Source organism: Atractosteus spatula, chromosome 22 (genome assembly GCF_055471065.1).
Source record: "Atractosteus spatula isolate fAtrSpa1 chromosome 22, fAtrSpa1.hap1, whole genome shotgun sequence".
NCBI classification, from domain to species: Eukaryota; Metazoa; Chordata; class Actinopteri; order Semionotiformes; family Lepisosteidae; genus Atractosteus; species Atractosteus spatula.
In genome coordinates, this window is record NC_142727.1 from 10,597,213 (window position 1) to 10,667,353 (window position 70,141).

Here is a 70,141-nt window from a genome sequence, read left to right on the forward strand (position 1 = left end):
GATTCATACTGTATATGTTCAAGATGTAAGATGTGTCAAGCTGAGTGATTGTCTCACACACAATAAAGGCAGCAGAGGGTGCAGATATATTTCAAGTGTGGATATGAATAGGTTTTAAATCAATATGCCTTTATTTTCTTGACTTAAAGAGGGGCCTTTGTAACGCTCTGCTTAACTGTGTAACACAGGGAGATTCACTCAGAGCCTTCAAGAAGCATCTTGAAGAGAGTCCTGACTTATACCTTACTGGCAATCAAATCAGCTACTGTACATGACACCATTAACTCCTCCCTCATCTCTAACCTTCCTACCGAGTGGTAATGAGTGGAAATTCCCTGAGTTAACCCAATGGCATTATTTCTCTGGAATGCAGGAAATGTCTTTGTTTGCTGACACAAGGTTATTGAAGTCATTAGGCTGCGGTTCTGAACTCAAGTTCAGGTGTGCATGTGATTTGCGATTTCAGTTTGCTCTGAAGTGTGAAGCTTGAAAGTTTGTGGAATTTAGTTTCTGTCAATTGATTTTGAACTCTGAATAAGGCTTGTATTACTGGCTTGTAATTTAGTTGTTTAATTTGTAGCATGGTTGTAGTTTTAATTTTTATTTTTCCAGGTCCTTTCATGCTACTGTACAATGGCAATGGTAATCTGAACCGGCAATGAGATTTTTCATCAGCCTAGAGGTGATAAATATTCTCCTTTTGAGTTGTTTTGCATCAGGTAACTATCACATTTTTCAATGTTCTTTATTCCCCTGTATTGGTATATCAGCATTTGAGATTAATCACAAGAAAACCCTTTATCGGGTACATTTTGCAGCACATTAATTCTTATCTGTCCTTAAATATTTTCACAATTTAAACAGTATATATGGGGTTATACATATTTCTTTATTCTTTAAAAATTCTGTAAAATGCATCAAGCAGTTGTTTTAATATGTAACTTAAAGTATCAAAAGTGATACACAAATAATGTCTACGTGTAAGTAATCAGAATTATTATATATGTACCAGTTAGCTATTTTAATTTAAGGGTGACTTAATTTGTAAACAATTGTATGCTAATTAGCATAAATTGCATTGTCTTCGCATCCTCAAAAAACAGAAATAAATTGAAATATACAAGCTTTTAACAAAAGACTGGGCAATAAACAGCTTCTACAAGTGCCTGCGACACATTAGTTCAAAAAGCAAATGCACTTGCCTCACAGTGAGGGTGTTGGGTCTGAGTGACACTAAATCCCAAATCTCAGGACTGCTCTTTTCTTTACACACAAGCTGTACACATACAGAACAGAACATAGATACAGGGCTCTGCTTCCAGTTGCCCTGTGAGAGGTCAGTAGGTTCAGACGGAATGAAGACTCTTGCCTGAACTACATTCCCCAGAAATCTGTGGCCTGTTGTCTTATACAAACTGATCAGGTGACTAAGGACTGCAGGTCATTCACCACAGCTTTTTGGAGGAATGTAGCTCAGACAAGAGTCTCCATCTTATCTGAAAATATGGTCCTTTCAACACCCCCATATCTGGTTCACTGATTTTAAACTTTGGCTTTATAATTATCTATAGCTCATTGCATCCCAGACAGCAACTGAAGCCATTTTATGTTTTGTTTGTCCTTTGTGTGTGTATCAGTGACCACCAGCCAGGCTGTCAAGGTGGTATTGCTTGGGCAAACTGCCAGTCTCCCTTGCCTTTTTGCTCAACGATCCCAGAATGATTTGACAGCCACTTGGACCAAGAAGGGCAGGACTCAGCTATCAGATAAGAGTCTCTTTGTCTTCCATGGTGGAAAACGCATGCCAGACCATCAAACAGAGGAGTACAGAGACAAGATCTTCATAAATCAAACTGGACTGAGCGATGGCAATGCTACGCTCTTCCTGAAAAACATAAGCATCTCGGATGACGGGGTGTATGAATGTTTCGTGTTTATGAACCCTGAAAAGCACAATTCAACCTTAAAGCTCGAAGTGGCTGGTAAGCTTATATTTCACATTTTTTTGTAACCAGAAAGAAATACGGTTACCTAAAAAAACGATTTTTGTTGTATTGGTATGCGCATTAAGAATGTATGAATGGAAGAAAGGATTCAAAAGGGAGAAAAACATATCTTTCAGATCTCCATGGCTGTAACTTGTTGATCCAAATACGTTTCAGTGGAAGATCCCAACACCCACCAAAGATCCAAACAAAGATCCAAAAACTTTGCTGGGTAGTTCATTCTCGAAACCCATGATTCAGAAATGCCAACTAATTTCCCTTCTCAAAGCACCTGATTGAATTTTTGATTTGCATGCATGCACTTTACAAGCGTCGTGTCCTGACTTGGCACCCTGCATCCAAGGTCAGTGATGTGTAGACAGTGGTGTGGAGTTAATTGTTGTGAGAATTAAAACCTGTACTGGGGAATGCAATCTGGATAAATTATTATCCCACACTCATTTCAATAGTATAACTAACCCAGAAAAAACCTGGCTTCAGCCTTGCTTTTTGTGAATCGTGCACCCTCTCCAGAAGTATGTTTGTATGTACGTTGAGAGTTGTCTGTTGTTAAAGTGCCAGTCATGTGGCCTTGCCTACCAATTAGCAAAAATTAGTCTTAATTCTAGGATAATGGTTTGGAGATTATTTTCTAACATTAAACTCTGAGGTGTCTGAGGAGTATTCATTTGTTTACTGGTTCCGAAAATAAGATTGGACTTACCAAACCACTGTTAAAGCAGGGAAAAGAGGGTTAAGGGAGATAGTGGTTAAAATATGGTGAAGTACAGAATCGATTGAAACAATGCCATGGGAATTTAGAGTAGTAAATGTGCCCCATTGTGTTCTATTCTAGCTTTGTTCTCAAAGCCACAAGTCTCCTGTCAGCAGTCCCCCAGCTCACAGAAAGATGAGAAGATGGAAGAATGGATTTTGAGCTGTGTCTCAGAGAATGGCTATCCTGAGGGGAGACTGCTGTGGGACCTGGAGGATGGATTGGATGTCCACAGCAGAAACCAGACCAACCAGACAAAGGAGACCTGGGGTCTCTACACCCTTCGCAGCCAGCTGGTCATCAACCGCAGCTTTAGCAAGAATCCCTCCTGTATCGTCCACAACCAACGAGCCCAGCAGACCATCTCTTCTGTGGCTGTGTGCAATGTCTCAGACAAAGGTACTGGCCTTAGCCTTTTTCCGGTGGCGATAAGGGAAACCCAGGAACATTTTCCAGCTCATCAACTGTTACTGTGTTGCTGAGCTGCTCAAAACTGGATTGGGCCGGGATTCAGATGGGAATTCTGTGCATGAAGCTGGGAGGAGATGTGCCAGAGCAGGCTTTTCAGAATTTGTGTGAGAATGAAAGACGTGCAGCTTGTCAGTCTGACAGTATTCTCAGAGCTGCTGGCTGGAGCCTGATCTAATAGGCATTTTAAGACAGGATGGACCTTGCTTGGCTTTTTAAGAGAAAAAGCAAAAGAATAAACTGTTCGGAATTGCTCATTGAAGATTATCTCAATTACCAATTGGGAGACTCGCAAAGAGTTAGCTAGGGTGACTGAATAAGTAATGTAGATAGATACTTGATTAGTCCCATGAGGGAAATTAAAGTGCAACAGCAGCCTGGCACAGTAAGTACAGTCAGTGAGAAGTGCAGTTAAAAGTAAAAAAAAAAAATGGAGTATACAGAATTGCTCACAGTACAGAAGATGAAAACAAACCAGAATGTACAGTACACAAAAAGATGTATTGCACGAATTCCCAGCATATATTGCACAAAAATCAGTTGTAAACAGGAAAACCAGCTGAGAACAGAGAATTCATGTTTAGTCCAAAAACAAGTCAGTGTTACCCCTGCCCAGAGACACAGTGGATGAGCTGTAGAGTCTTATGGCAGAAGGCAAGAATGACCTCCTGTAGCGCTCCCTGTCGCACCGTGGTTGGATCAGCCTGTTGCTGAACCTGCTCTTCATTCTCATTCTCATTCTCACAAGCATGTCATAGAGAGACGTTGTCCATGATGGCCATCCATTTGGACACCATTCTCCTCTCAGCCACTACCTCCAAGGGGACCCAATGACAGAACTAGCTCTTGTGATGAGTTTGTTCAGTTATATGTAGTTATAATTACAATAATATAAGTTATTGTAATTAAATCCCACTCAGTGATTATTGAGAAGCAATGTGCATTCAGCAGGTAACAATGCTTACCAGTCGTGCAAATTTGTTTCAGTTTAGAGGTGAAAAGCTTGTCCACTCTCAAAGTGTCTAGCCGACCCTCGAAGAAAAAGCACAGAGTGCAGTCAGCTAAAAGCTCTTTCCACCTCTGTGACTCAGTATTGTTTTCTGCATCTGCTGCTTCACTGATGGAATTCACACGCACATGAATTGACGTGCACATCAGGCCCAGAAAGCAAAACACTGGAGATCACTGCACAAGGGGACAGCAGATGAACTCCATTCTCCAACTAATGCTGCCATCTGCTGTTTTCTTAGGGCATAGTACAGCCAATGAAAGATAATGTAGTAGTTTCATAAGAGCAGTAGTGTAGAGGATTACATGCTGGTTGGTGTTGTTACCGAGAGATGTCAGTGTTAAATGACTTTTGCTCTGGCCTGTGTGCACAGAATAGTACAGAACTGATGCTGTGGTTTTAGTGTTGCACATGTCTCTCAGTACCTATGCTGCTCAGTGTGTGCATAGTGGGTTCTGAAAAATCTCAAAGCTGTCCGTGAAAAGGTACAAGTTACTAAGGGTAGTATTCTTGAACCGCTTTTCAGTGTGTATTGAGTTTTAGTTACTGTTTTTTTTGTTTGTTTGTTTTTCCAGCAGCAGTAAACCAAACGCCAGCCAAACCGAGACATCGACTGGCAATTGTAGCCTCAGTTCTGGGATATCTGTGCTTTCTGCTGCCAGTGGTGATCCGCACTCTCACCTAGACGTAAAATGGGACACTACCCGCTCTTTGGAACTCATTCCTGAAGCATTAATACGTTACAAGCTTTGCCCAGGGCTTACAAACATCTTGGAACAATCCTGTTCACCAGGTTCTCCTTGAGGAAGAGAATGGTGATATTCTCCCTGGGGAGGAAAGGCGGATTGCTGTAAGAATAATGGATTAATTTACATGCTCAGACTACTTTTACCATTGTGTGAAACCTGTCTGGTCAGAAGAAGATTTGATAAAATGCCACCAACACTCTCTGATGTTGTAAGATACAGGCCGATGGCATTTTCCCCAGGCATCTTCTTACACGGAGAAAAAGGGAGATTGGAACTTGCTGTCCAGCATTTGTGAGCTGCAGCAATTTAACACACATGCGCATTCCAGTTCAGGTCATTTCAGATCTTGAGTTTCCTCTCTTTCACGCAGCTTTGAAAAATTACATTTGAGGGTATTTACATCTAATGATCATTACAGAGATGCTACTAACATGTAATGAAAACGTCTATTACACATTTGAGCCAGGCCCTTTTGGTTAATTGATATTTGAATCAAAATAATGTCTGTTATATAAAACTGTTGTCTCATGTTTTTGGCAGCAACGTACTTATATACAGTAGTTCGGGTGGGGAGCTGCGTCAGCATGTGTAGGCTGCAAAGGAACAAGTAATAGGTTTATTCCAGGTTGAAAAGAGAAGAAAGAAAACACAACGTTTCGGCCATGGAGCCTTCTTCAGGTGTGACTTCTTCAGGTGTGACCTCACACCTGACGAAGGCTCCACGGCCGAAACGTTGTGTTTTCTTTCTTCTCTTTTTCAGCATGGAATAAACCTATTACTTGTTCCTTATATACAGTATGTCAATAATATAAATAAACTAGAATTTATCTTATCCTGCCTCCTTCCCGTGTGTCGAAAATATGCACTGTATATAAAAAGAAGAAAAACAGAAAAGAATCAAATGAACACTGTCCTGCCATTGGCGATGTTATTTTCTTTCAGTAGGCTCCTGTGTATTACATTCTCTCAAAAATGACACAGTTGCCCAATGGTGATGCAATAGGTGGAAAAATAACATCCTGTTTTTCTGTTTCATTCCTGTAAGTGGTTGGACTCGGGATTTTTAAACTTCCTGTGCTAAATCCCACCTCTGCTGCTTGAGCTGACATTTCAGGCGCTCAGGAACAGGAGTAGATTGAATCTCTGTTGGAATAAATACAGCATCAGGCTTCTTGTCAGGCCCAGAGAGCTCTGACCAGTTTGGGAGTGAATGTTAAAATGATTGTTCATGACTTTTCTCACAGGGATTACAGTACTGCCACTTACGCTGTCTGCTTAGTGCCTCACATGTTTAACTTGCTCAAATCTGCCCACGCCAGCACCTTGTCCTCCTGCTTGTCAGTCATAAAGCCTGATGGTATTTGCCAAAGCAGCTTCTTAAGCTCAGAAAATGGTTGAGATTTAGTTTCCTTTTTTATGGTGGCTATATAAGCATAAGTATATGTTTGTTTTTTTCCTTAACTGTACATAATCTACTCTGGTAAAACTCTTTCTGTTCCATCTAGGATTTTGAGCTTTTACACGAGAACCATCATGTGTTTTTGAAACACTGCTTCAAATTGGCTCTAGAAGCCTGTGGCTGCTTAAACAAGGACACGAGTTTTCTTTAAATTTGGGGTTCTATAGTAAATGATTAGCTGCTGGGTGTATGTGGTTTGACTCATGAGGACCGTTAAAATATTTAATCTAAAAACAGTCTCTCCTGCACTGGACAAGACCCTGAGTTCTGTTTGTACTCACCCACACACAGAAAAGTGTAATATACTCATTGACTGAGATTTCAGCAAAAGTCAAGGAACAACAGGAAAACCAATAAACTCAGAGGCATGAGAACTCTTACTCTTATTAAGAAATAGCAATTTACTTAATCTTTTACGTAGGAAGTAAAATAATGCAAACATAAGTGTTACAAGTGTTCAGTGACACAGGGGAGTATAATCTCTATGATGAAAGCAAAGCTGTCCGGTCATTTCTGACTCTCTAAAATCAACTCAGATCGCTTTGTTTTGGCTAGGTGTAAGCAGATCAGCGTGGCTCCTCTGAGCGATAGATAGGCTTTCGTCAAATCAAAGTTGCTGAAATGTTCATTGTACAGAGAGGTCAAAGGTTGTCTACTGACCCTTCAATTTTGATTAGCTTGTGAAAGACTGGTTTATCAGGTGCAGGCAGATACAGAGATAGCGCAGGCTCCACACTGACTCCTGGGCTCGAGGGCACCGAAACATCTGAACGCTGGACTTGTCAGGTTTTAAACAACTGGCCACATAATAGGATCAAATTATCTGGGCTTTCTTGTCACTTTTAAGTGACAAAAGTTCTTGGGAAACTTTGAAAACGAGTGAGGAAAAGAAAAGAGAAATAAACCAAGCCTATAATATAGTAGCTACAGTCAGCCCAATGTCTGGCTTTAACATTACATAATTTGCCAGTTCCTGCAAGAACAAAAAATGGAACGAAATATCTATAAATTCATAAAGATGTGACAACAATCATTATGTATGTTACAAATGAGAGTTTTTTTTTTGGCTGACAACATTAACTTTACTGCCCTGTTTAGAAAACCTGGTGAAGAAAGTTTAATTGATCGTGGAGCGATCACGAGCACCTGAGGTGGCATATTGGCACAGGGTTTCCCAAAGGTCTCAGGGCAGCCCAGACAGACAATGTGGGCAGCAGTGCATCACGTAACAAACTGGCAGTGTGTCCCGAGGGCTGTGGCAGATGGAATTGATTTATTTTTCAAGTTCACTCGAAAATCTGGTTGAAAGCACACTCGATGGGTCAGGTTCATCAGCTGTTATGACTGACAATACAGTCCGTTTACCGTTTCAAAAGTGTCTTTACATCATTAACATTATTCGGTGGAAATTTTGCAAAAAAAAAAAGAGCATTCTTATTCAAGGAAGTTTTTGATTCGTTTAAGAAGTGAACAGAACAGAGTGTCGTTGTCATGAGAGTTCAGTTTCACCTGCATATACAGTATGCACCTTCCTGTGAACAAAGCTTTTGTGCTACCAGGCTGGACCTGTACTGTTATTTGTCTGCTGTTTGATTATATGCAAAACTCCACAGTAATACCTTGTCTGCACAACAGTGTCATGTCGGCGGCACCTTTTCAGAGATCATCGCTGTTTTAGGAAAGTGAGGTAAGAAGGTGTCTGATAAAATTGGAATGGTTAAGGCTTTGTAGGAAAGGTGTAATTTTGACACCATAGAACATAATGAAGACACTCAACAAACTGAAAAGTGGGCCTACAAAGTATTGCTTTCCAAGCCTTAAACAAAACAGGAAAGACGAGACTGGGACTCTCGGAAGACAAATGAATAATCACTATTCATTTTCCTCCGGGTATTGATTTCCCTCATTGACTTTCCCGTCTTTGTTCAGAATTTCACTGCAGACCAGCCCCGAGACCGTCTCGATTTTTGTCATGGCAGGTCTGGACTAGGCTACCTGCTTAGACGTGCGAGCGCACTTCCTCAAAGTTTTGGAAAAAGTCTCAGTGGCAAAGGTTCGGCATAAAGGAACTTTTGTTTCAGTCCCTTGTTTTTCCCCCCCTGTTAGAAAGGGAACTACGAACGTCTGATCGTGTAATGAACCTCATTTTTAAGTCGCCGGCCTCCTGAATGAGCTGCCCAGCGTGTTGTGAGTCAGTCCTTTCCACTGGCCGAGGAGGAGGGCCGGAGAGTAGGGGAGGGGGTGTTTCTGTGGCGCACGGAGGAGGTCCAGAGGGAGGGACAGCACTGGTGTGTAAATAGCAGTGCCTTGCAGGAGACGAGTCACATAACCTGGGCTGCTCCTCCATCCTGCATCTCCACTCTCTTCCGAAGACCCTCGCTGGAGCTCGTGATGTGGAGGGTGTTGCTCCTCGCGCCTCTGCTTCTGCAGACTGCCGTATCTGACCCAGCTCCCAGACCGTAAGTGACGAAACTCGTCGTTCCTTTTGCTGAAGCAGTGCTAAGATGTTCCCTAAATGATTCTGGCAGACAACCAGACTGAAGTGTCCAAGTTCTTTCAGTACTGCTGGAATGTTGTTGTTGTTCCAAGTTGCGTTCGGCAAAACAAGAGCGAGCAGACCTGTTTTACTTCAGCCCAAAAAAGCTTTAACGCTCTAGTTTCTAAACAGAGATTTCTAGTTGAATTGTTTTTATTATAAATGTAAAATGACTAGATTGGGTTGTAATATGGATAACTGCTGTTTCAGTGATAAGCATTTTTAATTTTATTTTTGATTTTATATGTAGCTAACACAGCTGTAAAAACCTTACTTTTGAACAGACAAAATAAATACAGATACTTCTTGAAGGTATTTACTTACTATTCTCACCTTAAAATGAAAACAAGCACTACATGTTATTAAATATATAAAACTGTAGATATAAAATTCTTGGCTTCTTACTGTATTTCACAATGTTATCAGTTTTGCCCAGAAGGTCATGCCCTCCATCTTTCAAAAATAATAATTTTCTCAGGAAGAGAAGGAAATTTCCAGTGCTATAAAATTTAACTTGGCCAATAAATCTGGTAATTAAGAAAGTTTGCAAAGGTGAGGGAGCAAATTAGCCCAAGTTGCTAGCTTTCAGTAGCTAATTGATCACTTTTCTTCAAAACATGTTGTCAAAGAAAATAAAATTGGAGTATTACTTTTGGGGCGACCTTCATGTATATAGAAATTTGCTATGTCCAATAGTTTACCTTTGGTGTAGAAAGCTCACACATTTTAGAAAAAAAAAGTTATGGTCTGTTCCATCTCTCCTACACGTAAGGTTTGTTGACAGCACACCCACTGATAAATAAGTACATTAATGTAGAACTCAGGAGCAAAAGCAGGTAAATTATAGATGTCTATGGACTCTTAACCAATGAAATGTACGCCATAAGCTGTAAATGAGCACTGTAAGAAAAAACCTCATATAGTATTTTGGGATCAAGACTGTTTAGTGGTCATGTCTACATGTTTAAGGTCTTATGACAGAAATCATACCTTAAAGGTATTTAAATATGAGCTACAGTACGTCACATACATTAAAAACACAGTCTGCTGGAAACTAAAGATTTTCATGCAATCAAGTTCTGTTTGAAATGGGGCCTTGAAGGAGCAGGGAGAGGTGGAGAACAATGATGTCAGATGATCTCATCTCTCCCAAACTGCGACTGCCAAATTGTCAGGGACTTGTTGACCAGCTCCCGTTAATCTAACAGGTTTAATCTAACGGGTGGGTCTGTTTCACGGCTCAGAGATTTCTGACTCTGAACCACAGGGCCACTCTGCTCCCACATTGTTTGTGATAATTTATATGTCTGGGCGTGACGCCCTGTAGTCCTCACAGCATTCTGACACCTCCGCACAAGTCAGAAGGAGTCGTTTGTATCATCACTCATGCTATTTGCCTTTTGAAACTCCTTCATGTTAGAAGAAATTTCTGCTGCTTGAACTCCTGGTTCTCCCCTAAAATTCTTAGTCGTGGTGACTTTCCAAGAAGGAAAATTATACCCCCTGAGCAAAATATTTTGCTGGGAATCTGGGAATCTTTTGCAGGCAGCAGTTAGGGAATATGCTGGTCACAAACAACTCGGGAGCTGCAGCACACAGCTGAAACCAAAAGGTTCGGAATACATCCCATCACATCGCCTTTCTGTCCATGCCTCCCTCATCCCGGGAAGCTGTCTACCCTGGTAGGGTACATGAGGCAGAGCTACTCCCTGGCTGGGGTGCAAGTTTATCACAATGCATAGAGGTGCAATTTAGATACACTAACCTTGCATGCAAATCTTTTGGAAGGTGCAAAAAAAACAGATTGTCATGGGAGAATGGGAGGAATGCATTCTCTCCTGATATTTCAGAAGCCAACATATTTTAGGAATTTTTCTCATGTTTGCAGAAACGACATCTGCTGTAGTGAGTTGGAAGCAGTTCATAGAATTTTCCCTCTTTAGTTGAAGCCTCTGGAAGGCTGTCACCTCCCTTTCGAGTGTTTCTGGGTTATCAGAGTGTGCCATCTTCTGCATTGTCCGACAAATCATCCTCCCCCTTCCCTGAAGCCTGGATGAGTACTGCTCCTCGGGATGACCGCTCCCGTCTTCTCCCCTGTCTCTCTGCAGCATCTACCTGGTGACGGTGACATCCAAGACGACCGGGGGCTCCACCGAGACCCTGTGTGCTCAGTTCTTCCACCCCAATGAAACGCTTTCCTTCACCATCACCCTGGTGACGGAGACCAGAAATGTCTCTTTGCTGCAGGAGCAAGTGAAGGAGAAGGAGTTCTACCGCTGCATTCCCTTCCAGGTACAGTAGCACCGCAGGCCACGCTGCCTTTCTTCGATTTCACCAGTCCTTTGTCGGGAAAAGCTCGGCAGCCTGCAGATCTGGCTAGCCGTACTTTGGGTGTAACAGGGACGGAGCCACACAGCTGGGGACAGCGCTTGTCAAATTTAGCTACCTTCTTCCCTATTGAATTTTCCTAGTTTAGTTTATGAATCAGACCCGGGATCTGAACTGCAGTGTCAGGCAGTCCTCCGCTCCTCCCAGTCAAGCTCACTGCTTTCCCCCTGAGGATGAAACTTCTTTTGAGAACCCAGGGACGTGACGGAGCTCTCCATGCTCTTCATGGCTGGACAAGGTTCAGTCCCGACTGAAAAGGAGAAAGGAGGAAAAAAAGCCCAACATTTCAGCTGCGCAAGAGAAAGGAGGCCGGAATGTGACGCAAAGGGCTGGGTTAGGGTAGAAGAGCAGCTTGTGAGAATCGGGGGTTTTGTAGGAGAAACAAGTATCAAAACGGGGAAATGAAGGGGTTGAACTCCAGGTGTGAAAAAGCTGAAAGTGGTGAACAAATGGAGAGGTAGGAAAGCAGCCGCTTACTTTAAACAAGTACAGAGACGCCCCCAACTGACCACGCAATGCCCCAGCTTGATTCACGTTCCCGGGAGAGAACATGCCCATGTTAGATAGTTCTGCAATTTCCCTCACGGGATCAATAAAGTATCTATCTATCTAGAACGTGTAGAACAATTACAATAGGTCCTTTCAGTTGCTTGTGGGTATCACCAGCTGTGTTATTGCAAACAATGCCAAGCCTGATATTTAGTAATGAAATGTCTTTGCAAAAATAAAAAATTAAATAAAATATGAGAAAAAAAACCCATGCTTGTGTGCTAGAATGAGTAGTAGCAAAAAAGCAATAAGAATGGCTCTTGTCTCAGCTATCTTGCTGCAGATATACTGAATCTGCTCTTCTTTCCTGGGTGGGTGTGGGTTAGAGTGTGGCTTCCCTCTTCCCCTGAATTGAAAGCAGCGGTTAGAAAATGGATGATTTGGTCTTGATTGTCGGCTACAATGAAAATGACCGAATGGTAGAGGCAGCGTGCTCTGAAGGCAGTTACATAAGCTGTATTACATAAGCGCACGGCCCCATTACAGTTGGCCCAGCCTTGTTAAAGACTTTCCTGCAGCCCCAGGCTGTGACTCGGTCCCAGTCTATTGAGCCAGTTCTCGGAAGACAAGTCAGGACAGCCCAGATTGGACAGGGCTCCAGCCACTCCATTCGTGTTTGTATGCTTCAGAAGGAACTCTCTTTGCCAAACCCAGCCCTGTCAAACAGAAACCCTTTTCAAAGCCGGCAGATGCTTGTTGAAATTATTCCTCTGTAATAAAGTTCTCGGCTAGAAGTATCAAAACTTTAATGTGAGACCTGAATGTAAAAAAGTAAATGAACGGCATGCCTGTAAAAGAAACAGTCTGGGACACAGCGTAAGAAAATCAATGCTAAATAAACGACAAAAAAGTTGAAAAAATGATATTATGCTCTACTGCTCCTGTGTGCAGGAAGCAGAACAAGAATTGCCCCAGTGTTTATATGGAGTAGATACCAACATTACGTAATGTTTGCTGCACTAGTTCCAGCACTCTGTACACTATTACACTAGTTCCAGCACTCTGTATGCTCCTGTGTATTAGTAATAGTTAGCAGTGACAAGTCACCCTCAGAATAACAAATTTGAACATGTGGTTTTGTCACAAAGAGCCTGTTTGAGAGAATCGGCGATCCTGAGCAGAAAGAGGAATACTCTGTATTAGTGTGTGGGCAGGGATAACAGCTTGCTCTATTTGCAGAACCGCATAAACATCATGTTTGCGAAATGTCCTGTTTACCGAAGAGAGGGCATTGCCTGTCTTTGAGGTTTGACTGTTTCATAAGAGCAGGGGGATTGAAAGAGTGTTGCCTTTTTTTTCCCCCAAAGGAGTCAATAAATGAAACCCCCTTTTCACTTTTTAGTCCAGCTTTAAAAGAAAAAAAGCCTTTTCTGTGAGAGCAGAATTATTCCTGTATCAGGGTTGTTGCCAGACTTATTTTTTTTTAATTCCAGTGTATTGTGGAAGCAAAAAGGTTTTGAACTGGGAAAATCCGGGACTTGGATATGGTGTGGGGAAAACCTTTTCATGTTTTCGTATTCATTTATCTTTTATTCTTACCCCGTCGAGGGTGGTGTCTGTCGAGGGCTTAAAATCGCCACCTGTCCAGTTGCGTCTCTCCCTGCCCTTCCTTCTCACTGTCTGTCCCGCTCCTCGTAGGTTCCCACAGTGAACACCAACACTGTAGTCCAAGTCCGTGTGGCCGTTAGAGGACAAACAGTGGAAATGGACAAAGAGACGAAAATCCTCATCCAGCCCAGCGAGACTCTTACCTTCATCCAGACTGACAAGCCCGTCTACAAACCAGGACAAGCAAGTAAGGCTCCCGAACGTAGGCCTCTTTTCCTCGTCACATCCTTTCCCTCTTCTCCCATCGGAATTGCTATCCGGCAAAACATCTTTCCGGCTTTGCAGCCTACAGCATTTCCATGACCTTTGTTTCTGAAAGACTTTGATATCTGCACATCTGTTCATCCGAAAGAGCTGAAGGACTGGAGTTTCTCACCTCTCTGTCATTTCTTGTTTTTGTTCCCTAGGCTGATGTACAGTATAAAAAACACAGCTACAGGTTTAAAGCATCCTCTGATGTCACTATGCCCTACGGCTGTGAGAAGTAGACATTTTGCGAACTCTTTGGAATCCTCTGTATTCCTGCAGTGATTGCTGTTCAACTTAGTCATGATAATAGATAAACTCAATCTAATTAAACAAATAGCACACAAACAATTGTCTATATTAAACACATTGTTTCAACACATTGTTAAACATCTAAGTTACTAAATCACTTAGATTTAGTAACTGGTGAAACATCCTTTAGAGCAATGACCTCAACCAAACGTTTCCTAGAGCAGCTGATCAGCTCTGCACATCTGTTTGGGGGTATTTTGGCTCATTCCTCTCTATAAAACTGTTTAAAGTCATTGATATTTTGGGGGTGTCTTGAATGAATGGCTTGTTTCAGGTAATGCCATTCCAAAGTGTTTACCATAAATATATAGCTGTGGTATAAACTGAAAACGGTCAACCTAATCTGCTTTTTAAGACTTAAACCCAATCTTCTTATTCAGGATCTGAGTGCTTCAAACTTGACAAGAATATATAGCAGCAAGTTTTAATGTTGCTATTTTTTTTTAATTGATCTTTGGGCTTTTCTGCCTTATTTTATCTAATGGTGGTCTGCGTGTTGCATCTGTCAACATAGGATGCACAGGTACCTTAAATACAGGGTATTAACACTGCAATTACCTTATAATTGTGTGGTATTTCCACTTTGCAGTACTGTACATGTACTGTATTTATAGTACATTCAAAATATAATAACCAGTAATGTAACTGCATTATGCAAGTATTACGCCAGCAATTGCAGTGTAATTACACTTTTCAGGATATACAGTATAATTGCGCATTATATCCTAAGACCAATCTTTTGACTGAATCCCTAATTATACTATAAATGTAGATTTTTTGCAGAATGCTGCTGTGCTTGTATTTCATGTACCATCAGTAAAAATGACATAATAAAGACACAGTATAATATTGGTCATATATTTAAATATATGTATTTTGAAGTGTAAATAAGTACAAGGAAGTTGAGGAGGAAAGAAAGCTGTAATTGTTGTAAATACCATACATTATTTTGACAGTTAATGCATCAGTGTTAAAATGTGCTGTAGGGAGTAACTCGGAAAATTGTCTCTGTTCATCTTTTCAGTTAAGTTCCGTATTGTCTCACTGGATTCAGCTTTTGTGCCTCTCGAGACAATGGTAAGAGACAGCTGTTTCAGCTTTTCATTCATAAGTTTTCTACTTATGCCAGGAGGAAAGAACATATAGTATATACAGTAGGAGCCATAGAAGAATAAATGAATATGAATTAAATAACTAACAAGACAAAGAGAGCCTACATTCCACTAGAGCCTACTTTAGCATCTTGCACGTTTAAATCCCCTAAAATGAAAAAGAAAAAGAGAAGAAAAAAGAAAGAGGGACCGAGTTCAACAAACACAGGCAGTCAGAGTCCAATGACAGTGAGGTCTTATCTGGTGTGATGGACAAGGCAAACAGCAGCTCAAGGCCTGTGGAGTACAGGAGTACAGCACAGATAGCTGCTAGTGGGAGACACACAGAGAAGAAGCTTTGACACCAAGAAAAGATGGCTGGTTAACATACTTTTCTCCCTTTTTTTCTCCTAGTACCCCACAGTGGAACTTCAGGTAAGCTGGCCTGCAGCCTCCATGATGGTACTGTTACACTCACTTGTCACGGATGTCAGAATGGACGAACCCTGGAATGGCAGGAGAGCGAAAACAGACCCTAAACGTAGCGGCGAGACGGGGGTTAGCTCAGCTCAGCTGTATGCCGTATAGAAACCTATGTCCTCAGGCCAGGGACAGGCGTGACCTGGTGCTAGGCGGGTCTCAGGACATCTGAACCTCAATGCTGAGCGAAGAGCAGAGCAGAAGCAGGAAGTAAATAGGCTACACCACAATACACACCAGAAAGACATGAATAATCACAGGGAACTAGGAACAGGAGAGAAGTAGAGCGCCCTCTAGGTGTACTGGGCGTGACACAGTGTTTCCTCACACTTTCAAGACACTTAAAATGGGACAAGTCAGCTGGATAATGGAAAACACAACCGTCATATATGGATATTAGGGTCAATGCAAATTTGTTGGTACCCATTGGACATTCACAAAAATATCAGTTTTGACTAAATCGCTTTCATTTTTGAATCTATAAGAATAAACGAGCAAAACGGAATTTGAAACTACAGGGATCTGTTGGTACTCAAATTATGGTTCTGGAGACATTTTGGAGCAATGTGTGTTCCTCTTCTTGGAGCAATTCTGATCCTCCACATTCCCAGGATCCTTCCTCGAACCGCATCGCCCAGTGGCTCAACAGGACGTCTACCAGCGGGATCGTGGACCTTTCCTATCCCATGAGCCCGGAAGCGCTGCAAGGGTCGTACGTCATAACAGCTTGGAGCCAGACAGGCAAAGAAACCACTCACTCCTTTGAAATCAAGGAATACGGTGAGAAAATGTACATTATGGCCTTTCTTGTGTTTGTTGCTTGTAGCCCCACATTCAACAGAAATATTTCTAAGGCTTCCATTGATGTGTTTTTAGGCTGGTCTGCTAAAAAATAATAGCTCTTACATGCTCTCAAGCTCTTATGTAGTTTCTTGTCGAATGTATTCTCTTCAATAGGTACTAATTTGTCTTCAGTGGCGAGGCAGACGAGTGAAAGTTCTAAGTAATCTCTTCTGTGTCCCATTTAGTCCTACCCAAGTATGAAGTGAAAGTCCATCTCCCCAGAGTTATTACCATCATGGACAAAGAGGCAACATTCAGGGTCTGCGGAAAGTAAGTGAAGTTATGCAAGCAGAGCCGGGTCATTTTCTTTTTTTCAATTTTCTGTGTCATTGTTGGGTTTTCCCAGGAAAGTGCTTCACAAAATGTGAGGACGTGGCTCAACGGCCTTTTCTCAGTTGTAGCTCTCCCAGGGTTAGAGTCTGAGACCGTTAAGACAGAAGAGAAGACAGTTCTATATAAGATAATGAGCTCTAAGCAGGAGAGTGTGCGACCTGAGGCAGAGATGAAGGGGTCTTTGCACAGTGAGCCTGCAGGCTGTACGTTTCAGTTACCCTCACGTTTCCTTTGCTAGACAGAACCGGCACAGCCCACAGGCAGTGAGTGGCCTTGGAGGGGGGATACAGCTAGAGAAGAGGAGAAAACAGAGAAATTGTGTGTTATATATAAAAAGAGGGGCTGTGTGGTGAAGCAGAGCCCCTTCTGCAGGGGAGATTCTTTGGAACAGGGATGCAAACCAGGCTGCCATAAGCCTTTGCCTGTGCTGGATGATCAAAGCAGGGCCCACACTTGTTCACTGGGCTGTATTTCACCGCTGCGGGCTTGTATGTCCCATTCCCATTTGATTTTCTGTTCACTGAAGAAACTGTTTTGTCTTTTCAGGTACACATATGGAAAGCCAGTCTTAGGGGAAGTCACAGCGACTTTCTGTAGAAAAGGCTATAATTATTACTGGTATCGCTCATCAGACAGGCAAGACATCTGCACAAAGTACTCCCTTAGGGTAAGTAGTGCTGATTATTGAGCACAACTTAGCATACCCTGAATGGGAGCAATAAATAGTAGTGTAACGGTGGACTTCAGGTTGCAAATGCAGTTTTTAAATATAGCACAATTTCTTCTACTATGTATAGTAATAATGTGTACAAGTGAGATTACTGTAATGATAACCAATCATGTCTGTAAATCATATTTCTGACCATTGTCTGTACATAGTTATAAATTGTTAAAAAATTAAATGGTACTGCTAACCCTAGTTTTAAGATAAGGAGTACCAACTGCAGTATATGGAGTACTGTTAATAACATGGTAATAAATTGTTTATATAATGTTATAATGGTTGCCTAAACCTCTTTACAAGGTGCAATAGAGGAGTGAGATGCCTCTATGAGATCATATTTAATAAATCTAAGCAACAGTAAATGAAATGGAAAGAAATGTATTTGATAAAGATTTACCTTTACTGCATTAATACCTGAACAGGCAGAGAAAGAAAAATCCTCGTGATATATCTTTATTGTTAAAAGAATAAGGAAATAATCATCTAAGATGATCTTGCTTTGTCACTTAGACCGACAGGACTGGGTGTGCCACCGGCACGGTTGACCTGACAAATTACGCACTGAACAGAACGGGATACGAAGATGTGTTTAACTTGGAAAGTTATCTGGAAGAGGATGGGACAGGTATTCTTGGTTTCTCTAATTTAGAATCTCCAATTATTTTTGTTATACTCCGCTGATATGGAAAAACCATATTGTTAAATTGTGTGCTTTTCACATCCTGGCTCACAGCTACAAACCCTGTGACCGCACACGGGGGAGAATGAGGAAGTGTAGACAGACTCCTCCCACCCACCTGCCTTTCAGCTGCTTGCTTCTTAATACATCACAAGTATTATAGCCCCATACCAAAGACTTAGCGCCAATTGAAGGACAGACATGTCCCTTACCGATAGCTCTAGATATGTAACCCTGTCTTAAGAGGAGCTGAGTATAAAACACTGGCTATGATTGCTTACAGATGTAGTGTTGGATTAAGAACTACAACTCCCATGAATGCAGTGAGTGACTTCCTGATGGTGTCCCTGTTCTGCCTGGCTGTTGTGACATCTAGCAGGTCTCTCCCCACACAGGCAGCTTCGCAGTTGATCGCTGCTTATTACCGGCGCATGCAGGAGGGACTCCCATGGGATCTCTTTTTATTTTTAAAAGCTTATTTTCTTAAAAAACGAGAAAAAAAAACCTGGGAGGGTTTCCAGAGATATTTATAAGTCCCGACTCCTGTGTCCCCACCTCATCACCTGGTTAGTCCTGCAAGCACCCCACGGTTTCGGGGGTCGCTGTGTTGAGCAAAGTCGAGAAAGCCCAGGCCGACTAATCTCATCCTACTGTTGGTGGCAATAAGGCATGAACCTGTGATCATAGAGCTCAGCCTGTGCTCAGGCAAGCTCCTTTACCTTTTGAGCCACTCTCCAGGTCCAGCAGTTTTCTTCCTGTTTCTTGATTTATTTGGTTGGGTCTTTGTTTCTTTTAGGACACTTGCACACTCTCCCAAACTGTTTTCTGGGTGATAGGCTGTATAACTAGTTCAAATTAAAGAAAGATCAATTGGTCGGTGAGGGGAGAGCAGTGCCCTCTGTCAGGGCAGAACAGGTGGTGAAAAGACCCATTGAAACTCATGGTATAACTGTGGTCTGTCCTGTCTGTCTGATACCCCACCAGGTGTGATTCTGCGGGGCAGCAGCACAACTGAATTTTCCTCCGATATCATCAGGATCCAGTTTGAAGATTTACCCAAGGGTTTCAAGACGGGCATCCCCCTAACTGGAAAGGTGAAGGCACAGCAAACATCTCGATTCATACACGAAGTGCTTAACAATAAAGGAAGTGATACTTTGGAAAACGCTGTAGCAGTCCGTACTCTCGAAGCGTTCTCGTGCTCCCAGGGTGTCTCCACAAACCATGAGAATTCACTACAACACAATGAATATCTCAAAAATAAGGTTAAGATTTCAACATAGAAGTAATTGCAATTGTTATTTTTTGCAATGTATATCCCCCCCTACAAATCTTATTACATAGGATTACATTGGCATATGATTCTTAAATGTTTTATATATTGAGCAATGCAGGAATCGAGAAAATCGAATCAGTTGTCTATAGCTTGTTCATCTCTTTGAACCAAATAAGCTAATACTTTTGTAAGTGTTAAAAGACACATTATAGGGGCATAACAAACTATTAACATTCCAACATTACACATTTATATGCAATTAATCTGAGAGTAATTCAATAAATGTAATTAATCATTAGTATATACCAGTTTCCATCAAGTTGAATACTTTTCTGTGTATATTACTGGTACTGTCGAATTTATTAAATTAATCTGCAGACAGTAAAGGAAAGGTATTTCTGTTTCTTTTCACAGAATATCAGTTTGGTTTGCTTTGGTTGTTTTTATTTTGCGACCTCTCTCTCAGTAGTCTTACTCAGACAATCTTAAAAATCTGTTTTCTACCAAGAGGTGTCTGCCTGGTTGTGCTGTTGAGGTTAAGTTGCGTGTACCAGTTGTATCTATACTCTCACCTTGGAAAGCAGAATATGCACTTAAACTGGCTGCATGAGATTTCATGGCCTTGTGGCGTCCCGGCCATATGAGATGTGTGATATTTCTTCTTGTGATATATCTTACAGTATGTGAAAAAGCTTGCCAGCTAGATTTATTTCATGAAATTGTTTTAATGAATAGATGGAGATAAAAAGCAGGAATATGGATAAGAACATAACAACCCCTGACGCCTTTGAAGGGCAGGAATGTGTAGAGGATTGGCTTTTATTTGACAAGCCCTATTTAAGAAGATTTTCGCACAACATCTTCCTCTTACATGATGCTCAATGTAAAACGTGACTGCAAAGAAGAGATGAAGATAGAGAAAATACAGAGACAGACACCAAAGAGCTGCCGTGCAGTGCTATATAAAATAGCCTGAAACAAAAATGCAGATATCCAAACTTAAGAACCAGAGGAATGTGACCTTAGATTACAATATACTGTCGTTTGAAACGGTTTACTTGGTGGCTATCGGCTTTTCACATGACGTTTGTTGCTTTTCTGCCATCCACAGATTAAGGTGACAAGGCCAGACTCTTCACCGGCTGCCGGTGAGCCGGTTAAACTCGTCCTGGCACAGCGTGAGATAAGACAGAGCCAGAATTTCACCACAGACAGCAATGGTTTGGTCAGCTTCTCACTGGACACTTCCTCTTGGAAGTCAGACTCCGCTAGTCTCTCGGTCAGTATCCGCCTCCAACTGAGGACATTTCACTTTCTTTTCTAGATGCCTTTCTGTCTTTGTCTCACTGTACTTGTTTCCTACTTGCTCTCTCTTCCTACTGGTGCAAATCAGGTTTTTCTGTTCTATTTCCTCGTAACAGAAAAGACTTTTGCTTGTACAATGAACACGTTGCCCTGGAAGATGGGATTTTGTATTCCTGCTGTAAGAACAATTATTCAAATGTGTCGATCATCCTTGATATGGAGCAAAAATCTTTAATCACATATGATGGTAAAAGAATATTCTTCCATTAACAATTAATTGTGACAGTTTTCCTATGTCTCCATACAGGCTGAGTACCGAGGAGCACAGGATTTCGAGTTTCAGATGGGTGTGCGCAGACCTTTATATCAGCCAGCCTTTCAATCATTGCTACCATTTTATTCCAAAAGCAAGAGCTTTCTGAAGATACAACCAGCCAGTGGGCCGCTACCATGTGACAAGGATGAACCAATCGGGGTTGAATATATCATTCAAGGGGAGGAGCTGCAGACGGGGCAGGCCTACCTTGATTTCTATTACCTGGTGAGTGTTTATTTCCAGGTTGGACACTCTCAAGCAACAATGGCTCATTTTCATCGGGCAGTTTGTGCCAATTATCATGATCCTCTGTATTGTAGGTGGTGGCCAAAGGCAGCATTGTGCGAAATGGGCGTCTGGAAATCCCCGTGAAAACAGGAGAAGGTGATCCCTTTAAAATAGAATGTCACAAATGTCTTGTTTCAATGTCTTGACTTTAGTGTGTCTGCTGGCAAGCGCTGATGTTGTATTTTATTTGTAATTCTAATGGATTGTGATCAGACTGGGCGTTGTAATACACCCAGGGTCAAGACAGCCTAGCAGGTATGTTTTTAAAAGGCAGGGCTAGGTAAGAGTTTTAGACACAACTGTAAAGAAGCAAAATCTCCTTTTTTTTATTTATACAGTATGGGGGAATAAACAAAACAAAACCCTAAGCAGAAGCAAAGCCCTATCAGTTCTTGAAGTCGAAACTAAACAACTTTGTCTGTCCTCTCTAGATAGTCAGGTTGTCAAACTGCTTGCCAGCTTCAAAACAAAACCCCCCTTCTCAAAAACTCTTTCTCAAACTCACAAAATATTCATGGGTCCTTACTGAGAAAAACACACATCTTCTAAACTCGCAAAATATCTACGGGCTCACTGGTCAGTTGCTTTTTGCTTCATTCTCCCTCCAATGTAAGGAATCTCAGAGGCTCTGCTTACTGGACAGTGGACATTCATTCAAGTTCATCTGGAACTTCCTGGTTTTTAAATCTCACCTACCCACTTTTCTCCTTCCGATTGGTCCAGGCATTGAGGGCAGTAGGTCATTTCCACACAGATTTCTGGGTAATATATTGTTTGGACAAGAGTTGCCATTTTGTCTGACCTAGACGTACTATCATGTTTGTGAGACATTTTTAAGTAAGAGATGGCTACTCTCTGACTGTAGGAAACTTAAAAACAAAACCTTAACCATCCCCTTTGGCCTAGTTATTTTTTCAGGTTTTTTTTTTCCTGCTACGCTCAGCCTTGAACTCAGATTGCTTCTGTTTTTCCTCTTCTAGTAAACAAGGGAGAGTTATCGTTAATCCTAGAGAAGACCATAGAGTTGGCCCCTGTTGCCCAGGTTGTTGTCTACACAGTGCTGCCTAACGGGGAGGCTGTGGCAGACAGCTTTGACTTTGAGGTCCAGCTGTGCTTCAAGAACAAGGTAATGCTGTGGGATTTTCTCAAATTGAAAATTAAAAACCTCACAGTGCCTCAGGCCTTACGGGTTACTATTAACTAGATCATATAATCTTTGTTTGTGCATGAAGCATTTTATTTTGATTGAACGGTGCAGTAGTGCAAGTATTTTTATCATTAGTATTAAGTAATTTATCACAATACAGTCTAACTGCAATCCCATGTTACAGCTGTGCTGGCAGCATTTACTTCATGAGCTTATTTTCCCCCCAAAAAAAACATTTTTAACACCTTAGGGTTTTCATGTACTCAGAGCAGAGCTGAGTGCTTTGAGGGACAGTTCCTGAGACAATCGCAGAATTGTGAAGGTGACACACAGAGTTACTAATAGTAATCAAGCGTCCAATTTTGCACATGCTGAGCTTTACTTTTTGTGAAAACAGATGACTGTGTTAAGGGGTGAGGACTGTGTGAACTAGGTTGCATGACTGTGGCCCTGTGCTAATTACAGGTGTCCCTGAAGTTTTCCTCCTCTGAGGAGCTCCCAGGGGGTGACACAACCCTTAGCCTTCAAGCTCAGCCCGGGTCTCTGTGTGCTCTGAGGGCCATCGATCAGAGTGTCCTGCTCATGAGCCCTGAGAAGGAACTGAATGCTCAAAACGTGAGTCCACTTCTTTCTCTCTCTCTCTCTCCTGAAGCTCAAGGTATTAATTTAATTTTGTAGCTGTTGTGAAAAACATTGTGTATTTCTTCCTATGTCTTTGTGGTCTTTGTGTACTACTCTCAAATCAGTGTGATATAATTCTTTCTCTTAGGTGTACCAGTATCTACCAATTCAAAAGCTGTCTGAGTATCCATACGACGTATTGGATAAAGAGGAAGATGTCTGCATTCCTAATCCAGTTGGACCACCGGGCCCATTCGGAATGAAGAGGCAACGTTTTTTCTACTTTCCTTATGAACGTAAATATGATGTGTACCATATCTTCCAGGTAAGTATTCTCACTGCCACACAGCTCCTGTTTACAAACGTGTTAGCTTTACGAGAAGTCATCCGTTGCACACTGACCAGTTGCTTTGGTCTTTTTGTACACTCAATTCCTCTGATCATTCATTTTCTTTATAGTTTACCTTGTGCCTTTAAGCCCCCTGGGCCAGGCAGTGCTTGGTATTGTTATCGGTTATTGGATTTGCATGATCGTGCCCGTTACCTAAATGAGAAAGGTTAAAACTGTTTGACATCCGACGTCATTGGATTTCATGCAGAGCATTTGGAAATAGTTTGACCAAATCGTTGTCCTTTTATCGCTTTTCTTCTCCACCCTGACTGAACAACGCCTTTCTGATTTTCTCTTTGCCTGCAGGATGTGGGTTTGAAGATTATGACCAACTCTGATATCAAGAAACCAGTGGATTGCCATTTCCCTATGTACGACTACATGGTTGGTGCTGCAGGCCCGTTTCAAGATAACCCTGGTACGTTTTCTCTTCCTTTACGTTTTCCCTCCACACGCAGCATAAAATGATATACAGTACCTTGCAAAAGTATTCAGACCCTGCTTATGGTGTCCCAATTTGTGAAATTACAGAATGATGCATTCACATTTTTCAACTTAATATTTTAGTGAAAACTTCTGCCTATAAGCTACTGTATATGTTAGCAAAAACCATTTTACTGTTTAGTTAGCAAAAATGTATTTTAATAACAATAAATTGTTGTCTAATTTACCGTTATCTGTCCGCAAGTAGTTTGAGCTCATGGAGGACGCATTATCTCTATCCAGCTGAGGCAGACTGCGTTCCCCTTTGAATATACAGTAACTGATTGGGTACAGTTTTAGTTCGTAAAGGTTTCGCAGAGGAACAGGACTCGGATCCAGTGCCGGTGATGGATTTTGCTGTGCAGTCTGGAATGAGTCCCGAGCCGCCGAAGAAGACCATCCGAACATACTTCCCAGAGACCTGGATCTGGCAGCTCGTCCCAGTGGGGTAGGCTTTATCAAGAGCAAATGGAAGCAGTGCTGTTAGCAAATAAATATAAATCAACCTTTGCATATACTGTAAGGACAAAATAAATCAGTATGTAAATATTGTGAATATAAAAAGTGGATTTCTCCTTGTGCAACACTAGACGGCCCTCTACTGTCTCTACTGTCTCTACTGTCTAATTAGTCCCGCGTGACAATGCATACCCGCACCTAGGTCTTCATTAGAAACCCTGTATTTCATCCTCACGCAATCTCCCTGTGTTCGCCTCAGAAAAAAGCTGAAAGGACATCCATTTCATTTTCTTAGAGAATTCTCGTCCCCTCGCGTAGATTCTCGCCACTTCATTCATTCTTGCGGGCTAAAGAGAACACCTCTCAGTGACTACACGTCAGCTCTCCACAAGGCAGCCAGAAATCCCACACTGTTACAATATGAACACAGAAGCCTTCTTAGGCAAAGATGAACATCGTTGTCCATGGTGATTTGCAAGACTTTCAAAGTCTACTATAAGATTTCCAATAAAACCTCCTGTATAATTTTCCACCCATGACACGTGTAGCTACGTTTTTAGTTCAAGTGTAATGCTAATGTCTCTTTCTTGTCGTTTCCTGTCATTGTTTCTTACCAGGTTTAAACCTTACGACGTATGCAATTGAAGAATGATTCCTCAGACTCACCCAATACATTACACAGTCAATCAGTACACACCTAAACACACACCCTGGCCCACGAGAATGGACACAAACACACCACTTTGGAATTTTGCTTGTTTTCTTTTATATTTCCCTGAAACACCTGTTGATCTTGGTATTATATTCATTCTCCTTTCTCTCTGCCCTCTCCTGTCTTCCTCAGGGAGTCTGGGTCAGTGAAGATGGGGGAGACTGTGCCCGACACTATCACCAAGTGGGAGGCGGGAGCGTTCTGCACGTCTCCCATCGGATTCGGCCTGGCTCCCTCCACCCAGCTCACAGCCTTCCAGCCCTTCTTCGTGGAAGTCACCTTGCCGTATTCCGTCATCAGGAGCGAGGTGTTCCAGCTCAAGGCCACCGTCTTCAACTACCTCTCCAAGTGCATCATGGTGAGGCTGTGAGACCGCTGTGTGGACGTCTGCTTTTGTTGATGCATTTGCTCTGCTTCACCGCATTTAGAGCTGTGAACTGCAGAAATCCAAAGGAAAAATGAGGAGTTTTTTCCAGGAATATTTTTCTTGCACACATGCATTATTGATTGTCTTCATCAAGTCTACAGAGGTGCAGTTACTTTAACCCATCCTTTAAGGCCAATCGGTTTAGGACCTACATGGCCCATCACGTATACAGTAGGTATCTCCTAGATTCCAGACATGGCTTCTGTTCTCTAAGTTTTTAAGAACGTAAGAAAAGAAAGCTTCCAAGTGGGAGGAGGTAATTCTGGTCCTTTAGCGTGTTTGCCAGTAGCTAATTGATTTGAGGATCTAAAGCAGTCATTTCCTGTTAGAAGCCAAGGCATCTTCTTCAACACGTTTAGGAGGCATGTTCCAGACTCCCAAAATCATCTGTGTAGAAATGTGCCTCTTGTTCTCAATTTTTAAAATACTTTCACATCCTGTAGATATGGTATTAGGTCTTGCAACAGATCTCTGATTTGATCTTGTCAATACCTTTCGGGATTTCACATACTTAACATTGAGTCTGCCCTCTTCAAGACTAAAGACTCTAAACCTGTACTGCTTTGACCTGTTTGTGCATGATATTCCTTTAACTTAGTTGCCTTTCTGTAAACTGATTACAGAGTAGCAGAGTAACATCTGCAATGTGGTGACCAAAACACAGTAGAAGCTTAGACAGGACTTCTAGATGATGGAAGGCTTCTAGATTGTATTCATTTAACTTCCCTTGCCTTGTCTTTAATTAAATGCTACTGACAGAATAACCTTACATTTTCTTGGCCTTTTCTATTGTTCTGACAAGAAAGAGGTAGTGAGTGTTTGTCTGTTGGTTGAAGGAAAACTATGGAACTTTCCATCATCCCTTTGGGCATATTTCCTGAGTAGCACATTTCAAGAATAAATCCAACAATCAAAAAGAGACACTGGAATAATCAAGAAACATGTCTTTAGACAAAACCTCATGAACGGTTGGATCAAACTACCAAGACACTTTGATTGAAGTAGACGTGGTGGGATCTTCTCAGAAACAACTAAACAAGCATGGTGGAGCAAATAGCCTTCAAAACTTAAACTCTTTGACTGCTCTCATGGGGCCGCAAATGACAGAAGAAAAGTATTAGAAAGGATTTGGGGTCAGTTTTTTAGCAAACTAAACTATCCTTGCTTAATCTTCCTATGTGCTTTTCTGAACTGACATGACTATGCTTGAGAGGGAGACATCCAAGTCAAAAGCTTTCCATATTGTTTTAGGAGAGAGGACTAAAGTGGAAGTCCCAGAAGGTCCAGGTTCAGAGTATGTTGTGGAAATAGAAAGTCAGTTGCAAAATAGGAAAGATGAAGATCTAAGGTGAAACCATCTTTTGTCAAGGGCCTTTAAACTATGTTGCCTGCAGATGGGTATCTTGCTGTGGTCACCAGAGGTGTCTTCTGTGTCCCCCTCAGGTGAAGGCCAGTCTGGCAGAGTCTTCTGATTTCAAATCCCAGCCCTGTGATGGCTGTCAGTACACTCAGTGCCTGTGTGCTGAGGAGAGCAAGACCTTTACCTGGATCCTCACGGCCACTACCCTGGGTGAGAATCGCTGACAAGAGACACAGCTCCACCTGCTGGCAGAAGGCACAATAGCAGTTGCTGCTTCAGACTGCAGAAAATATTCAATAGTGGCTTTGAAGGTGGTTCATCTGAGCTTCCTGATAATTTTTCTTGCATTATAATACAGTGGGGGGCAATGACAATACCAACACACCTGTTCTGTAACATGTCTCGGTACACTTTGACAAAGCTTTGTATTCAGAAATAACAACACTGAAAAATAAAACTACACAGAGGGAAGAATGGATGTAGCGGATACAGACTGATACCCGAGTTTTTTAAGTACAACCGAATTCACCATTAAACACATATACCCCTGTTCCATTAAAGCTGGCCGCCTTTGTAGAGTTTGTAGAGTTGTAGATGAAAGTATTTCGTTTGGACTGATCATCAAAGTAGCTCGGACTTTGTAAGCAGGCCCAGGGTTGTTGTGCGCGGATCTGAAGTGGTGTCTCTGCCCCTGCTCCCAGGCGAGGTGAATGTGTCAGTGACCGCAGAGGCCCTGAAGACAGAGGACCTGTGTGGAAACGAGGTGGCCACTGTGCCAGAGAAAGGACGCATGGACATCATTGTGCGGACACTGCTGGTGGAGGTGAGGATTCCGTTCACAGCCACTGCCCCCCTCACTTTCTCTTAACAGCCCAAAATCTGCTTTCCTTGCCTGTCCGTGGTTTTCTCCTGAAGGACCGGACTGCAGTCTAAACTTCCCCACACTGCTGAAGGTCACTTAAATAATCATCCGTTACTGGGCACCTGTCTTAGAGTGGACAATAGGACCAAGGTAGCTTAAAACCACTCTAAAATCATTACTTTGTTTGGTAGGCATCTCTGTGCAAGAATAAATACAAGAAAAATAATTACTCATACATTGTATTTTCTTTGTCGCTAAAAGGGCAGACAGGTTCAGTAGATTTGAAACTGAACTTTTGATAATCACATTTGCGAGACCTGCAACCTCACGAGGAGCCTAATCATTCTCAGTTTTTTTTTCTGGTTTTTCGTGTTTTATGCTTTTAGTTTCCTTCCATTGCTGTAACTTCATTTCGGGCGGTTGTGAAATGTTGTGAAATGCCTCTACTAGGGTAATGGTGCCGATTTCTCTCTCATCCGTAGGCTGAAGGAACAGAGCAAACGAAAAGCCACAACAGACTGATGTGCCCTGCAGGTGATCCGGTCTTTTCCTCTTTCTTATCATTGTTAACACCACTCAAACGTTTTAGCAGACATGACTGGGACAGGAGCTTTGCTCCATTGTTGGCTCGGTGTCTACACCTGTTACAGGATAGTATGAACCCAGATTACAGATTATTATGGTATACTGTACTGTCCTGACAGGAGCTACAGCAAAAATAACATTATCCCAAACAGTGCTAAGTTTAGAATTGGACTTCATGTTTTATTGAACACATAAGCAGAACGTATTGCACGAACTGGCAGCTGGAATGCTCTTCAAAGTGTGTTTTGAAGATTAAAAGGGGATATTGTCACCAATGTAGGAAAGGGCATGCCGTGGAATGGCCAGGAGAGCAAAAAAGTCCCTATATGTAGCGACAAAACGGGGGTTAGCCCGGGCTCAGGAGGACAGACGATGTTGGTAGAAACCTATGCCCTCAGGCCACAGAGGAAACGTCCTGGTGCTAGGCGGGTCTCAAGACATCCGAACCCTCAATGCTGAGCGAGGAGGAAAGGGTGACCCGCAAAAATGTAGCCCCACACAAAGACACTCCGGAAGGACAAGAAAAGCACAGGGAAACTAGGAACAGGACAGAGAAGGAGCGCCCTCTAGCTGAAGAGGGCGTGACAGATATACTGTGTGATATACTCGTGCAAGGAGAGTTCATTAATGAATCGGCGTGGAAGCCGTTTCCTAGGACAGAAAAAAAGAAAAACACGTCAAAAGAAAAACTATATGGGACCCTTTGAGGTGCACGGGGGCTTTTGTTCCATAGGTGTGGTTCTGAGCTGTGGCTCTCTTATCTTTCCCAGATGGCCCTGTGAAGGAACAGATTTCTCTGACACTCCCGGAAGTGATTGTGGAGGGGTCAGCCAAGGCCTCCATCTCTGTTCTCGGTGAGAGCCGTGTCCTGGAGATAACGGGGCAGAGTGACACAGGGGCTCAGTACAGAAAGATGGGTGGTAGGAGGAATATCGCCAAAAGTAATTGCGAGAGGGCTGAGAGAGAAGGAGGTTGGCTGAAGGTGTAGGAGACAGTAGGACAGTGCAGAGTGTACAGTCCCTCCTTATAGAACGAGAACCTCATTATATAAGAACTGGATTCATGTGGAGTGAAAACATAGTCAAATATGTTTTGAAAAAATATCACTGATAAAAATTACACACTGACTGAAGACTCTGCTGGCCCCCTGTAGGAGACATCCTGGGTCGCGCAATGAAGAACCTAGACAAGCTGCTCGCTATGCCGTTCGGCTGTGGGGAGCAGAACATGATTCTCTTCTCCCCCAACATCTACATCCTCAAGTATCTGGAGAGCACGCGTCAGCTCACACAGGAGATCAAGAACAGGGCCACGGGCTTCCTGCAGAGTGGTGAGTGGACAGGGCTCTCTGTAGCTTGTGAGGGGGGAACTGGCTGAATTGTCTTTCTTAATTGGGAGTGTTTCTTGACCTGTGCTATCTGGCAAAGTCTTTTGACTTTTGGAAGCAACAGAAATAAAAGTGAATTCCTGATTTAAGAAATCACCGCAATTTTCTTCAATTTGTGGGTCATATGTGAAGTATTAAGAAAAAGTTCTTGTAGCTCTGAGTCACATGGATATTTCATGTTCATGAGGCATACAAAATTTCAAGATGCAATGGAATTTCTAACTGGGCAGACGGGGGTGTTTCATCTCCCATTGAGCTCACTGTCCTTTCACTGCCCTACAGGATACCAGAGAGAACTGAACTACAAACACGACGACGGCTCCTACAGTGCCTTTGGGAAAAGTGACGAGTCAGGCAACACCTGGTCAGTCTAGATGTCCACAGATAACAGCTCAAATTTGCCCTCTGTGTGCTCACTGAGCTCTCTTGCACTTCATTCCCAGTGGTCCCTTATCCTACAGCTTTATTGTTTACTTTAAATTATTGTCATTGCTTTCCATTATTTTGGAGCGTCTGGGTGCTTCATGTTTCTCCAGTTCTCTTCATGCTTTCACCAGGACGTTTCTGTATTCTTTTCTTCAGGATACTCTGCATCACCTGTTCTGCACCAGTTGTTTTTATTCCCAAAACAGGTTTATGACCACCAGCCTGTTCCGTTGAGTCACCCTCTCAACTGGGGCATCTGGACATGTGACAGACCCACAGTCCACAAGGCAGAAACATGCAGGCACCAACCTCATTGGAGCAAATGAGAAATGATTGCACAAAAACAACACAACTCATTTATTGAATTGACTTATTTTGACACAGGATAAACCCTCCACAAGTGTAATGCAAAACAGCCGTGTGCTTTGCTGCCCAAAAACTGTGTGCTTTACACCTGCCACTGTTTGTTTCAGCTGTATCTACAGCTTAGTATTTGGTATTTGATCTCCTGACACCTTTGCAAACGCAGCATGCAAAATGCCATTTTGAGGCATCTGTCAGAGTACTTTAATGTCAAGCAAAAGTCTTTCGTAATTATTTTCAGAATCGCCTGTGGTGGTGCCTATTTTAAAGTGGAAAAATTCTTTCTGAGTGAGGTTTGAACATGCAACTGTAGTGAAGAAGGACTGGCTAGGAGCTGAGTGAAGGCCATCGTGTTTTCTTGAAACTCAGCCAGTGGTCTAAACCTGGTGACTAACCTGGTGCTCACCAGATTTACACCTCCTAGTGAGCATGTGGCAGGTTTCCTGCAGTTTGACAAGGGCGGTAGCACTAATGGTTTGCCAACAAACGTCACCCCTGAGACCAAGGCCAAGTCTCTCTAGAATGTTCTTAATGTATTAAAACTACACTAAGTAAATTGCTTTTTTAATGGCTTCAGTTTAACAAATGTGAAATGGAAACGCAGCCAGAGACTTAAATATCCTGCTTTTAACAACTAACCACCAACTTTTACCAAGCATTTACCTTAACTTTATTAAGGTTATTAAGGAGGCCGTTTGGCCTATCGTGCTTGTTTATACTGGTAGTTTATTGAATATTCTAGCATAATTATATTAATTATTCTCTTACACATCTTAAAGGATGCCACGGAGTCAACTGCAACTTAATGATTTATTTGGCTGACACTTTTACCCCAAGAACCTAGATTTTCACCCATTTATACAGCTGGGTATATTACTGGAGCAATTTGGGAGAAGTAAGTCTCACCTACACTGCCTCACCTGGGATTTAAGTCCCTGACCTTCAAGTTACAAGTCCAGAATCCCAAACACTACTTCACACGAATACTCCCATATAAATATTTAATTTGCAGTTGGTTCCAGAAACCAACAAAACTCCTGCCACCTGTTTTTCTGTCTGAAATGTCTAACTTCCACTTCTATTCTACTCTTGCACTGATCTTGAAGAGACCTGGTTTTGAACACCCAAATCTAGTTCCCACATAAATCTAAAATCACTCAAATGGTGAGTAGCTGTAAGATTTCTCCACCCTTTCTCCTCAGGCTGACAGCGTTTGTGCTGAAGTCTTTTGGCAGTGCGCGCCCCTACATCTTCATTGACCCCCAACACATCTCTGAGGCCAAGAGCTGGCTTAGCCAACTCCAGAGGAATGATGGCTGTTTTGAGTCTGTGGGCAAGCTCTTCCACAATGAAATGAAGGTTAGTGGTGGAGGGAGCACAGAGGATGTGCACAGCTAGAGAACAGGAAATCGAGAATGAAAACAGAATGAGCACGAAAAATTAGTAGTAGTAGGATACTTCTGAGCCTGATATGAGATAAGATCACTTTATTGGCCATATACAATTTCTTGTATAAGGAATTTGTCTTTTTGCATACCCCAGCTTGCTCTCCATGAGACACACAGACAGGGAGAGAAGCCTGGGGTCAGAGCGCAGGATCAGCCATTTATACGGCACCCATGGAGCAGCTGGGGTTATGGGCCTTGCTCAGGGGCCCAACGGAATAGGATTCCTCTGCCGGCAGCGGGATACGAACAGGCAGCCTTCCAGCCATGCAGATCCTTAGCCACAGAGCCACCGCACCATCCCTGATGTGCTGAGTACAGATGAGAGGATCTTAAACTACTCATGTGTCTTCTGCTCACCCCTGCTGAGCTGTTGCTACTTCTGCTGAACTCTTAATTGAGCTATCCCCAACTCTTCCAGACTTGAAAGAAACTAAATAGGTCTAATTGAGCAACTTACTGGTTCAATTAAGTGTTGGGTAGGAGTAATTGTATTCAGAAACCTGGTAAGATCATTGATATCATATTATGGTCTTTACAGCTGGGGTAGTCCTGCTCAGTGATGTATGGGTCCAATGGGGGCTTGACAGAAATTCTGTATGGAGAGAATGACATGGAAGTTTTTCTTGTTTGTCATCTCCAGGGGGGAGTCAGTGATGAGGTATCGTTGACTGCGTACATTGTTGCTGGCCTGCTGGAGCTGGAGAAGAACGTCACAGTGAGTATTCTCCACTACACGCCCAGTTCTAAACTTTCTTTTTCTACTGCAAACACCGCATCGTTGAACACCCCTGCTATTGCACTTGTGTCATTTCTACCCCTCTCTTACGTGGAAATATTGCCAGGCATATCCGTTACATTTTATGAACATGAATATAATCCCATTGCTGTTTAAATCAACAGTTGTATCTAGCAATCAGTCTATACTGGGATAATTCTAACCCTCTGTTCATATATATATATGATTTATTAACTTCTAAATATAGCACAGAATGTATTCTCTCGCTCCATACCGTACATGATTGTAACAGTCTGTATATTACATGAGCGCTGTTCTTGAGTGGAATTGACTTTTCTCTGTCATAGGATCCCATCATCGAGAACAGCCTGTCTTGCTTGAGACCAGTCATAGACAACCTCAACAACACGTACACCATGGCTCTGCTGTCCTACACCTTCACTCTGGCTGGAGATGAGGCAATGAGGGGCAGACTTCTCACTGAGCTGGATGCATTGGCCAAGACCACAGGTACTGCCCACCCCCCTCTTCTCCACGCTGCTTCTTAAATAATGTTATTCCTCTCACTGGTAAACGAGTCCAAACGAGTCCATTCTTGGAGGATTTACGAACAGGACTTTCAGGAAATTTAGATTGTATAGGTGAGTTCAGGTTACACAAATAGACTAGTTCTCCGGACAGGCCTTCTACAAAAAATGGAATTTAAAATTGAAATAAAATATTTCAGCTAACCACTTAACTGAAGAAGTGGTCTAAACTCTTGTCATTTTGTCGCATAAAGTATTAGAAAATATGAAGACAAAAATCCAGAATGAGTACCAGAATTCGTGGACATTATGTATTGTCTGACCTCATGCATCATGGGACGGGTGTGTCTGACTCCCGCTGTGTTGCAGGGGGCAGTCGTCACTGGTCACGCTCTGGGGACGATGGGGAAACAAGCTCTCTGGACGTAGAGATGACCTCCTATGTGCTGCTGGCCCTACTCTCCGGACCTGAGCTCCCCTCCTTCGGACTGGACTACTCCTCCAGCATCGTTCGCTGGCTGGTGAAGCAGCAGAATCCCTACGGTGGCTTCTCCTCCACACAGGTACTTCCTCCACTACCTTCTCAGTCATCTTCCCTCTCTCCTCTCCACTGTTAATCACAGTTTCCCTCCCAGTACTGTTCTGTGCAGACTGGGTCATTCCAAAGATGTAACAGACTATTTAATTCCCATTTCCTACCAGCTTTGCCCTGTGCGGAGATCCAAATGCTGCTGTTTCCAACTGTAATCACATGTTTTCTAAGTAGGCGAAGCTCGAAACGTAGTTCTAAGAGAAATGTCCCAAATAAGACAAAACCTCTCACAGGATTTTACATTTGCAGCATCCACTTTTATCATACTAAACTTTTCTCCTTGTTGGGGATGAGATTACCTAGGAGAGAAGGCTAATCCCGTAAGTTCCAGATCCTAATTGACCACTGTAGGAAATGCTGCAGGAAGGTAAGTCGCTCACATCTGACATCCCACACCAATTCTTCCCTCTCCAGGACACAGTGGTGGCTCTCCAGGCACTCGCACTGTATGGTGCCGCCACGTTCAGTCCAGAGGGTTCGACCACTCTGACGGTGCGCTCGGCAGGGGACTACCGACGAGAGTTCAACGTGGACCAGGACACCCGGCTGCTCTACCAGGAGGAGATGCTGAAGGAAGTCAAGGGGGAGTACGCCTTGGAGGCCCAGGGCAAGAGCTGCATTTTCGTGCAGGTGAGCGTGTATCTCCTGGGTCCAGTCCCCCGCTCACTGTGGGGCGCTGGGCCTGTAGGTGTTCAGCCATGACCGCTTGAAACGAAGCCGCGCGACTTGCTAACCTGGTTTGTGTCGTCATGCCTGAACACTCCCAACCCGCAGCCAAATGAAAAGCAAATGTCTGACAGCTTTAGGGGATTTTCAGGAAGGGAAAGCCTGTTGACCAAAATCAGGCTGGGTAAGAGCTGTAGCTTTGATTGAATTGAAAATGACCTATCCCTAATGTTTCTGAATGAGAACATTTTGGAGTTACAGCAGATAACAGTTACAGAGCCTGTACTGTAATAGAAGCAGAGATGATGATCCATGCTGACATGCACCAATCAGACAGCGATGAGGAATTCTGGGCAGCAGCTGGGATGCTCTGTGCTCCTCTGGTGTGTTTTTAGGCTCCTGTCTCTTGACGGTTTCTCTCTGCCTCTCTTTTGAATCACAGATAGCCCAGAAGTACAACATACCTCCCCCTCCTGACTTCTCAGCGTTTACCATCTCAGCCGAGGCAAAGGGGAACTGCAGTGGCTCTGTAAAGAAGGTCCTGACTGTGACTGTTGAAGTCAGGTGGGTTGATTCCCTGTCCGTCCTGGGCTATGTAGACCTGAATTCAGGAGATGACTTATCATGCTTAGGCACAGTCAAAGTCATTACCTAAACTGAATAACAAAAATAGCAGAAATGTGCCAAAAGGTTATTTTTTAAGAGAGAGAAGATTTGAAGGTGTGCAGTGTTGCTGGTGGAGGAGGTAGGGGGCAGTGCCATATAGTAAAGAGTACCATATACAGTAGTAAAGAATGAGAACAGGGCAAAATCACATGCTCTAGTATCTGTGTCATCAGCTGGGGACATTGGCTTTCTAGAGACAGTCATTAGTGTTTCTGAAGAGAAGCACTTGATGTATTGCTGTGTTTGCTGATATTCAGATGGGTGCTGAGAATACAGACGTTCTTGTCTGCCCCTTCTCATGTCTTCGTCTTCCCCTCTGTGTTCAGGTACAATGGAAAACGCAAGGAAACCAACATGGTCATCATAAACGTGAAGCTGCTGTCGGGCTTCATTCTGGTTGAAAGCAGCATACCATCCGTGAGTACGCTCTGCGGTGTGTCGCTCTGCAACCCAGATAATTTATTTAATTACATAATTGAGGACAGCACAGTGGCGCAGTGGTTAGCTTTGCTGTCTGCAAAAAATGGCTTTGAGATCCTTTGTTGTAGTGAAATATGTCAGTGGAGTCCAATCAAAGAAAGAAACTATTTAGTGAAGTAATTCATTCGTTCATTAATATAATCATCTGAACTAGTTGGCTATATTTTCTTTCATCAAGCATCTGCCTTTAATAAAATAACAGCATGACTTGATCCTTTTAAGAAGACCGTAACTTTACTTTGTTAAGCATCTTCCTCGTATATCCCAACATCTTCCCGTTTCATTTTGAGAAACATCTACATGCTTGATTACAATCCCATATGTGTCACTGATGCATTGAGAATTACTGAGGCCGTTGAGTGCAGTCTAACCCCTCTTGAAGTTCTCGCTGATGAACATGTTGTTTCTATTTCTAATATACTGGTTATTTTGTGCAATGCAGCTGAAAGGAGCAGTACTTGTGAAACGGGTGGACACCGATGAAGGAAATGTCATCATCTATCTCGACAAGGTAAGCTAAAACATCAGTATTCGCATGTCTTCATGACAACAGACTGAACGTGTAAAAAAAAAACTGAAAAATTCCCAACTGTAACTTCAACAACTGACATTAATGGCAGTGCCAATCTACATGTAGATATGTTTTTAAAACAGTGAAGAGCAGATTTTCTTACTCTTTTTTGTTCATAGATATGTTGAACAATTGTCCACAATTGTTCTTTCTTTTATAATGGCATTTACTACACCGATAACAGTGGAGAACAGCCAAAGGGGTTAGAAAACAAAAGGGCAATAAGAACAAATGTGACATTTCTGATACATCTGACAATGCTGATTTCTGAAAAAAGAATCAGACTTTCAGTCAGGGAAAATGATGACCTCGTGTCCTCACCTGTGCTCACTACACCCATTAAACAGCATGGTGGATGAGTGGAATAATAATAATAATTACTTACACTTATATAGCACTTTTCTGGACACTCCACTTAAAGCGCTTTACAGGTAATGGTGATCCCCTCCACCACCACCAATGTGCAGCCCCACCTGGATGATGCGACGGCAGCCATAGTGCGCCAGAACGCTCCCCACACACCAGCTATCAGTGGGGAGGAGAGCAGAGTAATGAAGCCAGTTCATAGAAGGGCCAATGGGAAATTTGGCCAGGACGCCGGGGTTACACCCCTACTCTTTTCGAGAAACACCCTGGGATTTTTAATGACCACAGAGATTCAGGACCTCGGTTTTACATCTCATCCGAAGGACGGCGCCTGTTTTACAGTATAGTGTCCCCATCACTATACTGGGGCATTAGGACCCACATAGACCGCAGGGTGAGCACCCCCTACTGGCCCCACTAACACCTCTTCCAGCAGCAACCTTAGTTTTTCCCAGGAGGTCTCCCATCCAGGTACTGACCAGGCTCACACCTGCTTAGCTTCAGTGGGCTATAAGTGTCTCACATGCAGTTCTTGAGCAGTGTTTATCTCCCCTGCAGTTGGAAAGCATGATACCTATGAGATACAGTTTCCTTATATCTGAAGACATCCCAGTGAGGAATCTGCAACCAGCTATCGTGAAAATATACGACTATTACCAGACAAGTAAGTAGAAAAGACACACCTTACCCACTGATCAAGAGACATTTTCTAAAGCCTTGTCTCTGGAGTGAACCTTTTCCAATTTTCAAGAAAGTATTTGTCTGCTGTTATTCAGGACTAAGACATCTCGTCCCTAAATGTCTTTCTTGCTCTCTGGAAGATGAGAATGATCAATTAATTAATTCGTTAAATCACATTAGATTCACATATTTCAAACAGGAGACAAATGTATTTAATATGCTAAATCTCTACACTATGAAAAATGATTCCCATCCAACAGATTCAAGTTCATTCAACAATCTGTGAAGGCAAGTATGAAGGAGGTTCTTTTTAACAGCCTTGTTAGTATTATGGTAATATTTTAAGCCCTAGATTTTTACTGTAATGATTCTTCTCTGGTGGGAAACACACTTCCTGAGGAACTATGCTATATAACTATAAATACATTTTTGTATTTGCAGGGGATGAAGCAGTCAGTCAGTACACCTCCCCTTGTGCTGAAGGTAAGGTCGCTGTCCAGCAAGACTTTTCCTAAACTTCATGCTCTACCTAGAAAATGTATAATTTCTTCAGTACAAAGGAGGTTTGTATTAGAAGCATTCAGGCACGAGGGGCATGTCGCTTATTATGAAAAAATCCGAAAATATTGTTTCAGCCATGTAAACATGCCTGACCTTGTGCCATCCTTTGGGGACAACATGGTTTATTTAGAGTACTTGACTAATATTAAGAGGTTTCTGGCCTCAAACCTGCAGTTTAGACCTTGTTGTGGTGTCTATGACCAAAACACTAAGCTCTGCTAGGCAGATGCCCTTGTCCAAAGAGATTTACAAAACATGGAGTAATACCTAAAGTAAATACAAAACAAAATCATTTGAGAACAGTAAAAATAAAACAATCGAGGCACATTAGAAGTTCAAGTATAGAGCACAGCAAAACCAGTGTCCCTCAGGCTGTGAACGTACTGTAGGTAAGGAATCATAGAGTACAGTAAGGATGGAAGGCCAATGAGCAGTGTGCACTAACCTAACGATACTGGGAGAGAGATCACAGGAGATGGAGCAAAGTGGACAGGACTGAGTGGTTCCAATTCTTCACCCTGTTTTCAGTCCAGCCATATCAGTGGATGTCAGTATTGTTTGAGGGTTTCTGTGCTAGTATCCAACCTAGTTATTTTCTGTCCTCTCACCCAAGTACCTAAGAAAATCCTACAAGATCTTGCCCTGTAAATCACTCCTGGAAGACTTTTATAAACTGTGCTGCCACAGTCAGATAAGGCCTTAAGGACCTGAGCAACTTAATTTTGGAGTACAAGGGGAAAGCAAAAGGGCTTTTTCCTTCAAGCAGAGAATGTGAAATTCCAGCTGAACCTTACATAAGGAAAAAGCATGTGCCAAATGTCAGGTTTTGAACATGCTAATATACAAGTACTTTAAAATGGAAAAGCATCAAAGAATATGTACATCTAACTGTGATGTTTTTCTTCTTCATTTAGATGACACACTGAACCAGGTGTGAAAAACAAGACCCGACTTCATTTTCTCAAAGGAAAAGCTTTTTTTTAAATGTTCTTCCTCCCCTGGTTTGGAGAATAAGTCCAACTTAAAGCACTCGTAGCTGCAGTGAAAATGTTGTTGGATGGAACTTAAACCACCTTCTGCACGTCTGACACAGCCCTGTAAAATGCCTTGAGATAAAACCGCTGTTTTTAACACTTATGAAGATCTTAACACATTGCTGTTTTCAGAAAGCTCCTTCTAACTTGTGCTTTGTCAGTGTTGCCAATATTGGACTGTAACAGATGAACACGAAGTTACAATAAAACCTTAAAACCTTAAAAACCTTGCTTTTGAGGTGGTCCATTAAGTGTTCAGTCAGGTCTGTGTCTGTGACTTTAAATTTCACCTTTACCCTGATTTAATATTGACCTTTTTTACCATAATATCACTCTATATTACATGGCCTTTTTTCTTAGGAAAGTTACACAAAAGAGGGAGTAATTAGGTTCATCTAGCACATTTGGTAGTTAGTAGTTAACTAATCCAAGAATCTAGCCTGGCCATTTCTTGACACTATGAAAAATAATATCACTGATAGTATCAGTAATATTTTTTTCAGCCATGTTGTTTAAGCAATGTTACTGAGCAGCTTGTTCCATACTCCCACAACCCTTTGGGTAAATAAATGCTTCCTGTTTTATTTTTTACACTTCCACATAGTTTCCTCTTGTGTTCTCTGGGTCTTATTTCACTCTTCATTTTGAAGTCCTCTATGTTCACTGTCAGTGCCCTTGAGGATGTTGAATACTTGAATCAGGTCTCGTTGTGGAGGATATGCTCTGACATACGAAGAGTTATATGGGCAACATGAAACAAGAAATTAACCAAAATCAAATTTAAATTGGTTTAAATTTGGTTTAAAATTAAACCAAATTAAATGGCCCACCATACCTTAGAAAATCTGACATTGGAAGACCTTCACTTTTTACTTGTGAGCATACAGGTGAAAACAGTTTGTCAGGATGGCTGACTGCTCATTCAAAGAACCTGTGGTTCCCAGCTGCTCTTATTTGAGTCGTTAGCACAGTCAACGCAACCCCTGGGATGTGGCAGCAGTCACATGACACATGGACATCGAAGAATGATTCTGGGGCTTATTAATGTGAAGATGAGAGAACTGAAGTTAAAAGAGATAAACTGAGTTCAAAGTTCCAGTGCTTTTCCGCGGAAGGGGAATGGGGATTAGTAAACTGAAGATTGAAAACTGGGCATTGAATTTAAGTTGAATTCAAATCACCAGATTATTGAAGAGTTGAAGATTAACTGTATACACTTGAGTGACATCATAAATACGAATGTAACTCCATAATTGTGACAGAAGAAGGGGGAGTATACTATGGGACTCTCAATTTTTTGCTTTACATTTCTTCCAATTCAGGGGTACAGGGGAGCCAGAGCCTATCCTGGCAAGCCATGGGCACAAGGCAGGGTACACCCTGGATAGAACAACAGTCCATCGCAGGACACACACAGACATGCACACACTCACACAGAGGGCCCATTCTCCCAGAAGCCAATTAACCTACAGTATGCTTTTGAAGTGAGGGAGGAAACTGGAGCAATTAGGGGTACCCACACAAATACAGGAAGGACATACAGTGCGAGCTACACACAGAAAGCACCCCAGGTCTGAAGCTGAAACCAGATCCCACTGGCTGAGACGCAGTAATGCTAACCCCTGAGCCACCTTGCCTCCCTATAATCTCTACACCCTGTAGCTTTTCCTCACTTTGTGTTGGAAAAAAAAGGCTAGTTAATTAGAAGTGTTCTCAGTTAATTAAGCACAGCTGTTGTCAATGGAAGACCTAATTTTTTTTCAGGGTTCATAAGGCAGTGTGGCAGGGAGGAGTGAGTCATTTGTGCCAGAAAGTTGTGCTAGAGTTTTCTGGTAAATGAAAGAGAGGAGGAGAAGTGGCTTTTGGTTTTGAAAGAGAAGATTATTTTGGAGAACCAAAATAGGTTTGTTTTTTTTTTCTTCTTTGACGAGTTCGTCAAAGTAAAATTAAGTCTCCAAAGAAAGAAGTTGTGTGTTTCTGGTTGCAAACTCCTGGCTGTTGTAACCAGTACACCTCCAAAGTGTCACACAGTGCTCAATAAGCCTCCAGTACTATTTTCTAGAATCAGTCAGATCAAGTTAGCGATCTGGGTGTCGTCACATTTAGTTTTTATATACAAGTAATCGGGGAAAATGTACCATTTTAGTAAACAACAAAACTACTTGGCACTGCACCAGTGTTCTGCCTGAGCTTAGGATATGCTAGCTAAAAATCTGTGAGCTGGTGGGAATATCCCTGAAGGACTGAGTGTAGAAACAGTTAAGGATACAAGCAGATTAACTTAAAATTAAAAGTTCAGGAGGAATACGAATTCAGATGATATGGCAGTTTGACAGACCCAAGGGCCTGCAGGATTACAAGAAAGGTTGTGCTCCAGAAAAAAAACCTTGCTCAAGGCAGTTTTGTTTTACAGCAGGGTAAAAGGATTCATTTTTCCTTACTTTCCTTGCAGTGCTCTTTCCTAGTTTCTGAACGCTAACTTTTGCACATTCTTTGCTGGGTTGTGCTTTAATAACTAATCCTTCACACAAGGGCTGGGCAGGAGGGAGGAAAACCTTCAATCGGGGGAATAATGCAATAAAAAGAGACGATAATCTGTGGTCAGATGAGTTGTAAATGAAGTTCACAAAGAGAACAAACGAGTCTTTTGTAATTTTTTTTTAATAGACCTGATTAAACTCCATGTTATCCATTCATGACAGCACTGCATGTAGCAGAGTAGGTACCATCAATGTGATGTGGCCCAGGACGTGGCGGATGTGAGGAGTGGTGTTGGGTGGGGGGCGAGTGGGACAGTGGCTGCCCCTGCTGTACAAGCTTGGGCACTGCAGCTGCACAGGCTGGAAAGGGAGGAGCAGTAAACTCACTGCCACTGGAAACCCTGCAAGTGTGGTACAAAAGCCACAACACCAAAACGATACCAAAATAATCCAAATAAATACTTCTGGCAATGCATCATGGGCATTTTCATCTTAAATAAGAGAGATTAAATACAGATCAGACCATCCCACAATGCTTAACAAGGCCTTCTTTAACAGCAAGTGTATATATATATATTATATATACATATGTACTGTGTGTATACATATACATACTCTGTCCTGCATTTATGAACCTAAGATGTGTTTTCAAAGCTTGGGAACTGCAACTCCTAGGATACAGTGTTAGCAAAGTTGGCTAACAATTGAGTTTGCAATAACTGAAATCAAAATCTCCAAATGCTATGAAATATATTTTCAGTTTCTTAGCATGTTTAGGAAACAGGAGGCAGAGGTGTTATGCATTTAAATGATTGCGTATCACCAGTCTTTATGCTGACAGAACTCATTTTAACTTGAGTTGGTGGCAGATTTGCCAGGGCGTTGGAGACCCATCTTTAACTCGTGGTCTTTGAAATGATGTCAACTAACATACTCACTGGCTTTTACAATAATGAAAAAGCAGTCATAGTTCCCCCATATTGTTTGGACAGAGGATGCTCAGGCTCTCAGGACATTAAAAAAGCTAAAATTCTGCATTTTGATGTAAAAGTGCTGTACAGAATAAAGAAAACTGAAAGAATGCTGGTGCATTTCTTGTAGTGTTTTGGGGTGAGTTGTGGTTGGAATAGAGGGTCTTAAAAGAGCCTCTCGGCCTGTGATTTGTGGCCCTAGTTCTGTGAATGGTGAACCCCACATGCCGTAGAAGCCGACTGGTTCTGTTCAGCCACATTTAAATTGCCGCACTGATAGCAGTCAGGACGTCTTCAGCCAAGCCCGTGACGTTCTCTGTTCAAAGCCGTCGGCAGACTAACAATGCTATTTAAAAAACACAACAGATTAAAAAAAACAAAAAGGATTTGAATACACGTGTAGTAATTCCAGCAAGCTTTCCACAAGTGTTAAAGAGTCCTAAATCCCTGGAGTCATGAATATCAAGGCACAGATGTCCAAGAGGTCAGCAGAATTCTCTCTGCCCTGACAAAGGGTCCAGTTTGGTTCCTTTTTATTTTAAATCCCCATCTTGATCCACTCCTCTGCTGCTTTCCTGGTTGGCAGTGAAGGGAAGGCTGCCTTTTCCAGTTAGGGAATGAAGTCCCTGTCTTGCGATCACAGCTCGGCACACTGACCTTGTTTGGATGCGTGTGCACGCGCGCTTATGCACCAAGTATTTTCACCCTTGGCGGCGTTCACAGACTGACACAGTGATCTCCGAGGAGCAAACTGGGAGTCCTTCTCCACGGACACGCGAGAAGAAATTACGCGACGCGTTCCTGAGCTTGTGTCTGCTTTGGTGGATGTTTTTATCCTGTTTTCAAACACACGGGAAGGTCGTTTTTTTTCTCCCCACCCGCCCCCGTAATCCATAAAAACAGTTGGCTTTTATACAAAAAAGAGATTGAAATGTCTGTAAGGTAGTTTTAAAATGCACAAGTCTAAATTTGGCAATGGGTCACTTTCTTTTGTTTCAGTTCCATATGACTACTACCTAGCTGAACACCATCCCAGTACTTGAGAATCACTTGGCATTGCACTGCCATTTGGCTATTTCCCATATTTGTTGTGTAAGAAAAAAACAGAAGTTGCAATGATTCAGAAACAAACTTTGACATACAAAAATGACACCATGGTTCCGCAGAGTAGGTCCTTGTTTTGTGAGAGACAAAATCAAACAGAAGCTCTCTTGTTGGCAATAACACTTGAGGCCTAGCCTTTAGCTGCGAGGCCTAAAGTTGAGTTTTTGAGCGTTACTCCAGCTTATGTAACTCCTTCTCCCTGTCGGTTCTAGCAAGTAGGTAGAAAAAGACCAAGGGAGGGTGGGGTTGTACAAAAAAAGTGTCTAAAATATTTCATCGTGTGTAAAGATATTTTTTTTTAAAAAAAATTAAAAAGGATATATTGACAAGAAGGTCAAGTCATTTTGAGGCTGGGAGCCAGGCTTTGAATCAGCGGTCTCAATCACGCACCTCCCTGCTGAAACAGAAACCATTATTGGGCTCGAACGAGTTCAGATTGGTTCACACCGGTTAGTCCTGGTTTTCCCCGCTCTCCTTCTCAGTTCATGAACTGCGTGTAGCCCTCCGCTCCCGTTACTATGACGTCCATCCAGATTCTCATGGCCTCTGGAGACGGAGCGACCATGTAGTAGAGTCTGTCGTGGGTCTTGACGCAGAACGTGAGCGAGGGGTTCGGGCTCTGAAATCGAGAGCACATCATAGGAAAGAACATGAATAAGGCAAAACGACAGAGCATACAACTGTAACCCAGCTGCAACCAAAGGTGCACCACATTCACAATGCCTCACCAGGGATAGATTTCCAAACGCGTCCTTGTCTTTTGAAGATAAAGATGTTCAAAGCATCTAAACTAAAAAGTCACATTCTCATTGTTCTAGGTCATGCAGTTTTAGAAATGCTCTGTGAATGCAATACAGAGACCACTGACAGGCTAGAGTAAGGCTTCCACTGCCCAACACGTTTAGTTATTTAGCTCAGCAAGCCCTGGGAAATGGAAAAACAGGGCTCTGCACACACTCTGCGTGCCGACCGATCAATCACTCTTCACATTCAGGCAGTGCGGCCTTCAGAGCCATTTCTGTTCAGTCTGAACCACGGCAACTTCCAGACCCAAGGCAACCACGAAATCTCACGAGCTCAATTGTGAAAACACAATAAAACACACAACCCACCCCCCCCCCCCCCCAATAACACCATGCTCTTGCATTTTAAGCCCTTCAGAGGGATGTGAACACAAATCTCTCCAAAGTATTACGTCAAATGATGCAGATTTGATTAGCAACGTAAAACCTCACACAACTGATGGGTAATCGAACTAGCAGTTGTGCTGGGACTGGGGGAGGATCGCCTCAAAAACCTGCAGTCGGGACCGAAATGAAAAATGTAGAGCCACAAACGACAGAATTCCACAACAAGCCCAAGCAGTATCCTCTTTGGAAAGCATGGAAAACACAAACTGGAAAGGACTCGCCACCTCCAAGAGTCCCTCGTTCAGCGCTCCCGAACGAGCACTCTCGAGCATCGCGCTCGTCAGGCACTGAAAACGGGGCCAATTCAGACACACCTCTCTCCGAAACGGAGGTGGGAGCAGCTCGGCGATCTGCCAAGGGAAACAGGTTAGAGAATCAAACAGCAGCAGTGTCTCTCTCGGGGTCTGAATGTCGTGAATGCTGAGGTGCAGGCAGGAGACTACGGTACGGTAGACGGGGCCGTCTCAAGGGGGGGTGGCCCCGCACTTTGGGGGGGTCCAAGTGCCGGCCAGACCAACCCCCAATTCCCAGTCCAGCTTCACACACGTATAAAAATATATATACATATTTCAAGGTGAAATCTAAAGTTGGTGGGAGAGCAGGTGCTTTATTCAGAACTGGAGGCGGCGTGTCTCGCATTCACTACGTCATCGGCCATAGGCTGCAAGCTAAAAGTGATGGCGGCAGAACTAAACCATCCTGGAAAAAAAGTGAGCCAGTGGGAAAACTGGCGAGCACGAGCAGGGGATAGGGCCACATTTCGAAAAGACTCCAGTGGGGGCGAGAAAAGAAAAAGGAAGCAGAAGAGGGAGGATGCAAAGGTGGCACTTAAAGGGTCCTTGGAAAGGTTGGTTGCAAAAACCCGGGAGCGAAGACGGAACGGACACGGGTGGCGAGATCTCGACGACAAGGGTGCTTGCATCGAGACGCCTGAAGGTACCGATAGCGCTGGCAACAATGGCCATTTGTCGTTGTGCTCGGTTCTGCGCGTCTATTTGCGCAGGCCCGTAATGGGAGCTATTTCATCACCCGATCGCTGCTCCCTGCCGCCGCCACTACCCCCACCCCGGGCCCCGCCCCCCCCCTTGAGACGGCCCCGAGGGTAGAGTATGGTTTGGATGCTCAGAACGTGTTTTCAAAACGCTTGACAGGAACAGGCCTGAAAGAGCCAACAAATTTCCCCCAGTGACGGAAATCCCATTGCAACAAAAACGAGGGTTTCAGGAGGAAGAATGCCGTGTCGCGCTGTGCTTAAAAAGCCAGCGGAGAGCCTCGGAAACAACAGAGGAAACACAAGGTCTATTTTCAAGGGGAAATCCACTAGGACACTCTCCCCTCACAGTTGTCTTTCAGGGGAATGCTATCCAATACCAGTGGGTTGTTCCTTTATCTGAACCAGACTCTGGATTCTTATTCCAAAGCATTACGTTGGTCTCACCTCTGTGGCATATCCTCTCCCTTCTTCCTGCTTTGGCCTTATCTGAGCAAGCCACTAGGTCACTGCAGCGCCAAGATCAGCTGAACCACAGCTCGTGTCCTTTGCTTCTCGTACGGGTATCTTAAGAGTATAGTTTGTATCTACGCAACCCAAGCTTAATTCTGAGTGTAAGGGAGAGGGGAACCAAGGCTCCCAGTTCCCTGCTTCGTGACCACCAGGGATCAAACCCAACAGTTTTTGAAGCCCACGCTCTGATTCCAGCTTTAAGTGATCTGATTTGGCTCCTACATTTTATCCATTTACACAGTTGGGTATCTGAACTCGAGTCATTAGGGTAAAGTACCTCGCTCAAACAGCAGTTTCTACCTGGGATTTACACCCACAAGCTTCCGGTTAGGAGTTAACTGCTTGTATGATTGTCTGGTTTAAGTAACGAAAAAACCCACTTGCAATGTCTATTCACCACAAGGTACCTCCCTCTTTCAGTCAAGGGATATCTGCTTTTAACAGCTGTAAATACAATAGGTAAGACACACTGGACAAGGACATGGTTATCTACTCTGCACAAGACCACAGTTTCTAAGCAGCACCAGTGCAGCCCCTGTCCGTGATGGTCATTAAGAAAACAACAGTGACATCCCACCGCCAGATGAAGAAGAAAAAAGCCCGACAGCAGATGTTGTGCTGCTGTCTGGGTTTGGTTTCATTCTTCCTGTGTAGTAGCCAACTTTAAAATCGCTTAAAAGTACAGAGCGCTGCACTGGAGAAAACGCTTAATCAAAAATTGCCGAAGGCTGGCTGGCCCTACAGCATCCATTCACACAGAGCGATACATACATTGGCCAAATTCAGGTTGAAAAATCCTTTCTGGGAGGCCAGGCGGTCAAAAGGATTGAATGAGGAGATAAAAGAAAAATAGAAAGAAATCACAGCAATGAGAAAAAGATCCCCACATCAACAGAAATGAACAACGCAAAATGCAAAACAAAAGTGTTTTATCAAGAAAGGATCAAACAGTGATTATAATAACAGTAAAAACTGAGAAAATGAATATGTTGTGTTTAAAATATAAAAATATGGAATGGGTTATAATATATTTTCAAACAGCTTTGAGGCATTTTACAGGTTACACTTGACACTGAAAGTGAATCCAATGAAAGTATGTTACGGCTGACGGTGTTGAACTCCTCTGAGCCCGAGTTCTAACTTCTGCTTTCAAGGTCTGTCAAAATAAAAGCCACGCGGCCATCTTACCTTTGATGCACTGCGCAGGTGATCGTAGTAAACTTCCTCAATGGCCTGGAAATAGATGACCCCCTTCAGCTTCGTCTCATGTTTGTCTGGGGGGAGAAGGAGGTGGATTCACTCTCGCTTCAAAGCTTTAAGAGAAATCTTCATCAACCACTTGGCGAAGTCAATTAAGATCGAAAGACTTCCGGGGCGACACATCTATTATAAATATTTTTGCCACTTGGGGGGGGGGGGGGGGACATTGAAGCTCAAAGAGGAATATATGGAGTTAAATATTATTATTTTATCACGACACAACACAGAAATGCAGGTGTGCTGCATTGTGGATTTTAGGTGTGAAGCAGTCATGCCCCACCATAAGGTTTTGTTGTGCCCTTACCTACGTAGTAGGAGAAAGTCCTCTTGAGTCGGTCGAAGACGAACCAGCGTTTCTTCCAGGATTTGATCTTGCCTCCCATTTTGACCAGGTAGCCTTTGCACATCTTCTCGGTGAGAATGACGTGATAACAGGTCTCCACGTTGTGGCCCGAGGACTCGATGTGCGAGCGCAGGTCAAACTCCTCCTTGCGGATGGGCAGATAGCGAGTCATCGGCCGGGCCTGCGGAAGGAAGCGGGCTCAGAGAAGCACCGGCCAGCAAAAACCCTCATGACGTGGACAACGGACTTGGGAAGACTGCCGTCTGCTTTGTATCAAGACCTGTTTATATGTCGCCATCCATCAGCACGTTTTGTAACTTTTTCAAGGAGAATTAAGATGTCTGATAGCCTGCCTTGTGTATCGTGTTGATTTTGTTCTTTCTTTCTTGTACCCATTTCTGTTTTGGGTAAATAAAAGGTAACAAAAGACTAAATGAGCAAATATCAATGTAAAGCAGGGAAAGAAGCAATTACAGGTGGAAATCCAATTTGGCTTTGCAAAACAATTCCCTAAAGGATTTCTGCAGAAAGTTATTTCTGTAGCGTAGCTTCTACATAGAACCTGTGACTTCTATGGTTGTACAGACAGGATGTTCTGGATTTCTGATAGCTGAACAAAAACACAATGTGATGTAAACCCAAGATCAATGAGCACGGTTCCAGCACAGATCTAAATCTATAGTTCTTTGTTCAGAAATCTCTTAATCATCCACAATGACTTGATGTCTGTTTTTCCCTCAATCGCAAAGAGTGCCATAAATATCAGGGGATCTCAATTTGATAGGTTCTTTATTGCTTGGCTTTGTGCTATCTGAGGCAATGCAACTGAAGGGGATCCTGCAGTTGTGCATCAGCAGAACTTAAAAATGTCATTTTGAAATGAACTCCTAGCTTTACAAGATGGAAGAGCAACATTTCATTTTGTCCATGGAAACTTCAAAATTAGAAGGATGTGAATCATTTTGCCAAGCATGTTATCGGGAAGAAACCAGTGTAAACTTTCAGGAAGGTGATGGAAAACCGATTTCCATTATTTTTGGCTTTTCCAGAAATGGTGCTGTGACCACAGCGCCCCCTGTCTGCGGCCCACTGACCTGCGAGAAGTGCTTCTCTCTCATCTTCACCTCCTTCTCCACCAGCTGCTGCCTGTGCACCGTCTCGTCCTGCAGCCGCTTCTCGGCCTCCTCCCGCCGCCGGCGCTCCTCCTCCAGCATCTGCTTACGGGCCTGGGTCTCGCGTTCCTGGGGGGGGGTCGGGGGAGAGGGGAGGCGCTCACTGTCACTCCAAAAAAACCCATTCTCGTCCCCCTCGCGGAACCTCCTGAGCCACCCCAAAAAGCAGACGGTCACGCATACTAAACCAGCAACTACATCACCCTGCAGCCTGCTGAAGCTCAGACCTCCTGGGAAAGCTAAGATGGCTGCTGGAAGAGGTGTTAGTGGGGCCAGTAGGGGGCGCTCACCCCACGGTCCGTGTGGGTCCTAATGCCCCAGTATAGGGGACACTATACTGCAAATAAGTGTCGTCCTTCGTATGAGATGTAAAGCCGAGGTCCTGACTCTCTGTGGTCATTAAGAATCCCAGGGCGTTTCTCGAGAAGAGTAGGGGTGTAACCCCAGTGTCCTAGCCAAATTTCCCCCTGGCCTTTGCCAATCACGGCCTGCTAATAATCCCCATCTCTGAACTGGCTTCACTCTGCTCTCCTCCCCACTGGGAGCTGGTGTGTGTTGAGCGTTCTTTGGCTGCTGTCACATCATCCAGTCGGGGGTTACACATTGGGGGTGGTGGAGGGGAGTCCTCATTAATTGTAAAGCGCTTTGAGTGGGGTGTCCAGATAAGCGCTACATAAGTTTAAGGACCTAAAACTTGCGGCGACAGCTTACTCGACTCTCGATGAGCCTGGCTTTCTCCAGCTGCGCTTCCTTCAGCATCTTCTCCATTTCTTCGATCTTCAAGGCATCCATTCCGCTGGCACTGCAGGGCAGAATGGGGGGGGGGGAGAACAGGGATGAGAGGCGATCTCCTCCTCTCGCCGCCCTCCCCAGCAAAAAACGGACACAGTCGCCAGCAGCACTAGCGTAACGAACTCAACCATCACTGCACTGTGCATCCAAAACCATCAGAGGCAGCACAGCTCAGCTCACGGCAATGCAGACATAGAGAAAATGACTTCATGCAGCGATCCATGAACAACAGGCGCTATATAGACAGCGCCTAAAATGTAACAATGGATGCGTAATAATTCAAAGTAGCACAAGATGGTTAAAATGCTTGCCAGTGCCGAGCTACCGGATCTCGGACCAGAAAGCACCTTACTTTAGCCACTGAACCACCTAGTAGGAGGATGACCAACCCGGAACAGACCTGGACATGTTGTCAGGCGAGCAGGCCGAATTGTTCCCGGTTGAGATGCTGGTGTCCATGCTGTCCGAACTCTCCAGGCTCAGCGTGTCGTACGGCCGCTCGCCGGCCGGCGGGGGGTGGTGGTGCAGGATGGAATGGTGAACCAGCGGCGGCCCACCGCCAGAGGCGAAGGGGGCATTGAGCTGGGTCTGTGAGCCGTGCAGCGCCTCCCACTGGCACTGCGCCTCCACTGCAGCCTTCTGCTTCAGCTCCGCCAGGCGCCTCCGCTGTTCCTCAATCACCTGCTGACCTGGGGGGCGGAGGAGACCAGTCCGGGGAATATTAGCACCAACACACAAGCATCTGGAGACTGCGGTGCCGCTCTTATGAAATGTTGCCATGGTATTCCAAGCTAAAATCAAGCTAAACTGTAGCGAAGCCGAGTGAAATCACAGCAAAAACACGGTGAGGCACAAAGAGGGGCGGAGGTACGATTCCAGCTGAATAATGGAAGCAAGGGAAAACCGCACAAACACCAACCAATTCGCCATGGCAAAGTTTCATAAGCGCAGTTAACACGCGGAGTCAGTGAATACAAAAAGCCATGCCCTGAGTCAGAAGGCCTGAATGTTAAGGCATTCTTGAAAGCCAGGCCCACTAGCCCATGAACTGTGCTTTTCTCTACAAGTGAAGAGATCAAGTAAGGCATAAAACATTAGAGTGAGCACCTTCAAAATCACTCATATGAAAGCTAACGCACACACATGCTGCAGACATGAACTCTTAACGTGATCTCTCCATATGAAATCAGCCAGTCTACTATATTATCACACCAACATGCACGCAATGTACAGTCACAGATGTGTATGAGCTGTCTCGTTCAGTGAGCACCCAGAGCAGAAGAACAGGTGCACTTCAACCCTAGCCAAAGCCCCCAGAATCCCATCAGGTCTAAATAAGGGAAGACAGCCCACACAAAAAGAGAACCGCTTGACAGAATATCGTACAAACTTCCCCATCACCCTCCAGTGACCTGCTTGTTTTTTGTAAGAGCGAAGGTTCGGTTTGTCAGCAGGAAAACGGAAGGCAAGTGGAGAATTCCAAGGCAGACAGTTGTTTTTACAAGTTTCCGTGTTAACGCCGTCGAGGTTTTGAAAGCGTGCAGGCCAGCCCCCCAAAAAAAACCAAAAGCCCGCTCCCAGGCTCGGGGTCTACCTGCGGGGGTGTCGTTGCTTTGGGGAGACTCTGCTGTGGTGGGCAGGGGCTCTGTGAGGCGGCGAAGAGAGGAAAGGTGATAAGCACAGAGGGAGAGAGACAGATGGACAGAACGACAGCAGTTGGAACGAAGGAAGTGAGGAAGTGAGAATGTTTTGGGCCTCCATGAGTACAAGTCAATTCCAAAACCACAGACGCTACAGAGCAGGCCCTCATCTTAGGGTGTTTCACAGGGTTTTAAAGAAATAGAACCTTGTTCTGACACTAACGTGCTTTCAAATATTCCCACAAAAAAAACAAAACAGAACAGAAGGGACCTCCCACTGCAAATTGTTTTAGAGGCTTTTTGTGATTTGCAAACTCTGATTAACCATGTCAACCTGATGCACAACCATCATGTGAGCAAGACGGGGTGGGTTAAGCCATGAACTGAGATCGCCCGTGTCTGAAGTGGGGCTCATCAGAAAGCAACAGGTACAGGGCTTTGTCCCGATAGCTGTAGCACAGAGTTCCCAGGGGCTACCTTTCTGCTGCAATGCCAGCTGCCTCTTAGTCTCAATGTCCTGCAAGGTTGCAGCCAGGTTCCTGGGCAGACTGCCTGTACTGTTGGGGACCAGCAGGGGGCTCTGTGCAGAACCAAGAATAAAACAGGAGAGACGATGTTACCAGAAGTCCGTCGACTCTCCCCACTTTTAAACATGCTCAGAATGTCAGCAAGTTATACTACAAAGTAATTCGACATCCCTCATTTGAAAAGAATAACTGATAAGATAATGCATGCACATAAGTGTAGGTCAAACAGGAAAATATTTTGCTGCTGAAAAACACTGACCTTAAGAAAATGTGCACGTTACATGTATATGTTGCAGATGAGTATTCTGGCTTCAAATATTTGACCACAGCTGCATAAGTAATTACCTCCAATATGTTGCCTTTTATTTTAAGCTAGCACTTTTCGAAAACCCAGATGGGTTCAGACAGTGTTGTGACAGTGTTGCTCTCAGACTAGGCTTGCTCGGGGAGTCTTGTTGCATGATCAGGGGTTACCTTGGCTGGTGTGTTGCGGCCCAGTGTGGCCGCACTGTACTGTGGTGAGGATCCAGTCCCGGTCACGGAGCGTGGCACCACCTGGTTACTCTCACTCTCCAGTTTGGAGCGATAAACCTGCCAGCACAGCACACAAGTCAGAAGCCATCATCGAGCTGAACTGAGCAACTTCTGGGATGCATGCAAGTCTGGATTTTCAATCTGGTAGTTCAGATCCTGTGGGTTCTCAATTCCCTGCTGTACAGAGACGGGCGTTTTATTGTACTTTAAACTGAAACACCAGCTTCACTTGTCTCAGAAATGAATGATTATACCAAAATGTACAGTTGCTTAATTAAACTATTTCTAAACAATCAATAAAACCATACAATAAAACGGCATTTCCATTTCAATTCCAGGGTTAATTAAAGATTATTTCGATGACATCTATAAATCAGTTTACCTGGACAGCAATTACATCTGATGTGTTTGAGTTTAGAGATCAATCTTATTGCAGAGGGTTAGGGTTAGATCTTGGGATCCCACATAGAATAAAACAAAAGCCTACAGAGTCAAACAGTCATCATTTCCTGTGAAATGTCGAGCACTCATTACTCTTCATCTTCTCAGACATCCCTACAAACACTTTAATAATGAGGTTGTGCAGCGCAGGGGGGGACACAGTGTTTCCTACAGTACATCATGAGCTCAAATGTTTCTGAAACGATGTGGACTTTTTTTTCTAGCTTGCTTTTATTCACATTATTAAGCATTAACTGCCCAACTGTTCAATTTAAAATATACCTAAACCATCCTTCATCATTCATGTTTTTGACCTGGGGTGTGAGAGTGAGACTGTTACTTCACTTGCCCTAGTTAGCTCAGGACCAGATGGCCAGTTTTGGCAGAGACCAAGTCTTCTACAAACCAATACTAACTTTGAAGCGCACACTTACAACAGGCTAAACACATCTGGATCACCAAAAAAAACGTGGACTTCAAAGCCCAGCAAACGTAGATGCAGTACAGTACAGGATACTGGCATCTTTTCTTGTTTTCCGTAGCTGCACGATGACGAGAGACGCTGAGAAAACGCTGGTGAGAACCCGCGATGAGTAACAGGTAACCTGAGATGGACATGACGAACGAAAAGTCATGGAGCTGCAGACACGCGGGTCTGTTTCAAAACCGCACGGAGCAAAGCTAGCGAGAAAAGCAGGGCTCTGCCCGTTAGTAGGCAAACAAACCCCCAGCAAGAGACCAAAACGCACTCCTTTTTGGAAGAGATGGAGAGAATAAGCCAAAGATTAGGAGTGAGAGAGAGATTAAATAAGAGAGAGACGGAGCCCCCACTAGTTTACCTGCGCTGGCCTGCGAGCTGAGAAAGATTTAGCTGGGAGAGGAGGAGGGCAGAGCTGGTTTGCTGAGGGACCGTTGTCCCCGCCAGCAGCCATGATCTCTTGGTACCACTGCTCTAAATCCAGAGCAGGCTTAAGAGGCCTGCTCCCGTCGGGCCGGTACTAGCGCAACGAGAGACACGACATGGCCAAAACAACAAGCGGGCGGGAGAGGAGGGAGAGGAGACAAAGAGAGGGGTGAGAAGGGACAGTACAGATGAGAAGAGAGAGGAGAGGAGGTGGGGAGAGAGAGGGGGAGGGAAAAAGGATGTTAATGAAGAAATAAAACCAAAAAATAACCTCTTGCTAAATGACAAATTGGTTCTGGAGGGGAGATAGAGCAAGCTATTCACTTGCACTAAGAGCAAATACATAAGCAAACGCAGTTCCTACAGTGTTCTTAAATGGTTTTTCCAGTTCTGAAAGGCCTCTCTCAATAATTTGCTTGCTAGTCAGACCTGCTTTTTTTCTCAAAAAATTCTCAAAGAATGTGGCTGAATTCCCCCCACTCGTCAACTTTTCTCAGCTGAACCAGCTCAAAGCCACTCAGTCCTAGAGGAACGCCACAAAGGTAAGCTGCACAGAGAGCACCAAGAATGACAAACATGAACTTCGACAGAGTAGTGTGTTTGTAAGGTAACCTCTCCCCCCATCAAAAATCACTTGAGCATGGCTGCTGTGCGAAAGATTTCAGATGAACTGATCCTTTGCTAAGGTCGGGGAGGGGGGGATTCAAAGAGGATCTTTTTAAAAATGTAATATAACTGCTATTGGAAAAAAAATAATTTAATTTAGACCAGGCATCCATTCCCAGCTCATATGTTGCAAAGCAAGATGGGGTGAAAATGGAGGACTAAACACCTTAGAAGCGCTAATAGCTGCTGTGGAATAAGTGTAACACTGTTCTCACACTGTAATTGCACTGTGATGGGCAAAGCTTTGTGAGTTCCCCTGGACTGTGAGAAAGCAACAAGCGGGATGCAGATAAGAGCACAATGTCGGTCTCCTAGGAAACAGGTGGGTCAAGGGGCGGGGACACACCTCAGCCGAGACAGAGTGGGCGGGGCCCTGGGAGGGGCCACGAGAGGTCAAGGCGGGGTCAGCGACTACGGACTGGAATGGCGCAACAGGAGAGGTAGGGGAGGGCTCAACCTTCGGCATCCCAAAGATCTCTTTTAACTGGCTGACCGTGACGTACTCCTTCCCATGAGCACATGGGGGGGGCAGGTGGGCAGAAGGCAAAGGCAAGGAAAGCAGGAGAGAGAGAGAGAAAGATAAAATCGTGTTAGCAGGAGGAAATTTTGAGTCTGCAAAGAAAGCTGGCTATACAATGTTAACAACACTTTGTTATTTTTAGAAATAAAATATTTAGGAACTCTTGCCAATCATCAGCTGATAAATGCCGCTGATAAACTCTACTTGTTGTTCCAGCTGAAGCAGTGAAGCGCAGAAAGTGAAAGATGATTAAGCGTCAATATTTAGCCTCAGCCTCAGCGTATAAGCTTCATAAAATCGGAATACTCTTTATAAAACATTCAGTACAAGCCAGATCTTCAGACATACAGAAACAATCAGTTTTGGCGTACATGTAAGTAAAGACAAACTGGAAATGTTGAAAAAGCTCAGTTCTGCATTTGCAGAAGTGAGTGCCTCTGTAAGGGCAGACATTACAACACGGGAGTAACTACACAAAAATAATGACTAAGTCTGTGTCCTAAGCAAGCAGGTATGGATTAGTGCAGCGACAGCGAGGGGGAGAGGAGGAAGAGAGTGAGGAGATACCTCACGAGCGGCTGAGGGCACAGCATGAGACAGCCAGTCCTGCGCGGCGGTGATCTGGGCATCGCGGTAGCCATTCCCATACATCTTATACACGTCAGAAAGCTTCACGTACTCCTGAGAGCCAGGCCGGGGCCGTGCAGAGGACGAGAGGCCATCAGTTCACACACCGTGTCCAGCACCAATGTGCACACACGCATGCACACACACACACACACACAAGCCGGGCGCCCCCCAGGGTGAGACGACAGCGCACAGGAACCCCAGCCCCTCGGTACTGGAGAACAGACAAAACTCCATTGCACTCATAAGATCGTAACTGCATGCAACCCATCAGGCAGAATGTTTTTATGTTAGTCAGAGCTCACGGTACCCAAGTACATGTTGCACAATGCTTGACGCCATGTTTAGAAATGTTGTCATGTCCTATAACGGTAAGGTCTCTCCTACAGTGAAAGCTAACACCACATTTTCTCTTCAGCCTCAGTCCTGCTCGGTGCTGATCTGCCCCAGATCATTTGCAGTCACTCAGGTCACGCTGTGTGGGAAGGGAAGGCTACTGGACAGAATGCGGCTGGACAGCAGTCCACCATGAGGAAGGACAGACGAGACGCAAGAGCTGCATTAACTAAGCGTGCAGTTCAGTGCAATAGGATTCGGGAGACAGGTTCTCGATTGTGACCCCAGTAAGCCGGTCTAGACAACTACATACAGCTTTGGGGATCCACGTTTGCAAATTTCACATTGCAAATTCGCCCATTTTTGATGTGGTCTGGCTGACAGGGTCTTGTGTGGAAGAAGAGCAGAGCAGGATGAAACCAAGCCCAAAGTTGTTAAGTGCATCTTTCAAATTAGCCGCGCAACAGACTAGGATTGTAAGACGAATATAGCTAGTGAGTGAGCTTCTCCCTGGATCTCAACATAATCTTGTTTTCATACTGTAAAAAACACTCCAGGTTCTGTGTCAGCAATGCTGGTGACGACTTTACAGGCTCACTGACAGTTTTACTGCCCTTTTCTTTACATAAGCAGAGAGAGAAAGTGCAGGCATTCACAGGACACAGTGGAGGGATTCATGTTTATTTTAGCTGATTCCTATAAATTTGTGATTACTGTTGTTTAAGCTGATCAATATTATTTTCATTAACTTAAAGCCAATGCATTAGTACTTTAATTATCATATAATGGAGGTTTACTTATGTCTTTACATACTATATGCTGTCGTACATACTGTGGTGGTATAGAGGAGGACTTGCTTATATGGCTATTCAGGGCTATTGGTTCTCTGAACCAAACCCTCGCAAATATCAAGACCCCAGTGTCATTCTTAAGGATCCTCTGTTGGACAGAACTTGGGGGATGTCACTTGGTTAACCCAAGCAGTGTTCAGTCAAGAATTGTGCACAGCCTGATCTGCACTTGTCAAGCAGAAATCTTTTTAAAACAAATTTCCAAAAAAATTACAAAACTCACGATCCAACAGGCATGCCATTCAGCTGTCAGTGCATAACAAGTGAGCAAGTGTCATGCACACAGAAACAGGTTGTGCAGGTTAAAACATTTGCCCAAGATTTCAATAATATGATCTCCAAGAAGTCCTATTTAAAATTATTAAGACAGCAAACACAAAGTACATTGATTTCATGTTGGGAAGAATATCCTAAGAGCCCATGAAAACATTCTCCTCACGGCTAATTTCAGGACTTTTAACTTCCAGTTTTTAGGATAATAATACATTTTGGACTAAAGGACAGATCTGTCCTAAATAACGGCATGTCATACCATATAAATAAAGGGTGTTAAAGGGGAGGTTGCCAAACACTGTGCTGTATTTAACCGAAATGAAAATCATTGAGAAGCACAGGGGCCATCACTTTTCAAGAGTTACCAAATGTATCATCCAATTAAAAAATGGCATCTGTCCCATTTCCTGATGGGACTTTTCTGCAAGAGGGGAGAAATGAGACAGAACCACCCATTAACCACTCTCAGATCTCAATTCTACCCAACTTCTGCATCATTCCAATGGAGTGCTGCTGCCATCAGCAATAAGTCGAAATGCAGCTGTTTCATTAGCAGTCACACAAGACCTTTCTGCATGCTGCTTTGTGCTTGACCTCAGGCTGCATGCAGTGACGGTTAGTCTGGTTACCTCTTGCAGTCTGCCGGGGCAGACTTGGGAGGCAGAATTAGGTAAATAGGAAGCAGCAGGTTGCTGTAGGGAAAGCTGGGACTGGACGTCCTCTAGCAGGTCAGGCTCGCTGATATGAAGTACTTCCTGTTCGGAGTTTAAAAGGCAGGAAGTGGGGATAGGCCACTGGTCTTACTTGTGAGGAGCAGGAATCTGCTCTTATTAACTTTCTTTCTTGGCCTGTTATTCAGTAAAGCTTCAGTAAAGAGGTCAATATGACAAACCAGAGGGATATTAGGTATATGTGAGCAGTGCAGATTTGAACAAATCAATTGATCGCTAAAATGTAGAAGACAAATTATGCTGGGGTACAGGAAGACTAACAACTAGTTAACGACACTAAAAACCAGACTAGTATGCAGCTTAAGATGAAACCATACACACGTGTGCGCATAGAAATGTAACAGAAGTAGTTCTAAATTTAAATCTTCATTTTCTTCCAATTTTAAAAATAGATATGGTCTTTAAATGGTCTTTTTTGAAAACATCTAAGAAACAAATAAAATGTGCTAGCCAGTGAGATTCTGGTAGAATTGTACTGTGCTCCTGGAAATTGAACATTCCCATGGTTCTCTCTGTGTGGGGAAAACCGCAAACTCGTCTCCAAAACTTGTTTAAAATTATAAAGAAATGGAGACTTGAAAGGGCAAACTTTTTTTTTTGTATTGTCCCTGATACCACCAACTGTAGAGAAGACGGCATCTCACCTCTTTCATCGTACTAGAGGTCTTTGGAAAGTTCCGGCCTCCTGTCAAGCTGTAATATCTCTTCTCCAGGGCCGACAGCCTCTCTTTCTCCTGTAAGCACACAGCAGCAGTCACAGCAATGAATTCTACCCACAGTCGTGATTGGGGATTAGGATTTCAGAGGGAAATGCGCACACATTGTTTTCTGAAGACACAATGGCAGTGCCTCAAACCACAACAATGTCTTTGAAACAAATTCCAAATACTGTGCACGGATAAAATTTAAGGACCACGTCACAGACCATGTCCAGACTGTGAAAGAGACTAGACTGAATGGAAAGGGAATTTCGGAGAGGGAGGGGAGTGGACCAGAACAACTGAGAGAGATACTGGGCCCATACCTTGTGCATCAGCTGTAGGGCCAGGTTCCTGTCCTTGGCCAGCCTCTCACACTCCTGGGCTGCCTGCAGTCCCAGCTGATTGGCCTGATTCTCCAGCGCAGCCACCTTCTCCTGGGGATCAAGTGGGGAAGTGCATTTAAAAACCCAAGAACAACACACGCGCGTCTTCACTCCAAAGGGTGACGGGAGTGGGGGGTGTGGAATTGCTCTCATCTATGTGTCATGGGTTAGGCTTTAAAAGAAAATGAAAAGCTCATTCTGAGCCAAAATTGGAATCTGGTTTAAACCATTGTTTATCATTGATATCCCTGCAGATTTCCTGGATGTCAGTGGGGTTTTTTTCTCCGTTTCTACCCGTGTTGAAACACTATTTAAATTACTGCTGCGGCACATTCAGAAGAGGAGGACTCCAGCACTTGCACTGGAATCTCCTGTCACCCTGACACTGGGCCTACCTTCCTCTTGGCCAGGCTGCTCTGGTATTCCGCTCTGTCCTGTAAGAGCTGCTGGCTGATGGTCTCCCTCTCCTCTTCCAGGCTGCTCTCTTTCTCCAGTTGCTGGAACTCCAGGTCCTCAAAGCGCTTGGTCTCTGACTCCAGGGTCTCGGCCTCCTGCGTTAAGCCCAGCGGAGGAAGTGACAACAACCATGAGGCCTACTGTGTAACCCCAGCAACTGCGTGTTTGTAGCCTTTTTACATCAGTGGACGGCACCTAACCTCCTATAGCCTTCGGAATTGTCTCGTTTTCCCTGTGTTTTTACATGTGTGCGTTTTAAAGGATTTCTACCTCCATTTTACAAAAACACCACTGAATAGGCTGGTTACCTGCTGCATTCAGGCCGCAATGTTCAGCAAGTAGGTCCACCCACCTACTTCGATGCATGGCTCGACTATTTATTCAAAATAAAAGTATTTTACAAAAAAGTAAAAAAAAAAATTATACTTCAAAGCTTGTAAAGAAAAGACAATTCAGACAACATTAATGGACTCACTAAGAGATCACTGTATGAATTCTCTAGCATTCAGGTCCAGCAGCTTAGGATAATATGATCGCAAAGACGCTACACAGAATAGGCCAGCATGCTCTATACGCCCAATACCCCCCTTACTGAAACATCCTGACGCAGGGATTTTCAATGTGGGTCCTGAAGGCCCACAGACCTGCTGCAGTTTTCATTCCAACTGAGATTGAATTACTTCACTGAAGCTCTAACTGCACTGATGCATCACTGTAGATACAGAGCATCTGCAAGTTTTTATTTCCAAGTCGCACGTCGACAAATCTTGTGTTACTAAAGAAATGCGGTTTGTTCGAAGGGGACCTCTGGCAGGTCGGAGAGCTGTCCCTCCAGCAGTCGTAACGTCTTGTTTTCTAAGTGCCTTCTCGAGAGCCGGAGCCTATCCCAGCGAGCAATGGGCACAAGGTGGGACACACGCTAGATGGGACACCAGACCATTGCAGGGCATACACAAACACACACATACTTACACCAGTGCTAATTATCTCCCAGAAGCGAATTCACCTACCAGTATGTCTCTGGACTACAGAGAAAACCAGAGGAAATCAATGCAAACATGAGGAGAACATACAAACTCCACACAGTCAGCACCCCAGGATTTGAACCTGGGGCTGGAGCGCTGCGAGGCAGCAACGCTACCTTGTCACCCCTGAAAACACTCTTATTTATTATTATTCTGGGGGTTCAGTTGTGTAACTCAGTGGAGCTGGATCTGAAAGTGGAAGAGGACTGTGTTAGCATGCTGAAAAAAACCCTCCATTCATTTGAACTGAGGTGTTGGGGGTAGTGGAGGGAGATACAGAGAAAAAGTAACGTTATTTTTATTGAGACTGAAAGAAAAAAACTTAAAGCAGGTAGCTCACAGATCATCACATCTGGCTTTCCGTGTCAATACTTCCTCTCCAGAAAAAGAAAGAAGGAGAAGCGTTTTTTTTTAACTGGCTGGGGTCAGTCGTGACAGTGCTCTGGGGAGGACCAATGAATGGACTCAATCTTAATTTCTAACCTGAAATTACCTACGACATGACAATCTCATAGTGCTCGGTCTCTCTATGAAACGTGGACGCCAGGCTGCTATTCTGCGCCAGCTCCCCCTCTACACAAATACAATCCAGAAATATATTGCATAAAGGGAAATACCATACAGGGGGGGAGGAAACACATGCTTTTGCACATCAGGGCTAATGTAACCGGAGCAGCGTGTTGCCATGGAGGAGAGAATTCAGCAGCTCCCGAGGTGTAATAACTAAGAATGGCCACAAGAGGCCGCCCAAGCATAACATTAGAGACGCTGGTTTAAAACAGTACGTGTCGTCTCAAACGCAGGTGTGTGGTCATTGCTGGAATGTCAGCATTCACACGAGGAAGCACAGCTGAAAGAGGTCACTGGGCTCACATAACTAATGAGCTGCAGCTCTGCGGGGGGGGAGACGGTCTACTCTTTATAACTTCAGATTCCTGACTGGCAGGGTTTCAGTATAAACACAATGGAAGTAGTGCTGTGTGGTTTAATCAGGATTATAATCTTAATCATCATCGCAAGAAGTGAGACGTCAACTCTGGATTAAGTAGTCATCTGTTATGACAACAGGTTTTAGCAAAAGGAAAGTGGGTTCCCTTGACAGAGTAGGAGGAAAGAAACTTCAAGTTGTTACCCAAATTAAAGAAATGAACCCTAAAAAACAAGGTTAAAGGAATCGGGAGAAGGTCTCTGACCATGTTACTGCATGTAAGGGCTTTCCACGATAAGCTTTATTTCCACATGGCACAGGTTATAATAGTGTCATGCAACTACCAGAACTTCACAGCGATAATTCTTTCTAAACTTGCAGTAAATTGCACTGCAGCAACAAATCCTCCTTAAATTATGTACAAATGAAATAAAATCTCATCCTAAGTGGAAAAGTAGCAAGATAAGAGTTTTTTTTTCAAAATGTTGCACTTTAAATACCCAGAACTATACCAAGTAGTAAGTGAAAAGACAAAGACAAAAAAACACAAACACAAAAAAAGACGATTCTGAGGAAGTCAGAAGTTGAGACCAGAAACAAAAGCAAGGAAATACTCTGTAGTTTATACCCTTTAACCAAATGATGAGATAATTAATAGATTAGTAAGTGGTTATTGTTATGTAGTGTAGTAATAAGGTGGAAGAGGAAATACAATGGAAAAAACAAACTGACCACCCACAAAGGCAACATCACACCGGGATGCTACAGTCATGCACTGAGAAACCCCAAACCTTGACGCTCTTGACCCACAATGCACCACCTTACCCTTGGCCAGCCCAAATGACCTTCGACCCCGGCACTGTTGGTGCAGTGGAAACACACGGTTATAGAGGGGGGCTGGAGAGAGCCGGAAGGGGTGGGGACAGACTGCTCATGACTTGGGCTGGGAGAAGACGGCGCTCATGTTGTCACTCGGGTTGGAACTCCTACAGTACTCCTGTCTCATTTAAACAGCACTGTGTTCCAATTGGCGATAAGATGGGATTTCTTATCGGGGGAAGGAACAACTTGCACCTTTCCTGCCCAAACTCCTTAAACAAGGGAAGGCGTACTCATAAACGGGAGAATCTCTCAAAGTCGGCGCGCTCCGTAAAACCAAGACTGAGAGTCTCACAACCCCTTTGGCTTTTCTTAGCTTTCCCATCTAACAGGAAAGCAGCTTGCAAACTTTAGTTTCCGACTCAAGATTGGGCAGTGTTACAAAGAAAGAAGAAATGATTGATGAAAAGGCTTAAACGCATCCTAAATCAATATGGAGGAACAGTTCTGAACTCCACCTTCACTTTGACTCTCCTAAGGGAATGGTGCAGGCCGGAGCTTGATGGACTTGGTGCTGTTTGGAATAACAGTTCTGTCTTGGGGTGCACAAATCTGTCGTTTAAAACCCTGTGCCAGCATTCACACCTTTTTTCCAAAAGCAACAGGTGTTACAAAAAAAGAGCAGCATAAGATGCCTTTGGTGGAATGGCTCTGTTTTTCCAGCGGCGCTAAGCAGGAGAGCGACTGGGGCTTCTTTTTGAAGACGGGGTGAGAGAAGAGGGGTGGGGCAGGTAGGAAGGCACGTGGCTGCTGCTGTCTGGGAAGGACTGACCCTTTTGAGCTGCTCCTGTATCTGCTCCCTCACAGACTCGGGGCAGTTATGAAGCTGGTTCTTCAGCTCATTGTAACCATCCTGGAGCCTCTCCAGGGCCTCGCGCTCTGCTTCAACATTTGCCCTTTCCTAAAAAAAACACAAGCAATCCGGGGAAGCAGAGAGAGAGAGAGAGAGAGAGAGAAGGGGGAGAGAGAGAGAAAAACACACTGCTCAAAACCACGCCATGCAAAAGCTCTCAAGGTTAGACGTCTGAACAGTGGATAAGCCAGAGAATTGGAGGTTGGGGGTGGGGGAGGGTTCGTTTGCGGCCTTCCTTACAGAAAAAAATCGTTTCCGAATTTTATTTAGCGCCCTACCCAGACCAGGAGCCTCTACAGGCCGAACAGACTTCTCAAACCAAATCTCTTTGGAAACACGGCACAAAAACGGCACATGCTGTTAGTCTGTGCTCTGGCTGAGCTGCCATTCACACCACAAAATTGTGTGAATGTAGCCACAGTGCCTGGTGATACAACTGCTATTCCAGCGTCTTGCAGGCCAAGCAAAAAGCTCGTCAGGTTCGTCAGTAATGTGTGCGGGAAGTCTTTTTACCAGTTTAAATGTACGTAATATTGAGAAGCATCCCTCAATAGAGCAGGACTTCTCTGCTTCACCTTTTGGCTTTCAGGAGGATGGCACATAATTTGCCCTTTTTAAAGGTGCAAACATGTTGCTTTGAATTGTAAACTGATAATCTAATTAGTCATCGCAGTTTCTTTTTTACCTTCTCTGCCACAGTGGTCATAAATAACGAGTTTTCAGCCTGGATCCTGTATAAATATTTGAAAACAACTAGCAACCTAAGGCTTTAGATACTGCCTGCAGGCATCTTTATCAGACTTTAGATAGTGCCTGCAAGGAGCTTTGTTTAAACAGCAATAAAGGTATCAAGATCATTAACTTACGCTCTGATTAAAATTGATATACCAGAGCCTGCATTTCTACTAAGAGCTTATTGATCTGCCACTAAAGTGACTGGCAAGCCATAAATGATATTGGCTATAAGTTCAGAACTGTGAAAACACATATCCTTTATAATTGGACATTTCGTTGAAGCACCACAATTTACAGGCACTCTTTAAAAGTATGTTCTGGGCCACACAAAGAGAAAGCTGTTGGTCCTGAAGGCAATTATAATGGATTAAAGATGCCTTCAGCTAAGACTGACTTCTCAGGGGAGCGTGAGGATAAATGGGGTTTTGGTGGGGAGGGTGTGGGGGTGGAAAGGGACTGGGAGTGACCCCAGAAGCCTTGAATCGCACCACGCTCTGGCTACACCTCTGTGCTAACGAACAAATGGCAAAGTGAAACACAAACATAAAAATCATTTCTATGAGAAGTTATTGTTATCATTGTGCATGTTTCTTTGTGGGGTTTTGGCACCGGTTAGAAGTTATTGACACGCCAGCTGAGGCAAAAGCCACAGGCTCACTCATCTCTCGTTCTCACAGACACAAACGCATCCCAGTTCTTCCAAGGAATTCCCCTTCCCTCCGCAGTGCTGGACGTTTCTCCGCTGAAATTTCTGGCCATTACACAGGGTCTACAACTCTTTCTGTGTCCCTGGCTTCAAGGCAAACCCATTTGTAGTCAACCCCAGAGAGGAGCCAAACTGTTTTGTCTCAGGAGAGCTCCAGATAACTGCCTGTCCTCCAGCGCTCAGCGAAAAAGTTAAGCAAATTCACCCTGTAGCATTCATCCTGAGAAACCTTGCCGCAAAACGAGGTTTCAGCAAGGACGCCTCCTGGTTTTTGTTAATACAGCGATAAGCCTCTTTCGACACTGGGCGGTCAAACATGCCTCATGAAGACAGATCCCCTGAGGGAAGCCCAGTTAGAGGAACAGGCAGATAAACGGTTAATTAGAGGGGGCTTGTCCCCAGGAGAAACTGCTGCCAGACCCCAGATCTCAAAATAGCCCACAGAAAGCCGCCACCATCCAAGAAAAAGTGTAACCTCCTAAAGGCCCAAATGAGGGAGCCGAGAGAGGCCCGAAACCTCCTTCAAGTTGCATCGCTGCCAGAACGCACCTTGCTGTCAAAAGATTGCAGGAAACCAGACAGCCTTTCAAGCTTCGCTCAGGTCCATCAGCAGCTTTTATTTTGGTGTCCCAAAATGCAGTGCTCCCTTTGTCCCTCCCTCTCCTCGGAGAACCAACCTCACTGTGGACCAAGGTCAGAGGTCAGGAAGGAAAGGCGGGAGAGAAGACAGCTCCCACATCCCGTCAACTGGTCTAACCTCCTGTGTTGCAGCTTTGAACGCAGGTACCCAGTAACCTCTTCTCGGTGTGGGTCCATTCGGGACTCCCTCAGCACCACCCTCGGTTGCTCGGGGGATTCATGACCTCACGGTCAGGGCGCCAAACCCCCACCAACCGAGCAAGTTAAAGCCAGGGAATGCCTTTAACCGTTTCGGCCTACCCAGCGGAACGCCACTAAAGCCCATTTTAAGCTGCCGAGTGTTGTCCCTACCTCCTGAAACACAAATAAAAAGAAAATGAAAGAGGAAACGTAAAGGGGGGAGAGAGAGAGAGAGAGAGTCCCACAGCCAGCGCAGGGTGAGGTGGTGAGAGCAGATTAAGGGGTTAGTACAGAGGGTGAGTGGAGCCAAGCTGCAGAGAAGCCCTGACCAGCTCGCCTGTAAGACGAGGAGAAAAACCGAAAAAAAGGGGCCGAATAAAAAACAAAAAACAAAATCAAAGGAGCCCGGAAGGGCCACATCACTTCCTCTTGTTTGTAACGGTTCTCATGGGACCCCAATCTTCTCACGCGCATGGGATCTACCCACAAACCCCCCCCCCCCCCCCCACCGCGACACCCCTGCGAAATCCCCTTTACCACTAAGACAGCCGCATCCGTGTTCGAAGCTATCGTAAAACTCACCTTCAAAAAGGGAAAAAAAACAGGTAGAAATATATTTTGATACTGTTTCAGTATATGGAATTTATTTTGCATATATTGAAAATATAGATATGAAAGTAATTAAATATATAGATATGAAAGTATATATGATACATACTGATTAAATGAACTTACCACTATAGATTGTGTGTACATGACTATATACAGTAATATGTCAAATTTACATATTATGTTCTGTATATACTTTATACTATACTACATGCACCCCTCTTGATATACAGTGGGCTATAGTTCAGAGTCACAGCTCTCTCATTAGAGTGTGAAATTAAGAGGCCCATAAAACTAACCACAATGGAGCAGCATGACCAGACCTTGTTCTAGTACCAGTGTCAAGAGTTTGACATTAATCTGCTCCACTACAATAAGGGCATAAAGATCATCTGGAGACGCGTAAACTGAATTACGAAGATAATAAAGGGGGCATTAAATTACCACGGAAACAAGCTTTTAAACGGACTGCACTGCTTCATAGACGAGAACAGACAACCTGGGGGGGCTGCACGGACCTCAGGGTGGGAGGAACTGAGTGCATACCAAGCCGAGGCAGTAGCTGTGATATCACGGAGCGAAAACTAAAGAAGAGCTTGATAGAGTGGGAGCAGACGGAGGGCGTGTCAACCACCCCCCCACCACTGTTCCGCCAACTTCCAGATCCATCGCTTTTGGCTGCTCCTCGAGACGCTTTCGTTGGCTTTGATATATTCTACACAGAATTTCCCGGTTGGCCCGACGATTTGACTTTCAGCTTCAGGCACCACATTCCTCCCCCATTGTTGCATAAAGACGACGGACAGCAAATGAACTTGAATCCGTTGTATAGCGACAAGTGCTCTACCCAATCCTTATAAACGCGTATGTAGCATGGACAGAAAAGTGGAATTGCTGAAAAAATGACCACGGTGTTTTTCTGCAAGAGCCACACAGCTGCCCTGTTAATGCCATGCCTTAAGAACAGTGCCAGAAACCAGAAGAGACTGTTCAGTCCATTGAGGCTCATCCCCGGCTAAACGTTGGCTTTTAATGCAGCCAGGCTGCTGCTTCTGACTGTATTAAAGTAGGACATCCGCTTCACAGTCGGCAGACACCACCCAGCTCCCAGAGTAGGCTCTCGCGCTTACTCCTACCCTCGCACACCGCAAACGCTGCCAGCTAGGAACCACAAAAGGGAAAAGCACAGTCCCAGCAAACCTGTGCGTGACGGGGAACTGCGAACGCCGGGGAAGTGCGTGATTTTGTAGGGGACAGGTGGGAATACCTGTGTGATGTAGGGGCCTCCCAGCCAACCGAGTACCAGCTAGAGGCCTCTTTCACATCCGTCCAGCCACTCCAACCCCCCAAAAATCCTCCTCCATAAAAAAAAAACCCTTTCACTTGGTCCAGCTACGGAAAACCCATTCATGCATTGCTAGGATTGTACCCCAGTAATCAGATCTGCACCTATTAAACATCCCCACCAAGTCACACTGCATTTCTGAGTTGGTGAAGAACCAATAGAGGAAATAGCAGAAGGACACTAAAGGGCAAATTTCATCAACCCTCTTAAAGCAGGGCACCATGCACGTCACTGAAAGGGACCGCGAATCCTAAAATAGAACACCAGCTTTAAAGCTTTCAGTTCAACAGTCCCAAGTGAGATAATGGCAAAGGAGAAAACTATATCTTCCTTTAATAGTAAAGAGGTGCTTTTAATAGGTGAAAAAAGTTGGGATAAACCTATCCCTTAACTGTTAAGTGGATATGAGACTTAATAATATAATATGAGACTTGCCTGGCTTTAAATAGAAGTGCTAACGCATTCTCAACACTGCCTACTGTAGCACCAATTATGACCGCAGCTGTGTACAGTACGTTCACTGCGACCACTTACACCACTCGGGACTCTCTTCCAATTGAACATAGTCCAATTATCTCATGCCGAGATCTCCCCCTAAATAAATGTAACGCTTAAACTCCCGACACCAGTGATGTCCCAGAAAGAAACATTAGATTCTCCGTCATCATTCTGGCTTGTTTTCAGGACACCCCTCCAAACAGCTACCTTCACGCGTCAGGGAGTGGGGAAGGTTCTGCAGGTCTACCTGGAGAGATGTACTTGAGCTACGATAGGGGGATCCGGGACTCCTGAGTCCCAGGGAGGAGGCATACCTGCGAGCCTCTTGGAAACGTGCACGCTGTGAATATGTTGAGGTGTTGGTGGTGTTATGGGCTATAATGTCGCCACCCCTGGGCAATTGGTACCTTATCTTTCTCCCTCTGAATGGCACACTCCAGCTCGCTCAGCTTGCGCCCCAGCTGCCCGATGATGTCCTGCTCGGCCTCCAGCTGCTCCAGCTCCGCCTGCCTCTCTCCCTGCAGGAGAGCTCGCTCCATCTCCGCCTGCGGACACACGCACGGTCAAGCGTGATTCCCCCACTTCGGCCCTGCTCCTCATTTCCAGACTGCCCGCTAGCCGCCCCCAAACCCCACGCCACGCCGGCAGAGCCCGCAGTCCCATGGGATACCCATGGAGCATAAAAAGCAACAGACAACGTCCACTCGTCCAGTCGGCAAGCGGTTATTAAAGACGGTTTGAGGGAGAACCAAAAACAAGCCAAACCTCAATCCCATGAGGACTTGAGCAGTTGACCGCCGAACTTGTTTCAAATCACATATATTTACTTTATCACTACTTCATTATTTTAAAACGCTATTTCTCTACGTCAGAACTATTGTACCACAGAGAGGTTGGTTATTTATTATTATCATCTCTCAACCCTCCCACCTCCTGCTTGGACTCCTGCAGCTGTTGCTCCAGTTCGGTGACGCGGGCCTTTAGCTCGTCCACTCGGGCCAGAACCCGCAGCCTCTCCTCCTCCAAGTAACCCACTTCCTGTCGGCTGGCGCCGCCGCTCCCCGGGGCGTCTTCATGCTGCAGTTGGAGGCAAGGGAGAGTGAAAAGGGGCTGGGCACAGCGCGGGAGGGTCCCCACCCTGGATCCGGGGACACAACACTTAACCAAACACTTAAGGTTCCCCAGGAAAATATGCCGTCCTACCATTACAAAATGCCGTGATATTCACACTCCTGTGTTTTCATCTAAACAGCCTAGACCATTACAAGGGTCACATTTAGACAAAGTGAACTGTAGCACAGCTAATTCAGTTTGACATGTTTGACACAAAACCCAGGTCCTGACTCTCTGTGGTCATTAAAAATCCCAGGGCGTTTCTCGAAAAGAGTAGGGGTGTAACCCCGACATCCTGGCCAAATTTCCCATTGGCCTTTACCAATCATGGCCTCCTAATAATCCCCATCTATGAACTGGCTTCATTACTCTGCTCTCCTCCCCACTGATACCTGATGTGTGGTGAGCGGACTGGCGCACTATGGCTGCCATCGCATCTTCAAGGTGGGCTGCACACTGGTGGCGGTGGAGGGGATCACCATTACCTGTAAAGTGCTTTGAGTGGAGTGTCCAGAAAAGCGCTATATAAGTGTAAGCAATTATTATTATTAGTTATTAACTGTGAGCCTTGGCTGGTTTTGTTCTCGCTGACCACAGCCATAGGAGCAGAGACTGCAGCTCCATGGGACAGCAAAGTGCTAATAGCAAAGGGAGAGGGAGCTGTCACGGCGCATTTCTGGAGTTTCTCTCATATCGGAGGCTCAGAGCTAAAGTATTTGTCTCCTAAGTCACACATTGACCCAGAATGTAGTCAGTGAAACGGAACAGCTCAGATTTTATGGAGGATTTTGGGGCTCGTGACCCGGTAATATTGAACCAGAAACGCAACTGGTTTTTGGACCATCGAATGAGGTTAAGAAGGAAACGAGTGATGGAAGAATGAAGCTGATTGATGGGGGGGGGGGGGGGTGAGGCTGAGGGAAAAGTGGCCACTGACCTCCTGGTGCGTGCTCTCCGTGCTGCTGCACTCCTCCTTCAGGTTCTCCTCGTCGCTCTCCCTCTGCCGCGGCGGCCCGCGGTGCGCCGGCGAGACCCCCACCTCCACTGATGGCCTCCTGCCCCCCGCCTCCCCGGGGAAGCCCATCCTGCCCGCTTCGGCCCCAGGCGCCAGGTCTGCCTTGTTGTACTCCGCGCACAGATTGAGGATCGTCTCCAGCCGCTGCCGTTCCTGCACAACGCACAACCGGGGCCAGACCGTTACCAGACAGTTTCGGAGGCACCACCGAGTCCCTAGGCTAACTCCCAAGGGTGCTGA

The 70,141-nt window shown here is 44.2% G+C and overlaps 3 protein-coding genes across 17 annotated transcripts in view; 2 read left to right on the top strand and 1 right to left on the bottom strand.

Moving 5' to 3' along the window:
- Window positions 1-1,878: 1,878 nt before the first annotated feature.
- Window positions 1,879-5,169, top strand: LOC148816788 (ICOS ligand-like). Its single transcript, XM_088940156.1, has 3 exons — window positions 1,879-1,982; window positions 2,842-3,159; window positions 4,816-5,169. Exons 1-3 carry the CDS (start codon window positions 1,937-1,939, stop codon window positions 4,920-4,922), a joined length of 471 nt encoding a protein of 156 aa, XP_088796282.1. The 5' UTR covers window positions 1,879-1,936; the 3' UTR covers window positions 4,923-5,169.
- A 3,604-nt stretch (window positions 5,170-8,773) lies between these two features.
- On the top strand, window positions 8,774-39,196 carry a2m1 (alpha-2-macroglobulin 1). Of its 2 annotated transcripts, none has more exons than XM_088939925.1 (36): window positions 8,774-8,904; window positions 11,090-11,273; window positions 13,557-13,713; window positions 15,109-15,161; window positions 15,590-15,610; window positions 16,267-16,435; window positions 16,684-16,768; window positions 17,378-17,498; window positions 18,066-18,180; window positions 19,219-19,328; window positions 20,622-20,789; window positions 21,123-21,356; window positions 21,452-21,515; window positions 22,400-22,545; window positions 23,032-23,181; window positions 23,336-23,512; window positions 23,885-23,996; window positions 24,356-24,509; window positions 25,365-25,590; window positions 27,103-27,229; window positions 27,721-27,842; window positions 28,364-28,415; window positions 29,237-29,320; window positions 29,620-29,796; window positions 30,136-30,217; window positions 31,845-32,001; window positions 32,731-32,805; window positions 33,174-33,336; window positions 33,723-33,916; window positions 34,360-34,575; window positions 35,054-35,175; window positions 35,604-35,694; window positions 36,200-36,268; window positions 37,253-37,358; window positions 37,817-37,858; window positions 38,851-39,196. In XM_088939925.1, the coding sequence occupies exons 1-36, from the start codon at window positions 8,837-8,839 to the stop codon at window positions 38,871-38,873; spliced, it is 4,416 nt and encodes a 1,471-aa protein (XP_088796051.1). In that variant the 5' UTR covers window positions 8,774-8,836; the 3' UTR covers window positions 38,874-39,196. The 2 variants fall into 2 exon arrangements, with proteins under 2 accessions (XP_088796051.1, XP_088796052.1); XM_088939926.1 differs by having other exon boundaries at window positions 24,362-24,509.
- Window positions 39,197-41,613: 2,417 nt separating this feature from the next.
- LOC148816790 (pleckstrin homology-like domain family B member 1) overlaps window positions 41,614-70,141 on the bottom strand; it is an 88,715-nt gene continuing 60,187 nt past the window's right edge. For 2 of the 14 annotated variants that reach the window (XM_088939910.1, XM_088939921.1), the window contains 20 exons: window positions 69,824-70,054; window positions 68,704-68,850; window positions 68,181-68,318; window positions 62,981-63,109; window positions 59,316-59,471; window positions 58,861-58,971; window positions 58,481-58,570; window positions 57,735-57,860; window positions 54,845-55,003; window positions 53,768-53,926; window positions 52,428-52,544; window positions 51,904-52,006; window positions 51,381-51,431; window positions 50,187-50,475; window positions 49,706-49,796; window positions 48,917-49,063; window positions 47,784-48,003; window positions 47,408-47,493; window positions 46,991-47,020; window positions 41,614-45,065 (listed from right to left, as the gene is read on the bottom strand). In XM_088939910.1, coding sequence (XP_088796036.1) covers window positions 44,781-45,065; window positions 46,991-47,020; window positions 47,408-47,493; window positions 47,784-48,003; window positions 48,917-49,063; window positions 49,706-49,796; window positions 50,187-50,475; window positions 51,381-51,431; window positions 51,904-52,006; window positions 52,428-52,544; window positions 53,768-53,926; window positions 54,845-55,003; window positions 57,735-57,860; window positions 58,481-58,570; window positions 58,861-58,971; window positions 59,316-59,471; window positions 62,981-63,109; window positions 68,181-68,318; window positions 68,704-68,850; window positions 69,824-70,054 — 2,865 coding nt within the window. In that variant the 3' untranslated portion in view covers window positions 41,614-44,780. Of the gene's footprint in view, window positions 45,066-46,990; window positions 47,021-47,407; window positions 47,494-47,783; window positions 48,004-48,916; window positions 49,064-49,705; window positions 49,797-50,186; window positions 50,476-51,380; window positions 51,432-51,903; window positions 52,007-52,427; window positions 52,545-53,767; window positions 53,927-54,844; window positions 55,004-55,585; window positions 55,700-57,734; window positions 57,861-58,480; window positions 58,571-58,860; window positions 58,972-59,315; window positions 59,472-62,980; window positions 63,110-68,180; window positions 68,319-68,703; window positions 68,851-69,823; window positions 70,055-70,141 lie in introns of all 14 variants that reach the window. The other 12 variants (XM_088939923.1, XM_088939914.1, XM_088939911.1 and 9 more) reach the window with 12 other exon arrangements.

Bases quoted from the DNA above. Each gene is read 5' to 3' on its own strand.
- a2m1 (XM_088939925.1), top strand. From the start codon at position 8,837: ATGTGGAGGGTGTTGCTCCTCGCGCCTCTGCTTCTGCAGACTGCCGTA. The intron at 27,843-28,363 runs GTGAGGATTCCG...TCTCATCCGTAG, and splicing joins TGCGGACACTGCTGGTGGAG to GCTGAAGGAACAGAGCAAAC. The intron at 34,576-35,053 runs GTGAGCGTGTAT...TTTGAATCACAG, and splicing joins AGAGCTGCATTTTCGTGCAG to ATAGCCCAGAAGTACAACAT.
- LOC148816788 (XM_088940156.1), top strand. From the start codon at position 1,937: ATGAACCCTGAAAAGCACAATTCAACCTTAAAGCTCGAAGTGGCTG. The intron at 1,983-2,841 runs GTAAGCTTATAT...GTTCTATTCTAG, and splicing joins CTTAAAGCTCGAAGTGGCTG to CTTTGTTCTCAAAGCCACAA. The intron at 3,160-4,815 runs GTACTGGCCTTA...TTTTTCCAGCAG, and splicing joins GTGCAATGTCTCAGACAAAG to CAGTAAACCAAACGCCAGCC.